General features: G+C 37.1%; 1 protein-coding gene across 1 annotated transcript; it reads right to left on the bottom strand.

Moving 5' to 3' along the window:
• Window positions 1-48,072: 48,072 nt before the first annotated feature.
• LOC144257017 (BMP/retinoic acid-inducible neural-specific protein 3-like) lies at window positions 48,073-61,697 on the bottom strand. The gene is given in 3 exon segments (XM_077802948.1): window positions 48,073-48,851; window positions 48,854-49,185; window positions 61,621-61,697. Coding segments are annotated over 3 exon segments (1,188 nt in total).
• Window positions 61,698-72,089: the final 10,392 nt, after the last annotated feature.

Here is a 72,089-nt window from a genome sequence, read left to right as displayed (position 1 = left end):
CTAATTATTGATAAAAATAGTTAAACCATATGTCCACAAAAACTTGCATGCAAATGCCATAGTTTCTTTAACCAAGATAGTCAAAAGTTTGAAAGAAACCAAATGTTCATCATCTGTTATGTACAGAGTCTAAGTGAGCTATAGAAAAGAAATCATATTCAACTATAAAAAGAAAACAGTTGCTGACACTCAAAACAACATGATAAGGTCTCAAACAAGGCACATAAAATGGAGGAAGTGAGATGCAAGGCTACATACTCTATGATTCCATGTACACAAAGTTTTAGGCCAAAGTATAGTGACAAAAGCTGGTCAATGACTAGACCATGGCTAGGAGCAAGACAAAGTATTAAAAGCAAAAAAAGAAACCTTTTCTCAGAGTGATGGAAATTTGCATGGATATTTATAACTACATGCACTTATCAAAATCATAACTCTATGCATTTTAGAGGGATTATTGGGTTATATATAAACCATGTTTCAATAATGCTCAATAAATTTTTAAAAGAGATTAAGAAATTAGAACAAAAGAAATTATTTTAAATGTTGATAATACGGTCATATTCATGTCTACCCAACAAAAGAAAAAAAAATAAAATTGACAGCACTCTGCAAGTATCCGTATACATAATTAACTTACAAAATTATCAGCATTCTTTATCAGAAAAATAAACAAATATTTAAAACATAGCAATATTTCATTGATGAGGTAAATGGAATGTTAAAAAATAAAGAAAAGTACTTTCATGACCTCACAGAAATTGTTCTCAAACTGATAAAAAGATTTCTAAAAATAAAAAAGTTGATGGATTTACATCAGAATTAAATGTATTTTCAAAAGTATATTAAAATATTAATTATAAGTTTAGAGATAAATTATAAAACAATTTTGCATCATCTACTCTTACTATTGGCAAATTATTAATAGGTTAGAATATACAAGTAAATTGCAAACTGATAAAGAAAAGAAAAAAATAAATACACAAAACATTCACAGAATATGAGAATGAATGTTTAACATGAGGAAATATGTTTAAATATGTGTGTGTGCATGTGTGCATATGTATTCTCAATATTTATCTAGGACTGACAATCAGGCACTCTTGCTTTTTAATTTATGCTAAAAACTAAAGATTTTATGCTAAAAATATTCACTGTCTCATGTCTTCTATTAAAAACTTAAATTTGATTTTCATGTAAATGTTTTGCCATGGCTGAATATGGGGGGCAGCACAGACGAACATGGGCCAGTGAAGAGTCCTGAAGAATAATCAATATGAGATGGATGAAGGACTATGCTCTGTAACTGGTACTGGAAATGAAGGAAGCCTGTGAATTTAAAGATACTTAAAAAGTAATGTCAACAGGGGAAGATAATTGATTGAATTTGGGGTGACAGAAGTAAATAAAACTTAAGTCAGTGGCGCACGCTTGTATTCCCAGCAGCTCAGAAGGCTGAGGCAGGAGGATTACAAGTTCAAAGACAGCCTCAGCAATTTAGTGAAGCCATGTGCAACTTAGTGAGACCCTGTCTCAAAATGAAATTTAAAAAAAAAATGACTAGGGATAGGGCTCAGCGGTTAAGCACCCCTGAGTCCAAACCCTAGTACCAAAAAACAAAAAAACTTGAGTCCAAATTTTCTGGTTTGAAATATCCATCAGATAGTGCTACCACTTTCCCCAAATAAAGATATACAAATAAAAGAATGGCTGAGTGTAGAAAGAGGTGATCACTACATTTCTGCACTTACAGAGTAGAGAATCTAACTTAGATGTCAAGTAACGAGATAGACACATGGCCATATAGCCTTAAGAGAAGTAAGGGTGTGCTCTAGATATAGGAATCTACATTGGGAGTTGTCAATACATATGTAATAAAAATCAAGCCTAAAAGAAAGGTGGAGAACTGAACATCTAGAAACAAACATATTGAAGAAATAAACCGCATAGTGCCGCAAATATATGAGCCTAAAATTCAAGCTAAAACAGCGTGATAAGTGATGAATGGAAATCAGGAGAAAGAACTTTCATGAAAGACAAGGAAAACAATGTTTTTAAGACATAGTGTTCATCATTGTCAAAAATGACTGAAAGGTCATGAAAAATAACAACCGATGAATATTGATTGTAATTTTGCAATTCTTAGTTGAATGATGTAGAAGCTGGAGGTCTGATTACAGTAGGAAGAACAAAAGGAGAATAAATATTTATTGAGCATGTACCATGTTCACAAGGTGCCATATGGTTCCCTGACCATTAATTAAATTATTTTTCAATATAAGCATGTGAGATTGGTGATTATGTTTTTATCACTTTATATAGATGAGTAAACTGAGGTACACTGAAGAACAATAGTAAGAGGTGGTTTTTCCACAACTGTTCATGATAGATACTAGTTAAGTTATATTGAACAAAAGATTGTAATATTTTAATATAATGTAAAACCAAGTTATAAGTAAGTTGCCAGGGAAAAAAAGTGACAAGCAAATAATTCATAAGTCAAGCTATGCCATCAACATTGAACAATAGTTGATCAGAAATTAAGAGAATTAAAAGAATACATGTAACAATTCTTGGATAATTTTGCTTGTATGTTTTATCTAAGACAAATAATTAAAGCCAAGTGGGCTTTTCTGAGGTGAACCCCCAGGGCTTTCCCTGGAGATAAAGAAAATGAGCTTACTCTATGGGTGAAATGTGGTGAGAGTCCTGCAAATAAGCAGAAGTCTTATTTTATCAGATCAAAGTTTTTTATAAAGAAAATGAATAGTCCACAAAAAAAAGAATTTTAAACAAACCTCCACTTTTGTTTGGTGTAAAACCTAATTGACCATGAATATATAAAGAAATATAGGTCTATGTAGAAAGTCTAATGAGAATCGTGGAATTGTGTAAAATATTTCTGAGAATATTTCTCCAAGATCTTTATACAAATACTCATTTCCAATAATTCTGCTGGCCTGGGGTTGTGGCTCAGAGGTAGAGTGCTCACCTACCATACGTGAGGCACTGGGTTTGATCCTCAGCACCACATAAAAATAAAATAAAGATATTGTCCACCTATAACTAAAAAGTAAATATTAAAAAAATCAATGTAATACTTGCACTTACTGTTGAGAATTTATAGTTTGATACAAATAAAATTTTTAAACTTGGGCATTATTATTTTTTTCCTTTTAATATATTCACTTTCTACATACTAATTAATTCAACAAATTTGCATTTACATAGTACATCTTCAATCCAGGACTGCTACACACACTTGTTTTATAAGTTAAGTGTCTAGTGGTTCAGTATAGATCAGAATAGTATCATTCTTGTCTGTGATCCCAATACAGTAATGCATTCCTTTAATGGTAGACTCAAAATAAAGCATGAATACAGACATTGTAAATAGTTTCAACAAAATCTAATTATCACTTTGTGTTTCAATCATTATCTGAACTATTGTTTTGAAAATATTTCTTCTGAAATATTTTCTTACTTCCAAAAAATGTACTAATAAAAGATCTATTTTTTGATGAAGCACTCTTTTTCAAAGTTCCAGAGAACCATTACAACTCAAAAATAAGAAAATGAACAACCCAATTAAAAAAAAAGTGGACCAAAAATCAGAACAGACACTTCACCAAAGATGATATTAAGATGGCAGATAAGCATATGAGAGATATCCTTATCCACATCATGTCATTAAGGAAATGCATATTAAAGTAACAATAATATACCACTACATGCCTATTAGAATTTCAAAATCCAGAACACCAACAACACCTAATACTCACAAAAATGTAGAGCTGTAGGATCTTTCACTAACCTCTGGTGGGAATGCAGAATCATAGAGGCTACTTTGAAAACCAATTTGGCAGTTTTTTACAAAAGTAAACATATTCCTCCCACATGATCTGACATATCAAGCTCCAAATTCATTTGGAATTTGCCCAAATGATCTGAAAACTTATGTGGACCTGAAATCCTACAAACTAATGTTTAACACAACAGGTTTAGTTATAATTGCACACACCTTGAAGAACCAAGATTCCTTTGGAGATGAATAAGTAAGTAACTGGGTGCATCCAGGCAATGGAATCTTATTCAGTGCTGAAAAGAAAGGAACTATGGAGAAAACGTAAGAAGTCAATCTGAAAATTCTATGTATTACACACTTTCAAGGACATGACATTCTAGAAAAACAAAACTCTGGGGACAGTGAAGGTCTAGTTTTTGCCAGGTGGTTAGTCATAGGCTAGATGGGTGAAGAAGGAGAGAACAGAGTATCTTCTAGGGCAGTGAACTATTTCAGTATAATGCTCTCATGGTAGACACCTGTTACATGTTTGTCTAAACTGATATAAAACACGCCTGAAGTTTACTAACTAAATGAGGGACTCTGGGTTGATAATGACGTGTCAATGTAGGATGGCCAGTTTTAATGAATATATTGCTTTGATGAAAAATTTTGATAATGGGACACTATTCACATGTGGGATCACAAATAAGAATGAATATAACTGCTTTCCCTCAATTTTGCTGTAAACTTTTAAATTCTTACTTCAAAATAAAGTCAATTCTTTAAAATTAAAAAAATCAATGTCATTAAAAATCATTTTAATTCTTTTTGTTTTATGATAGTATATTTGAATGGATTATTTCATATAGGCTCAATAACTTTTGGACTGACATATTGCTGTCAATTGAAATAGGTTTTCTGTTCCTGTATTCCACCCACAAATTTAATTCCATATTCTTTGAAACCAAGTACTTATCACATATGGTGGTCATAACTTTTGCAGTTTGAATTGCAGCAGGAAACTAACAAAAAATTTTGTTTTTCTTCACCATTTCATGGACAGAAGATTCATTCTTGCTTTAGATATTTGCAACACCAGCATTTTTTTTTTCAAAAAACTTTTCTTATTAGGTCAAGAACTTTTACGTTTTCAAACAAATGACACTCTTTACAGCTTCCCTTTGGCATATTCATGTTGACAGCACCAGTACATTTGCACTTTGGGTTCATTATTAAGTAGAGTAAAATTAATTGGACACAAGAACTATAATTCTATGAGCGTTCCAGTGATAAGTGAGGTTATTAGATATTAACGTGAGCAAGTGACTAATGGGCAAGTGTACAGCAGAGATACAGTGGACAAAGGGGTGGTGCATGCTCCCAGTGGGATGGAACAGGACACCACAATGTAAGTAAGAAAACACTGTTTTGAAGAGGAAATCTGAGTCAATTATGTTATGGAGAGGTATAGAAAAACATTTTAGGACAATGGAAATACAATGACTAAACAGTATTGCCAAAACTTTGAAATTGTATTCTTAAATTGGGTGAATTTATTACATGCAAATAAACCTCTATAAAGAACAACTTTTGCTTTCAGGTAATATGTGGTATATTGCAAGTTTCCAATACTTTTATAAAAATTAATAAAGAAAGGCAGATAAATTAGAAGAAATAATATTTCCCCATATGAGAAAATGTAGAGGATTGTCCCCCATGATAAGTATCTGTTGCTTCTGGGGACAAGCTGAAATTTCAATTACCTCCCAGCAGAAGGACCAAAACTGAAATAGGAACCAACCATGTTTCATTGTCTCTCAGGAGAGTTGTAGTGACTTGAACATTGTAGGACCCTCACAAGTAACCTTAAGTTCCTCATATTCTTGAAGACTTAAGCAGGCTGATCTGATAAGTCGTCATGAAGGCTCTTTAGTTACACTCTGAGGAGGCTGTTGCCTCAAACACATTGTCAGGTCTATCAAGACTTTTGCTATAACTTTAAACTTCAGGGGTAAAGGATAAGAAATTAATTTAGAAAATGCTCAAGGGAAGTATGTATTTCACAATCACTCAGCTCTGGAACACACCTCCATCCTTTACTCAAGCATAAATCCATGAGGGTCACATTCAATGAAGGAGAACAAATCTAATAAAAATAAATCTTAACATTATGGAAGCCAGCCTTGCTTCAGCTTCATTGTTGATAGGTTGGGGCTATCAGCCATTCCCTCATAGGAAAAAGGTATAAACTAAAGTCTCCAGGGTGTTTAGAAACAAAGTGTTAAGCAAACATTTAAAATAATCACTGGACATGAAAAATTTAGGAAAATATGACTACAAATCAAAATAAATTGAATAACAGAAGTGAGTTCATAAGTGAATTGGATTTTGCAGTTGGCAAAGACTTTAAAATATCAATCACATTTGTTTGTTTGTTTTAAAGTGGAAATCCAGCTTTGGGTTGGATTATCCATTTAGTGTCAAATATCAAATGGCAAAGGCGATCATTGTGCCGGCTCAAAAAGGACAAATGTTTTCTTCCAATATTGCAAGGACAGGTGTTTTCTTCCAGTATTGCAAAGCAAGGAAAAGAAGGAGAATTGGAAGTCAAGAAGCAAGAAAATGAAAACTGGCAGAGTAAATAATGCTGATTATTGTTAGCATTATTGATAATTGCTACATTGAGAAGAAAAAAGAATGTAAGCTCACAAAATTGATATTACGGTTTCTCTTATTTTTATTATTGTCACCAAATTGACAATTTTCCAAAAAGGAAAATGTATTTGTCTTAATAATCAAAAGAAACACAGTTTAAACTATTTTAAGCAAAATTAATTAATGAATGAGTAAAATTACTTTGTTGATTTGCATAACTAAATTTCAGGCAGAACAATGGTAGAATTTGTGATAGTGATCTGTATTCCTCATCTTCACTCACACACACACACACACACACACACACACACACGCCTTTTAAAGTAGTTTTAGACCTGGTTATTGTCAATTAATTGAATAATTAATTCAAATTATTATTTTTAGTTCATATTATTTATCTTGGATGCATGACCAAGAGAAAAGACTGAAATGGTTATTGAGGAGTAATTACAATACAGCATAGAAATTCTGTTCCTACTATAAACATCATAAGATAAAAATAGTGATATCAAATTGAAATTGAATATAATACCACACTTAATAAAGAAATAAAAGTATAAAATGTTTTGAAGTAAAATTGAGAAGACATATTATTTTTTTAAATTACTAAGTAATACAACAAAAATTTTAGCAAAAATTTATCTTTCATAGGAGATACCATGCTTTTAGCAACTTTATCAAATGTAAGATAGTTGTAATTTTGTCTATTCTGAACCATTGGTCCACCCACCTATTTTGGTACCAGTACCATGCTGTTTTTGTTACTATTGCTCTGTAGTATAGTTTGAAGTCTGGTATCGCTATACCGCCTGATTCACCTTTCCTGCTTAGAATTGTTTTTGCTATTCTGGGTCTTTTATTTTTCCATATGAATTTCATGATTACTTTATCTATTTCTATAAGAAATGCTGTTGGGATTTTGATTGGCATTGCATTAAACCTATAGAGAACTTTTGGTAATATTGCCATTTTGATGATGTTAGTTCTGCCTATCCATAAACAGGGTATATTTTTCCATCTTCTAAGATCTTCTATTTCTCTCTTTAGGGTTCTGTAGTTTTCATTATATAAGTCTTTCACCTCTTTTGTTAGGTTGATTCCCAAGTATTTTTTTTTTTGAGGATATTGTGAATGGGGTGGTTGTCCTCATTTCCATTTCAGAAGATTTGTTGCTGATATACAGGAATGCCTTTGATTTATGCATGTTGATTTTATATCCTGCCACTTTGCTGAATTCATTTATTAGCTCTAGTAGTTTCTTTGTAGACCCTCATTGTTATAAAAAATTACATATAAGAGGAAGTGAGGGGAAAGGGAAAAAAACAAGGGGGAGAAATGAATTACAGTGGATGGGGTAGAGAGAGAAGATGGGAGGGGAGATGAGGGGAGGGGGGATAGTAGAGGATAGGAAAGGCAGCAGAACACATCAGACACTAGTATGGCAATATGTAAAAAAGTGGATCTGTATATCAGTGACAAAACTTCTGAAATGGAAATGAGGAAAAACACTCCATTCACAATATCCTCAAAAAAAAAATAAAATACTTGGGAATCAACCTAACAAAAGAGGTGAAAGATTTATACAATGAAAACTACAAAACCCTAAAAAGAGAAGTAGAAGAAGATCTTAGAAGATGGAAAAATATAAACTGTTCATGGGTAGGCAGAACTAACATCATCAAAATGGCGATATTACCAAAAGTTCTCTATAGGTTTAATGCAATCCCAATCAAAATCCCAATGGCATTTCTTGTAGAAATAAAGCAATCATGAAATTCATATGGAAAAATAAAAGACCCAGAATAGCAAAAGCAATTCTAAGCAGGAAGCGTGAATCAGGCGGTATAGCAATACCAGATTTCAAACTATATTACACAGCAATAGTAACAAAGACAGCATGGTACTGGTACCAAAACAGGTAGGTGGACCAATGGTACAGAATAGAGGACACAGAGACTAATCCACAAAGCTACAACTACCTTATATTTGATAAAGGAGCTAAAAGCATGCAATGGAGGAAGGATAGCATCTTCAACAAATGGTGCTGGGAAAACTGGAAATCCATATGCAACAAAATGAAACTGAATTCCCTCCTCTCACCATGCACAAAAGTTAACTCAAAGTGGATCAAGGAGCTAGATATCAAATCAGAGACTCTGTGTCTGATAGAAGAAAAAGTTGGCTCCGATCTACATATTGTGGGGTCGGGTTACAAATTCCTTAATAGGACACCCATAGCACAAGAGTTAATAACAAGAATCAACAAATGGGACTTACTTAAACTGAAAGTTTTTTCTCAGCAAGAGAAACAATAAGAGAGGTAAATAGGGAGCCTACATCATGGGAACAAATTTTTACTCCTCACACTCCAGATAGAGGCCTAATATCCAGAGTATACAAAGAACTCAAAAAATTAAACAATAAGAAAACAAATAACCCAATCAACAAATGGGCCAAAGACCTGAACAGACACTTCTCAGAGGAGGACATACAATCAATCAACAAGTACATGAAAAAATGCTCACCATCTCTAGCAGTCAGAGAAATGCAAATCAAAACCACCCTAAGATACCATCTCACCCCAGTAAGATTGGCAGCCATTATGAAGTCAAACAACAACAAGTGCTGGCGAGGATGTGGGGGAAAGGGTACTCTTGTACATTGCTGGTGGGACTGCAAACTGGTGCGGCCAATTTGGAAAGCAGTATGGAGATTCCTGGGAAAGCTGGGAATGGAACCACCATTTGACCCAGCTATTGCCCTTCTCAGACTATTCCCTGAAGACCGTAAAAGAGCCACTACAGGGATACTGCCACATGGATGTTCATAGCAGCACAATTCACAATTGCTAGACTGTGGAACCAACCCAGATGCCCTTCAATAGATGAATGGCCAAAAAAAATGTGGCCTTTAAGAAGAATGAAATCATGACAATTGCTGGTAAATGGATGGAGTTTATCATGCTAAGTGATAATCCAATCCCAAAATACCAAAGGTTACAAGTTTTCCCTGATATGCTTATGCTAGTCACAGGAAGGGGGCAGGGGCAGGTAGGGAAGAATATAGTTGCTTAGATTGCATTGAGGAGTGAAGAGAGAGGAAGGGGTATAGTGGGTAGAATGGATAGTAGAATGAATCAGACGTTATCATCCAAAGTACATATACAAATACATGACTGGTGTAATGCTATTTCTTGCACAACCAGAAGCATGAAGGATCATCCTACATTTATGTATGATATGTCAAAATGCATTCTATTGTCATGTAGAATTAGAACAAATTTTTTAAAAGTAGATTAAAAAACATCAATTTGCAGGTCCCAGCTCAGGCTCCGCCCACAACGGACTCCGCCCACTGTCAGACAGTCACCAAAGTTCAGCCCCAACCAAGATCAGTCTGGGTGACAGGCTCAACAGCCTGGCCCAAGGTAGGCCTGGGACCAACTGCCACAAGCAGGCCCCAAGCAGAGTTCATGCCAGACACAGGACCGCTGCTGCCCACAGGTAGACCCTTGCTGGAGCTCATCCATGGCCTCGCAGACCTGCAGGGGAGCCCGGGCAAGGGGAGGCCTGGTTCCATCACGCCATCTGCAGAACCCCACCAGAGCTCTGCCCAGATCCAACTCATATAGCTGGCAGGAGACTCAGACTGAGCCCAGTATAGCCCAACTCCATCCAGTCACCAGGAGCTCAGGCTTGGCCCTCAACTGTCACCAGAGCACAGGCTCCGCCCACAACGGACTCCGCCCAATGAAAAACCGTTGCTCCACCAACTGACCCCTGCTGGATCTCAGGTTGCGCCTAGATCTGCATTGCCGACATGCCTGAGAGCCAGGGGACAGTGTATCCCCGGGTCCGTAAAAGCTCTGTGAGACCCCCACCAGAGCTCAGGTTCGGTCTGGACAACCTGCATCCACCAGCCAACCACACTGGCGCTCAGGAATACCTCTGCCAACTGGAACTCCCACCAGAACTCAGGCATGGCCCAGGATCTCCTCTGGCCACAGACAGCCAACTGCAGGGGCTCAGTATTATGACCTGAGCCGGAGCTGGAGCACAGGTAAGCCCTTGTCTTTCCCGCCACCCCAGACCCCAGCAGGAGCTCAGTCAACCATGCAGATTTGCAGGGGAGCCTCAGCACAGGTTAGGCCAGAGTTCATCCCACCACCAGGATACACTGGCTGGAGCTTAGCGTCCACCCAAGATCGCCTCTGCCCACAGGAAGACACACTCCGGAGCTCACTCCAGGGCTTCTGAGCGGATCACCAAGGCATATCTGGGTGGCAGATGAGCTGGGGCCTGGGTCTGCCTGTGGGCGGAGACTGTCCTGTGTCTGGTCTGAGCTCTGCTCAGGGCCTGCTTGTGGCCCTTGTTCCCAGGCCTACCTTGGGCCAGGCTACTGTACACATCAGGGAAGCTGATCTGGGCTGGGGCTGAACTTGAGCAACTGTTTTTCATTGGGCGGAGTCCGTTGTGGGCGGAGCCTGAGCTCGGGTGACAGTTGAGGGCGGAGCCCGAACTCCTGGTGACTGGATGGACTTGGGCTATTCTGGACTCAGGCTGTGTCTCCTGCCAGGTATATGAGTTGGATCTGGGCAGAGCTGCAGCTCTGGTGGGGTTCTGCAGGTGGCCTGATGGAACCAGGCCTCCCCTTGCTAGGGCTGCCTGAAGGTTTGTGAGGCCATGGATGAGCTCCAGCAGGGGTCCCTGTTGGCAGAGGCGGTCCTGTGTCTGGCATGAATTCTACTTGGGGCCTGCTTGTGGCAGTTGGTCCCAGGCCTACCTTGGGCCAGGCTCCAGTACCTATCAGGGAAGCTAATCCGGGCTGGGGCTGAACTTCAGCAACTCTTTTTCATTGGACAGAGTCCGTTGTGGGCGGAGCCTGCGCTCAGGTGACAGTTGTGGATGGAGCCTGAGCTCCTGGTTTGTGAGGCCATGGATAAGCTCCAGCAGGGGTCTACCTGTGGACAGAGGCCGTCCTGTGTCTAGCATGAACTCTGCTTGGGGCCTGCTTGTGGCAGATGGTCCCAGGCTTACCTTGGGCCAGGATGTTGAGCCTGTCACCCAGACTGATCTTTGTTGGGGCTGAACTTTGGTGACTGTCTGACAGTGGGCGGAGTCAGTCATGGGCGGAGCCTGAGCTTGGGTGCCAGTCTCCTGGTGCCTGGATGGATTTGGCTACCCTGGGTCTGGCTCTGTCTCCTGCCAAGTCGTCGAGTTGGATCTCTGTTCGGGATTTGCAAGTGGCTGATGCAGCTTGGCCTCTCCTTGACCGGGCTCTTGTGCAGGTCAGCAGGGTGATCTGTGCCATTTATGAGCTCCTACAGGGGTCTGCCTGTGGGTGGAGGCAGTCCTGGCTGAGCCTGAGCTCCAGCAGGGGTCAGCCAGTGGAGGAATCGAACATGCCTATCCTTGCCTGGGCTCTGGTGCAGGTGTTCGAGGAGGACCTGGGATGGACAGAGCACTGAGCTCTGAAGGGTGTTTTTTGCCTGTTGGTGAATCAGTCGTGGGTCAAGCCTGAGCTCATATGGAGGTCTGGTGGTGGCCATATGTTTCCAGGGCTACCCTGTGCTCGGGCTAGTATGCACATCTCTGAGGCTTATCTAGTCAGAGCCTGAGATCTACTGGGTGGGGGGCGGGGGGGGTGTCTCCTGCCAGGTATATGAATTGGATCTGGGCAGAGCTGCAGCTCTGGTGTGGTTCTGTATGTGGCAGTGTGGCGGGAAACAACCAGGCCTCCCCTTGCCAGGGCTGCCTGAAGGTCTAGGAGGCCATGGATAAGCTCCAGCAGGGGTCCCTGTGGGCAGAGGCGGTCCTGTGTCTGGCATGAACTCTGCTTGGGGCCTGTTTGTGGCAGTTGGTCCTAGGCCTACCTTGTGCCAGGCTCCTGTACCTCTCAGCGAAGCTGATCCAGGCTGAGGCTGAACTTCAGCAACTGTTTTTCATTGGGCGGAGTCCGTTGTGGGCGGAGCCTGAGCTCGGGTGACAGTTGAGGGCTGAGCCTGAGCTCCTGGTGACTGGAGGGACTTGGGCTATCCTGGACTCAGGCTGTGTCTCCTGCCAAGTATATGAGTTGGATCTGGGCAGAGCTGCAGCTCTGGTGGGGTTCTGCAGGTGGCCTGATGGAACCAGGCCTCCCCTTGCCTGGGCTGCCTGAAGGTCTGTGAGGCCATGGATAAGCTCCAGCAGGGGTCCCTGTTGACAGAGGCAGTCCTGTGTCTGGCATGAACTCTGCTTGGGGCCTGCTTGTGGCAGATGGTCCCAGGCTTACCTTGGGCCAGGCTGTTGAGCCTGTCACCCAGAGTGATCTTGGTTGGGGCTGAACTTTGGTGACTGTCTGACAGTGGGCGGAGTCAGTCATGGGCGGAGCCTGAGCTTGGGTGCCAGTCTCCTGGTGCCTGGATGGATTTGGCTACCCTGGGTCTGGCACTGTCTCCTGCCAAGTCGTCGAGTTGGATCTCTGGTCAGGATCTGCAAGTGGCGTGATGGAGCTTGGCCTCCCCTTGACCGGGCTCTTATGCAGGTCAGCAGGGCGATCTGGGCCATTTATGAGCTCCTACAGGGGTCTGCCTGTGGGTGGAGGCAATCCTGGCTGAGCCAGATCTCCAGCAGGGGTCAGCCAGTGGAGGAATCGAACATGCCTATCCTTGCCTTGGCTCTCGTGCAGGTGTTCGAGGTGGACCTGGGCTGGACTGAGCTCTGATCTCTGAAGGGTGTTTTTTGCCTGTTGGTGAAGTCAGTCGTGGGTCAAGCCTGAGCTCGATTGGAGGTCTGGTGGTGGCCATATGTTTCCAGGGCTACCCTGTGCTCAGGCTCCTAGGCACATCTCCAAGGCTTCTCTGGTCAGAGCCTGAGATCTACTGGGTGGGGGGCGGGGGGCTGTCGGTGGCTAGATGGAACAACGCCTACTTTTCCAGAGCTCCTGAGCTGGTCAACACAATGTTTCTGGGCCTCATATGAGCTTGAGCCGGGTTCTGCCTGTGGGTGGAGGTGGTGCTTGTGGCAGTTGGTCCCAGTCCTACCTTGGGCCAAGCTCCTGTGCCTGTCAGCAAGGATTATCTGGGCTGGCACTGAGCTTCAGGGACTGCCTACCGGTGGGCAGAGTCAGTCGTGGGTGGAGCCTTAGCTCTGGTGGCAGTCTCCTGGTGACTGAATGGACTTGGGCTATCCTGGACTTGAGCTTTGTCTCCTGCCAGGTCTTTGAGTTGGATGTGGGAAGAGCTGGAGCTCTGGTGGGGTTCTGCAGGTGGCAGGATAGATCTGGACCTCCCCTTGCCCGGGTTCCAGTGCAGGTCAGTGAGGCCAATTTGGGCCATGTATGAGCTCTGGCAGGGTTCTGATTGTGGGCTGAGTTGGTCCTTGGCTCAGCCTGAACTCAGGTGGGGGTCTGGTGGTGGCCATATATATGTTCCCAGGGCTACCCTGTGCCCAGGCTCCTGTGCACATCTGCGAGGCTTCTCTGGTTGAATGCTGAGATAGAGCAGGGGTCAGCTGGTGGCAGGAAGCAGCAGGGCCTACTCTGGGATTCAGCTGCCACTCAGGTCATAGAGGCTGAAATGGACCGGGATTGGTCACCAGGGAGTGTCTGTTGGTAGGCAGTCTGTCCTGGTCCAAACCTGAGCTCTGGAGGGTGCTGCTGGAGGGTGGAGTCTGTCCTGGGCAGAACCTGAGCTCTGGGGACAGTCTCAGGGTGAGTGGATGGACTCGGGCTACCCTGGGCCCCTTCTCCGGCTCAGGTCCTTAGGGTGGCTCTGGACTGGATCAGAGCTCCTGAAGTGGTCTGCCGGTGGGCAGAGGCAGCCTGGTCTGAGTCTCAGCTCTGGTGAGGGTTGGCCAGCATTGGCATGGACCTGGACCTACCATTTCCCGGGCTCCATGCAGGTTCACGAGGCTGATCTGGGCAGAGCCTGAGCTCCAGTGGGTGTCTGCTGGTGTGCACAGGTGGTCCTGGGCCGGACCAGAGCTCAGTGCAGGTCTCCCAGTTGAGGGGTGGACATGGGCCTACCCTGTGTCTGGCCTCCCGAGCAGGTCGGTGGGGGAAGATCTGGACTGTATATGAGCTCACAGGTGTCTGCAAGTGAGTGGAAGCATTATTGGGCTGGGCCTGAGAATCTTGCTGTTGGTGGGATGAAACTGGGCTACAGTGAGCCCTGGCTCCAGTGCATCTATGAAGGGCCTAAGCTTGGGCAGGTGTCTCTGGACCTTTATTTTATTCATTTGTTTGTATTTGGTACTGAGAATCAAAGCCAATGGTGCTTCTTTCAAGTCCTAATTAGCATAAGTTTGGACCAATAGCATTGGACCAAGTGCTATATAAACCCTTGGAGGCTGTTTTGGAGAAGAGAAGCTGCCCAGACCTTGAAGCCTGTTGCGCTGGATATGTTCCGCCCGAGTTACACGGAAGTTGCAGCCTGGTTTGTTTCCTAGGGATGATTCTTCCACTTCCAAGAGACTGTGAAAGAAGAGGAGATGGTTGAGAATCTGCTGGGGTCTGCTGCAGCACTGGACGGAATGGCCCACCATGAAGAGCTAGGACTCCTCTCTGCTGCAGAGGCTTCCCCACCCCCTGCGCACAGATCCTACCTACCACCAGAAGCCATGGATTTTCATCTTCGGACTCCTGTTTCAAAGGTACTGTTATATGTAAGATATATAAATACATATTTAAATATATTATATGTAATAGATATATAAATATATAATGTTTACAAATATATCTATTATATATCATGTCTATTATATATTATAATATATATTATATATTTATATATTATATGTAAATATATAAATATTGCAATTTTTAAATTTTAATTTCTATCAGTAAAATTATGAGATTCATAGAGAATAGAAAATTATTTCCCACAATTCTGGAGGTTAGAAGTCAGAAAAGTCTGTCCCAATAGTTGTGTCATCATTTGGCAGAAAAGTGGGAGAGACTAAACCCACTCTTAGAAGCCCTTTTTCTTTCCATTCATTCAAAGTTGAGTTCAGTGCTATCAAAATGTTTAAAGGAAACTAGGAAATGTTTCATTTTATTGATTTTATTTATTGGTCATTTTTAGTTATAAAATGTTTTTTTTTAAATTTTTTAAGTAGTAAATGAACCCTTATATTATCTTATTTATATTTGGTACTGAGAATTAACCCCAGTGCCTCACACATGCTAGGCAAGTGCTCTGCCTCTGAGCCACAACCCTGGCCCATAAAATTCATTTTGATATAGTCCATATTTGTATAATTAGACCTTATCTATTTAGAGTTGCATTCTTAGGATGTACATAATGGTGGGATTCACTGTTTTGTTTACACATATATACATGGGAGAGCTTCATCAGAGTCTTTCCACTGTCTTTCCTTTGTTTATGCCCCCTCCTTTCCCTCCATTCCCTGTTGTCTAATCTACTGCACTTCTGCTCCCATCATCCCTCCTGTTGTGGGTTAGCTTCCACATATCAGATAAAATATTTGTCCTTTGTTTTTTGTAAACTGGCTTAGCTTCAGTTGTCATGATTGTCTCCAGGTGGATCCATTTATGGGCAGATATTGTAGTCATATTTTTTTTCTGCAAATTGATATGTTTTTTAATCTACTTTTAATATATATATTATATAATATATAATATATATATTATATATTATATATATAATGCATTTTGACATATCATACATAAATGTAGGATGATCCCTCATGCTTCTGGTTGTGCAAGAAATAGCATTACACCAGTCATATATTTGTATATGTACTTTGGATGATAATGTCTGATTCATTCTACTATCCATTCTACCCACTATACCCCTTCCTCTCTCTTCACTCCTCAATGCAATCTAAGCAACTATATTCTTCCCTACCTGCCCCTGCCCCCTTCCTGTGACTAGCATAAGCATATCAGGGAAAACTTGTAACCTTTGGTATTTTGGGATTGGATTATCACTTAGCATGATAAACTCCATCCATTTACCAGCAATTGTCATGATTTCATTCTTCTTAAAGGCTGAGTTGTATTCCTTTATATATATATATATATATATATATATATGAAATTGTTTTTTGTGTGTATGTATGTATATATATGTATATACATATATATATATACACAAATACACACATATGTATATATATATATATGCTCATACACACCATATTTTCTTTATTCGTTTATCTGTTGAAAGACACCTAAGTTAGCTCCATAATTCAGCTGTTATGAGTAGAGCTGCTGTAAACATAATGTGGCTGTGTCATTGTAATATGCTGATTTTAAATTCTTTGGTTATAAAATGAGGAAAGGAATAGCTGTGTCAAATGTAAGTTCCATTTGACGTTTTCTGAGGAACTTCCATACTGCTTTCCATAATGGTTGCACCAATTACTGAAATGAATTACAGTAGATGGGGTAGAGAGAGAAGATGGGAGGGGAGGGGAGGGGGGATAATTGAGGATAGGAAAGGTAGCAGAATACAACAGTCACTAATATGGCAGTATGTAAAAATGTGGATGTGTAACCGATGTGATTCTGCAATCTGTATTTGGGGTAAAAATGGGAGTTCACAACCCACTTGATTCTAATGTATGAAATATGATATGTCAAGAGCTTTGTAATGTTGTGAACAACCATTAAAAAAAAAAGAAATAGTTTATGAGTAAAATTCTTATACTTGTTAACACATAAGTATCCTTTCTCAAAATTGAATTTCAAAAATTGGAAACTATTTGAAAGAATTTTAGGGAAAGCATCATTTACCACAGGAAGTCAATATGGATGCCGGGAGAGCCCAGAATAGAATTGTTGAACTGAGCTTTGCCCAGTCTATAGTCAAAATACATCTGATTAGAGCTTTCAATTGATCAGACTCAGCAAAATTGGTATGAAACTAAACTGATGTAACAATAAATAAATCAATTTTTAAAGAAAATTTAATTTTCAAAGAATTTACGTCATTTGACAAGCACTTTATTAATCAAAATATATTCTCAGCCAATACTTATTTGATACCTTCTGCACGTGGTGAATGATTTTCACAGATATTTCAAATTAACAGGGATTTGGGTAATTATTCTTCAGTATTTGGGAGAAAGTCAAGTGTGACACTGGAAAATTTTTATTTATTGAAGCTTCAAAGCAATGAGCTGAAAGAGTTCAATATAAGTTTCTACTTCATAGATGATATGCTTTGAAAACTAGGTAGGTCCTTAAGGTAGGGCTTTGCCTAGTACCATCAATTAGAATACTAATTGCAAATATGTTCTTTTTTTGAGAAAAAAAATATATTTCAAAGTCTCACCAATATCAAGATTTCTAAAAAAGAATGAAAAAATCCTCATAGCTGTAAAATTCTATTTCACCAGCACTACAAGACCAAATTTCTATAGTCGAATTTCACCAAGTTCATTATTACAGTACCTGAAGGGTATTACCTGTAGGTTCCTCAGGTTGGTCCTCTTGGCTCTGACATAGTATCTATCAATCTCTTTTCTTATAGTTTGGGCATGTGTGTCTGTGTGTGTATTTCCACTGCTCCTTATGACACAGCAACTTTAAAGAGTAGGAGACCAAAATATTTTGGCTATTTGCTTTTCTAATAAGTGACTTTAGTTGACCTTATGTTTATCATCATGTTTATATTAAAACCATTAAATTTCAATGTTCTCTGTCACTAAACTACTAATGCTTTTGGTATTATTTTTATGAATATTTACGTCAGCTTTGCTATTGGTGAAATCAAAGTATATTTAAAACTGTTGATATCAATATTATTTATGTCTTTTATTTTTAATGTTTGTTTCAATTCAGCATATTTAATGATTTTGTGTGTGTGTATGTTTATGCATGTTGCTTTTTGTTGCAATTTTTATACCTATGATGGAAATACAAATTCTACAGACTGGGGAGCGTCATTGTGAGAATACTCTTTTCTACTTTTCATCTTATAGGCTCTTAAAAATTAGTTAAAAGTTATTTCTGTACTATAATTTTCCCCATCATTGTTTTTTATTTTATTTTTTTTCCTAAGGTAAATATAGCCATAGCAATGGTGGGCTTGTGATATCAAATCTCTGAACATTTTTGAAGTGTAGGGTAAACATATGTAAGTGTCAAACTTAAACCCTTGATATATGATAATTATATTGATGTGGAAAATTTTTATAAACATACTTCCATACTCTGAACCATTTATTACTTGTAACTTGAGTTTCTATATCAGACATAATTCATTATATCAAATCATTACACTAAGTCACCCTTAAAATACTCTTACCTTTTCTTATTTTATAAATCCTGGAAGACATTTTATTGTGCTATAATTGCTGTGATGTTCCATACACATGTTTGTGGGGGTACTTTGTCAATTCTGTTTCTATAATTAATATATTGCTAACTCTAAAAAACTTATCATCACTTATTTTGTTCTTAAAAATAAATATATTATTATAAATTGATTACTTTATCTTGAAATTTGTTTTTGGTCTCAACCAAATATATTATTTTAGTATGAGCAATGAACAATAATGCAGAATATATACACATAATATTGGTTCTAAAATATTAAGTTGAAACTTCCAGTTATAAGTACAGTACACCATTAACAAATGGGAGGGTCTTGGAAAGCCATCTAATTCTCTGAACTCGGCTGTGTTCTTATGTAAGTGGGGGACTAAAATTGATTCCCTCTTTATAGTCCACTGTTTTGCTCATAGTGATGGATAATGGATTCCAAAGCATTCTGAGAAAATATATAAATGATCCAGTTTTATAATGATTATATTTACCAATAAAAATACTTGTTGAATAATGCTTTTAGTCCTTTTATATTATCCTAAAATAATATTTTGATTGTTTAGGTTAAAAAGAAAGGAGAATAAGGGGAAGGTAATACATTGTATTAACTAATCAAGCAGAGACATCTTTTTGGCCTCCTGAAGGTTATGGATACTTAGGTCTCCAGAGGGATACATTAAAGTTCTTTCCCATTCTCCATGAATGTGGTTCCAGTTTTTATTTGTTAAGTATCTTTGACAGAGAGAGAAAGAATATAGACATAGGATGTTGGCACTTGCTAACAGCCTAATTTAAAAGTCAATGAAAATGGAGGGTAATGTATTATGTATGAAAGCGCAGCCACATCTCAGTCTCTCTGTCTTCATAAAGAGATGATGTGTTAAGAAACCAGTGAACAAGACATGCTGATAATAGTTCCACAATATCATCATATATATTTGGATACTATCCATAAGTGGGGAAAATAGAAATAACAAAAGTAGTAACAAAATTGTATATATGATTTTTCAGTATAAAAATATTGTACATATATAATCTCATCTTCTTCTCCAAATAATAATGTACATGGAAGCCATAGCATTGATAGTTCTCTTTTCCAATGTGAATACCAAGATTTGAAAATTATCTACCATTCTTTTATTGCCTACTAGTGTCAAACCTGGGGCTTAATCACTTACCTTCTGAATCCCAACGAGTAATTAATATTAAAAATTTAACATGATGTTATGAAATATAACTTCCATATTTTATTAAAACAATATATTCAACTCTCATACACATTGTTAATCTTGCTTGTTGACTTAAGATCTACTCTTATTCAAAAATCTGTAGTTTAGGGGCTGGCGTTGTGGCTCAGTGGTAGAGTGTTCACCTAGCACGTGCCAGGCCATGGGCTCACTCCTCAGCACCACATAAAAGTAAATAAAATGGAGGTATTGTGTCCAACTAGAAATACAAAATAAATATGAAAAAAATCTGTAGTTTAGATGACATCAAATTTTTATTTTGACCTTATGTTGATTTATGAGTGCTTTTTTATGAATTAAATGTTTATGATACATTTTATTTTAATTTAGTTTTATTGTTACTGTTCACCATATTTATTTATTTTTAATGTGGTATTAAATACATTTTTAAGTTATATTTAATAGATATACTTTCATAAAGTGGGAATCTGAACTTCAGAAAAGTCCATGCAATTGGATTTTAAGTGCTGTAATAAGTCAGTCACTTTTAGCTTAGCCTTGCCTTCTTTAATATTCTGGAACACCTAACATCCTGCTATACTTAAGCATCTTAGAGCTTAACATTTTTTTTCCTTGCCATATACATCACAAAATATCATTTATTCATTGTAATTTTATGCAGCATAATTTTTAAATGAAGCAGCATTGTTAAATGAAATGTAAATGCTTATTTATTTACATATCTGTGCACGCGTAATTCAAATTGAAGAAATCTTTTCTCTTAATTCAGGGAAGAATACCTAATGTAGTATATAAAGTAAGCTACACTTTTCTTCTAAATAGTCATTCTGATAAGTTTATGCTCTGTTGACATCTCATCCCGTAAACTTCTTTTCTTTTTGGTCTGTAGTGGTAGGCCAATCTTCCTTCCCCCTTTGTTTTGCATTTTAAAGTGTTTCATTAGTTTTGAAGATGTTTCATTAAGTTTTATTAAACTCATTAAGCTGAGAGAGTGTGTGCTGCTTTACACAGAAGCAAGTCACAGAGACATTTTACTAGGGGACAAATTAAGCCTATTACCATTACTGCTTTTTTTAAGGCGGTAAAAAAAATAAAGGTATGTATGCAGCATCCACCAAATTATTTGTCATTTTTTTTTCCATTCTGGCAAAGGATATTTATTTTCTTTTACCTTTATTTTATTTATTTTTCTGTGATGCTGAGGATTGAACTCAGGACCTCACACTTGTGAGACGAGCACTCTACCAATGAGCCACAACCCAGCCCTTGTTTATTTTCTTTTAGTGAGAAGATTCACCTTTATTTTATCTAAGGTCTTTGTCTTACCATCTTATTCTTTGTGCATTATACAAATGCCTTCTAAATTTCTACAAGAATTTCCCCCAATAAGGTGTGCTTCTTCTTTAAGTATTATCTATTTCATTTTGATGATATTTTTTAAATTATAGTTAGTTAATATTTGATAAGTATCTGGGACCTGAACAATCAAAAGTAGGGACTGCAAAGTTCAATCTTATGTGGACACTTGGTACCATTTAGATACATTCCTGTTCGTAGATCACTTCATTCGTCCAATGGCACTATGAAAACACTGCATATATTCTCCTCCTCATTCTGTTTATTTTTCACAGTAACACCTTTTAATTCAGTGGTGCTATACTTCATATTTTTCAAAACTAAACTTAGCATGTTTTCCTTTGGTTTATGGTAAGTACGAACTAAATCCATATTTATTTATAAAATATTTATCTCCTTGTGAAAACTAGTACACTTTTGCATTTTCTAAGTCTTTTCCTTTTAATCTGGTATTTACAAATCCATGATGCACCTTAAACCTTATTTTGCTGAGAAAAACATGCATTCATGAGGTTAGAAAAAGGAAAGATTAAATATTTTAATGACTCTGTATTATTCCACCAAAGTAATATGACCTGATTAATTTATATCCACAAGAACTGTTTATTCTGAGCTAGGGAGCCCTGGATGTTCTTGTTGGTTCTGCACCGCCAGTCTTTGAGGTGCCTCTGGGATAGTAGCCTAATTTTGAACTCAAACTGGTTTGACATCCAGTGGAGACTGGGGAATTGCAGTAGTTTCTAGCAATAGCACTACTTTTGAAAATATATATATATACCATTATTGGAAAAACTGAAACAAATTTTAAATCTTAACCCTTTCCTCTATAAATGAGTTACTAAAAAAATACTCAAGAGCTAGAAGACTAAAATGAAAATTGTATTGTTGTATTAGCTATGAGTCTTTTAAGGTATTATTGCAAAGGAATATATATTTATAATATTTAAAATATAAATAATGTTTAGACTGTGTAAATTTGAATACAAAATATCTCTAGTTAATAGCTAAATTTCTCTTTTATGTCCTTTCAAGTCTTTAAAACTTTTAGAAATTACATTGACCATTAAAAAGTAGGATACAACTTGAAAACCTTTGTCTAGCTGTAGGTTTCTATAGAAGTACATCCATAAACAGAACAGCACAGGGCTTTCAAATGTCAATATCACCCTATTTTTTTTAAAAAAATTACATATAGAAAATTTTAAATTGTAAAATAAATGTTAAAAAAATAACCAAAAATATTCTAGTTAATTTTTCTTCATATAAACTCTTTGAACTGAAATAAAATAGCTAATAGTTGAAGATTTAATGATATTTAAGTCAAACTATATCTTATGCTTTTGAGTACTTCCATCTTGAGATTGTTAGTAAAAATTTTTTGGATAAGATGGGTGAACAGATGTAGCTATCCACATTTCTATCTCCAAACAAATAGAAATGCTATGTGCAGTAAATAAATACACAATTTTGTACAAGAAATAAAATGTTCTGGGTATCAACGATTAACAGCTAGATAGCACCAGAGAAATTATTAGAAATTGCTACTGTTTATTCCACAAATTGAGGATCTGATGCCACATATGATGGTCCTGGTGGTAATACTATCATGGAAACCACAGTCAAGGTCACAGAAATGAGTCTGAAGGCAAGCATTTGTGTAGGTGCCAGAAAAAGAGCTATAAAATATCTGCCTATTGTCCTAGTGTCATTGCTGGAGATTACTCTGTGTGTGAAAAAGGAGTTACTTGTAAGAGGTTCCAATTCCAGCCTGTGTCTCAAGAAGTGATGCTTTTCTCTTTGGATTGGTTTTTCAACCCACATTATTGAATTTACACATATTTATGAATTTTACATGATAAAAATTTTTGCATGAAACTCTTATTTATGTCTGCTTTAGGTTCACTTGCTCAAAAATGAAATTCAAGTCCAGTATTTCCTTACTAAATTCTCTGTTTGATCTAGGAATCTTGACAATAGAGCATTGAAGTCCTCTATTATTGTATTGCCATTTATTTCTCCCTTTTTTATTAATATATTTTATATATTTAGATATTCTCATGTAAAGTGCACATATAATTAATTGTAGGTTCTGCTGGTGAATTAATCCCTTTATCATTAAATGATGGTCTTCTTTGTTTCCCATGACAGTTTTTGACTTGAGGTCTCTTTTATGAGATATAAGTATGACCAACCCTATTCTCTTTTGGCTACCTCATACATGGAAAATCTTTTCCAGATCTTCACTTTCAGCCTTTGTGTGTCCTACAAGCTTAACTGGGTCTTGGATAGGCAGCATAGAATTGGATCTTTTTTATTATTATTTTTTGTCCATTAAACCATTCTATGACTTTTTCCCCCACATTTTTTATTGGCACATTTTAGTTGTACATGCACACAATATAACAATATTATTTTGTTAATACCTTTCCCAGCACTTCTTCTTTCCCATTCTTCTCCTACCCCCTGGTCTCTTCCATCTATTCTGCTGATCTCCCTTTGACTTTCTTAGTTTAATTTGTTCTAATTAGTTATACATGACAGTAGAATGCATTTTGACACATTGTACATAAATGGAGCACAACTTCTCATTCCTCTGGCTGAACATAGTGTATAGTCAATCCAATAGTATAATAATGCATGTATATAAGGTAATAAGTCTGTCTCATTCCACTGTCCTTCCCATCCCCACAGGCCCACCTCTGCCCTGACTCTCCTCTGTACAATCTAAAGTTTCTTTGTTCTTCCCTCCCCTCCCCACCTACCACCATGGAGAAAACATTTGCCCTTTGGTTTTGGGAGATTTGCTTATTTCACTTACCATGATATTCTCTAGTTCCATCCATTTACCTGCAAATGCCATAATTTCCTTCTTATTTAAGGCTAAGTAATATTCCATTGTGTATATGTACCACATTTTCTTTATCCATTCATCTGTTGAAGGGCATCTAGATCAGTTTATTGTTTAGCTTTTTTAATTAAGATGCTACAAATATTGATGTGGCTGAGTCACTGTAGTATGATGATTTTTAAGTCCTTTGGGTATCAACTGAGGAGTGGTATAACTGGGTCCATTCCAAGTTTTATGAGGAATCTCCATACTGCTTTCCATAGTGGTAGTACCAATTTGCAGTCCCACTAAATGTACAAGTGTACTTTTTCCCCTACATCCTGGTCAACCAATGCTCATTATTGTTTGTATTCTTGATAACTGCCATTATGACTTGAGTAAGATAAAATCTTAAACTAGTTTTGATTCACATTTCTCTAATTTCTAGAGATTGGAAACTTCAATCTATTTATAATCAAGATTATTATTGATACATAAGGAGCATTACTACTACCATTTTATTATTTATGATTATTTTTTGTTCTTTTGTTTCTATATTACTCTACTATTTTCTACCTTTATGGTTTGATAATTTTATGTAAGCTTTGACTTCTTTCTGTTTATTGTTTGCACATTTGCTGTATTTGTGTATGTGTTGGGGGGTGCCAGAGCGATTACATGAGTCATAGTTACAGTCAAGTAGTTTAAACTAATAACCACTTCTTTTGTAACCAAAAACTTTGACTTGGACCCTGCCATCCTTAGTTTATGTTTTTAATGTCATTTTAACGTTATTTCTTTTTGAATACTGCATACCTTGACTTATTATTATATTTGAGTTATTTTTGAGCAATTTGACTTTAAATATTCATCCTAGAGATATGTATAATATAGATTATAGTATAATATTAGAGGATTCTGGATTTGATGATTATTTACTTCACCAATAATTTTATACTTTAATATAAATTCATAACAATGATTATTGTCCCTTTTTTTTCCCTTTCAAGAACTCTTTAAGCATTTCTTGTAGGGCAGGTCCAGTGGTGATGAATTCTTACAACTTTTATTTGTAAAAAATAATTCTACTTCATGTTTGAAGGACAACTTTACTGTTTAGTGTATTTGCAGCTGCCAGATTTTTTCTTTGAGCACTTTTAATGCATCATCCCATTCTGTCCTGGCTTGCAAAGTTTTAATACAAAATACATGGAGAGTCCAGTGGGATTTCCTTTTCTATGACTTGTTACCTTTCTTTGCTATTTAAAAGTTGTTTCTTCATCTTCGACTTTTGACAGTTTGATTATGATGTGCCCTGGAGACAACATGTTAGGGTTTTACCTGTTTTGGGAACTTAGAGCTCCACGGATATAAATATGCATGTCTCTTCCAAGACTTGTAAAGTTTTCAGCAATTTTTTCAGTAATATTTCTTTCCCTTTTTCTATCTCTTCTTCTACTCAAATCCCCACACTGTGACTATATATTCACTTAATGATGCCCTGCTATGCCCTGTAGGCTGCCTTCACTCTTTTATTCTTATTTGATATCTTTTCCCTCTGAAAGAGTCATTTCAAAGGATCAGACTATAAGTTCCCATATTCTTTTCTCTGTTTGATCTAGTCTGCTCTCTATTGTAATTTTTATTTCATTGTTTCTACAATATTTGTTGGTTTTACAAATTCTATTTCTTTATTGAGTTGTTAATTTCTGACCATGAATTTTTTTCCTGGTTTAATTGAATGGTCTCTTTTCTCTTGGATCTCTTAATAACATTAGAAACGTTATATTGAATTTGTTTCCAGGAAATTTGTAAAATTCTGGTTCATTGGTTCAGTGAATGGAGAAATCTCATCTCCTCTGGCAATGTCATGTTTTCTTCCTTTTTTATTTTTCTTAGGTCTCTGCATTGATAGCTGCCCATTTGGTAGGACAGTCAATCACTCCAGACTTTACATAGTGGTTTTCACCAAAGACTTTCACCTGTAGATGAGCCTGAGGGCACCAGCTTGGCAGGTTGTGGAGACTCTGGTCCTATGAGGACAGGGTGGCATGCTGCTTCTCTAGTTACAGAAAATCTCAACAATGAGCAGTTTTACTCTGTGGTCTAAACTGCACTAGTTTATAGCAGTGATGGAAAATGTATAGGTTGTTAGAACAAAGCATCAAGAATTCTTTTGGTTTTTGTCTCTCCTATAGTGGAGACTCTTACCTGCAGGAGTCTTTCCTGATGTTAGATCTAATGTGGCCAAAAGAACCTGTAATAACACTGGCATCCTGTATGGTTTGCGTATGAGGTGTCCCTGGAAAAGTTCCTGTGTTAATGCAGGAATGTTTGGAGGTAAAATGATTGGATTGTGAGAGCTGTAACCTAATCAATCGGTCCACCCAAATTTGAATGGACTGACTGGGTGGTAACTTTAGGGTGGTGTGGCACATTGTTGCAACATATGATTAAATCAGTCAGGGTCACTCCAGGTGAATTTGGGTTGGCACTAAATAATTAAACACAGACAGAAAATACCTTTTTCTTTGGGTTCTGTGACAACTCTTGACCTCAGGGGTCTGTTGGAAAGACAGAGAGCACCTCTTGAGCCTTGGTTTTATTGGGGGAGGCCATTCATACAATGCAGAGGGGTAATATTACAAGGGGCAGTCCACTCCCACTGGGTCTCACCCACTCCCAAAGCTTTACTCCTCTGCTGAGCAGGATCCACCTGCTTCCTAGTCAGGGAAGGCAGTCTCCACATTTCCATCTCTCAAAGCTAGGGGGTACTCAGCTCCTATGTGGCAGTTCCTGACAACACATAACTTAAAGAGGTGGGTCATTGGCTGCATGTTCTGGAAGGGAACATCTTTCCTGTGTCCCATTCTCCCTGCCTGCACACACGTGTGCATGCACAGACACATACATACTCACACACACTTTCTGAACACCATGTGCCTAGTAGCTTCCTTTGCTGCCTCATCTTAGACTCAGGGCAATGGAATTGGCCATTTATGTATTAAAACCTCTAAAACCATGAGCCCCCAATAAGCATTTTCTCCTCTAAGCTGTTTTTTTTTCAAGTTTTTTTTTTTTTTATCACAGTGATGAAAAGGCTATTTAAAACAGATCTCAGTGCTCAGAGCTTTTGTGGAGCTGGGATCTTGAGCTTAGAACCTTGAACAGTACCTAGTAGAGCAGCACCTCAAACTTGAGGCATAGGTTCATTTTCCAAAGCACAAGTACATAAAGTTACACCAGTAAGCCAGGCACTGTTGTTCGGAGTCATACCCTGCCACTTGTGCCCAGGCTCTGGGATGGAGCTGTGGTTCTGCCAATCAAGAGTAGGACCCTGGCTCACCTCTTGGGAAAGAGTACTGTGAATGCTCAGGCTCTAGGAAACAGGGCACAACTTCAATCTGTGATCCAGAATGAACAGGCACAGCAGCATCTAGAGCTTCAGGGAATGGGTACCATGCAGTGTTGACTTTGCTCCCAAGTACTAGGAGACTTTGTTCAGCAATAGAAGTAATGACAAGAAATGACAAGATGCCCCAAGGCTTGGGCTCCAGGGGGAAGGAAGCAGCACTACAATAACTTTTAACCTCCCAAAAGTAAGAGGACTCAGCCACTCGTACTACGAGGGGTAGGTATGTGGAGAGGTGTGTCTTTTCAGCCTAGAGGCCTCATAACTGTTTGAGCTGATGAAGCTTCTGATTTCTTTTCCTTGCAAGAAGAATCCTTCCTGTTTCTGAATTGATCTAGACCAGTGAATGAGGTATTAAAAGCAAAGTTTCTTTGCTGTTTTGCCATCCTGGATTTCAGTACTTTACAGGATTTCTGTAGCTTCTTTCTTCTTTTTGGAGTTTTCCTTTAGGTATTTTGCTCAAAATCTAGTTATTTTTTTTTCATTGTTTAATGATATTTGTTGGGAGGAACAGTACAACTTAGGCTTCAACTTAGGCTTTTTGCTGCATTTACATGGATTTTTTTTAAGCCTTGTAAGTGGCAATTTTAAAATAAGCAAATGCAAACCACACGAAAAAGAAGACTATTTCAAACATGGACTAAAAATAAAGATTTCTTGCCTAATGTATTGAAAAAATCATCTATTGATTGTTACAGACAATCATGCCAAAGTACCAGTGGGTTAAGGTGATCAGATGACATAATTCACAAAATAAGCACAGCAACATACATATTAATGATGTGTCTAACATTTCTGCTTGTCAAAGAATTTCAATATATATCAAAATTAAAAGTTTATATACACAAAATCTAAACAATTTTAACTCTGGAACTGTAGTTAAAAACCTCAAAATATATCCTTAATATAATTCCAGGACAATATGTGCAATATTTAGAAAAGATCAGTTACATCTATTAAAAGGAATGCAATAGGTCATCATTTATTAAATGACAAGAATTTTCATGTTACATTGCTTGTTGATAAACATAAAATTGTATATGGGAATATCCAAAATGTAAGGTAAAGGAATAAAGGAATAAAGGAAACAATGCCATATATATACATGCATGTCTGTGTGAATGTACATGTGAACCTGTGCACAAGCATGAAATGTATCAATGATTTGGAGTGACAGGAGATGGACAGAAAGACAACTGTCAAGAAGGAAAAGGAAAAAAGAGATCATAGCAGATGTGAAAGTGAATCTAGACTAATATTCGCTGAAAAGAATACTAAAATGTTAAGAAACACATGAATGTAGAATGTGAGCATAAGACTAGTACTGGATTTTTTTCATGTTAACATAATGTCTGTATGAATTTACTTTTAAATAGTCAAATTAATTCTTATATTGTTCATATATATAACATAGAGCTCAAATAGTTCCATCTGTTAAAAATTGTAATAAATTTTTTCTAACTGGGTTTGTCTTTTGAGTGCACCCTATTCCCAACTCTCAGTCACCCTCGGAAAAATAGCTCCATTGTTTTCTCAGCTTGAAAAAGATGTTCACTCAAGTTGTCAGCTAGGATAGATATAATAAGAAATCAATTTTAGCTGTGAAAATGCAGCTTTATCTTGGCAGTGATCTAGAATATTATTTACTTCATTTGTAATTGTAAGTTATGTGCAAGATATCACTTGGCATTTGTAATGCTATAAAAGATTGATATCAAGAAAATACCAGAACACAAAGTTTATCAGAAAATCTAGATTTTAGGTCTTCAGTAATTTATAACTACTGGTTTCAATTAATTGGTTTTGAATCCAGTTACCCCTTCAAAAAATTAAAAGATCACATTAAATATTTATTAAGCTAGCATTTAACTCTTTCAACATGTTTGCTTTTATTGAATTTCACATTTTAATTACAAAGTAATAGTTTGTCTTATCAACATTTTTTATACATTTTACTGTGTGAATAAAATGACATTATATTTTCTGAGGCTATTTTTTGTTACATGCCTGAAAAGTCTTTAGAATACTCAGACATTTAGATGTATCAAAGTGAAAAAATAAGTAGAAATGCACTGAAATTTTCTTCCAGAATTTTTACCACATTATATAGGAAAAAAAATATGACATTTATTTGACAGAATAACATGGATCCATTAACAGAATATTTTTAAGTATAAAAACAAAATAAACATTTTAACAATAAATGTTTATCAGTGAAGTAGCTCTCAATTCAGAATGAATGTTTTTCTAATGGTTAATTTGGAAAAAAAAAAGCAATAATCTTTCATGTACCTAAATTTAGAAAATATCACGTAGCATCTGGGAAGGAAAACATTAAAATACCCCCACAAAACACTTAGAAATTATTCTATCAAACTGATTTTTTTCAGTAATACTTGTCCCATCATGGCCACTATTATTTTCTTTACCTACTTTGTAGAACACCTCTGCTGTATTTTTATATGCTTTGTACTCTAATTTAGCTCCAACCTCTCAACCTAACCAGCCATTTTCAGTGTTTTTTATGTTAGAAAATTCGATAATGTTGCAAATTAAGCACCCAAGTCCCATTACACATTCAATGATTATTATATTATTATATTATACTATTTTACTATAATAACATTGTTTTAATTTTTAAAAACATGGCAAAGGAAGAGATTTAATTTTATTATAATTAGTAGCACATGTATACATCAAGACATAGATTGTAAATTCCTTGAAGATTGATTGTATCACTTACCTCATACCCATTCTGTTCTATGGAAATCTAGCTCTGAATATCACACATAAGACCTTCTACATATTATAAAATTTCTTCATGTGTATAGCATGCCATGGCAAAAAATGTTGCTACAAAAGTTCAACACAAAGACTTACAAACTAACCCCCATAAAATAAGAGAAAATCATCATAATAAAAGTTAACAGTTTATTGAAAAAAATTTCTTCAGGAAAAATTTTCAGCTTTAATCAACTTCAGATGTGGAGATCGAATTCTTTAGACTTGCTATGAACCAATCAGTTAGAAGTAATTGCTAAATAAACCTTCATGAAGACCAAACAGGATCAGAGAAACCTATGCCTAGCAGCAGAATATCTGGACACAAATTACTAAAAAAAATAGCTATTTTGAACTAATAATTGAACTACCTGGCATAGTAATTGAATTTTAGGGCTCATGTGTGTGAGTATACTTGTATCTATGGGTGACTTTTAAACTATTATAATTATTATGTGATGGCAAATTTCATTCATACTTCTTATGAATCTTCTGGTTAAAAAACACCTTGGTCACAATGCTTTAGATACTGTCAAATGTAAAGATACATTTTAGATGATTTAATATTTGACTTCATTTCAGATTTTTAAAAAAATTGAATGGCAGGCCTGGTCCCCGGGGTGTCCCATGCCACAGCAAACTGTGGCCCTGAATAGTTGCCTGGCCTTGGCCTGTAGGATGCTGGCACTGAAGTGGGTTGCACAGTGGAAAAAATATTATAATATTTGTTTTGAACTAATTTCTTGGAGATGATGGCCACTCAAGCAAGGGAATTTATTTAAGCAATTGTTCAAATAATTAATTTTGAATTCTAGTTAAAGTCCTTGACTAAGTATGGTGAAGTAGGACCCAATTGCATTATAACAGCTCTACAGGAAATGTGGAGTCCTGTGTTATTCCACATGTATTTTATATTTATTCTCTTGATAGCTATTTCGTTATTCTAATTGTTTTGCTGATATAGGTGGGACAGATTATCTTGAATGGGTTTGGGGTGTTGACTGCTATCATTAGAGAGTTTTTCTCAAGATGCAGGACTTCATGGTGACTTATGCACCTTTTTGTCTTAGGAATGAGGCTTCCCATTTGTGTTCTTCCCATCTGTGTTCTAGCTGCTGCTTCTGAACATGAGAGACATATCCAGGTTCTTTATCTCACCGACTCCAGCTCCACACCTCAGAGAAACTTGGCAGTCACACTGAATTGACTCCTCAGCCACGTCAGTACTTTCTGACAGGGTTATTTCAGAGTTAATGTATCTTTCAGTCTGATGCACAAGAAGGAATAAGGAGAGTGCTAGACTGAGCCTTCTCTGCTTCAGACATTCTCTAGTTGTTTTCTACCCTAATCTGGCTATCCTCCTATACATTTAGGACATCTCTGAAGAACATTAAGCTTCCAAAGTTTATATCAAGGGATGAAGGGAGGGATCCTATATTAGTTTTCTAGGGTTGCCATAATAAAACACTGCAGGCTCAGTGACAGCGGAAATTTGTTTTTCATTTTGGAGATTAAAAGCCTAAAACCAACTTGTCAGTTGGTTTAATTTCTTCTGAGGTCCTTCTCTTTGGCTTGCAGATGCATGCCTTCCTTAGAAATCCTCACGTGGGCTTTTCTCTGTGCACATGCATTTCTGGTGTTCTTCCTGTTCTTTGAAGACATCAGGCACATGGGACTAGGCCTTCACCCCTTCAACAATAATTGCCTCTTTAAATGGAAGACATGTTAGATTAGGGTTTAAACATGAATTTTGGGAGGACACAATTCAGTCCCTAATAGGTCCCAATGTTCACAGTTATCCGTAGCTATCCAGGTACTTTGGAATGTCCAAAGGGTACAGTCAGAAAATTGGTTTACTTGATTCTCAATGAATAACAATTTCTGCAAGTACTTGCAAGAAATCCATCTGTCCAAATCCTTCTCCAAGAATTTCTAGTCATCCCATATTTAACAAATTAAATATCAATATTAATTGCCAGGACATCTATGACCCTGTTCTAAGTTTGTGTCCAGCCTTGGGAAAAATTAGTTAGGACTGGTTCTAGAGTCCCTCTTCTCTTTAAAATGAATTTTTGAAAGAGGTCAAAAAGATCCATACTACACAAGATAATATAATATTTAAGAGCACTAAGGTATAAATAGAGCAAATATAAAATATAGTGGGTGATAACTAAACCTCAATTGTTTTCTTCATGCCTACTTAGGTAATGACTGAAGCTGTAATTCAAAATTAGTTAATGAATTCAACAAACATATCAGAAATATTCCTTGCTTGAGTGAATGTGAGGAATGCTTTGGAAATCATAAAAATTATATATAAATCAAAGTCCAGTTTTTAAAATTTCTTTAGAATGGTTGTCATACTGTCAAATTTCAAAACTGAACAAAAAACATTTGTACAAGTCATCTCCAGCCAAAGTGATTAAAAAGCATCATGGAAAAGCCCAGGTTCTGGGAATACTGTTGGTTTCATAATCATCATTCTTTTAATAAATACATAAATACTTTTCATATATATGTGAAATATATATATATATATATATATATATATATATATATAAACATTTTATCATAGTATTTATGTGTTCAGAAATGACTGACCTACTGAGCCATAAAAAAATGTGATTAGAGAATATTGTATAAAAATTGCTATTTAAAATAATCCAGGAAGGTAAAAAAAAAATAAGTGAATTTAATACTACATATTTTGTTTTGTTCTTAGTGAAAGATTCAGGAGTGACTCTCACTCTTTATGGGCCTTGCTACTTATAGTGGTGAGATTTGAAATTGCTATAGTCATTTTACTGGTAGCCTGAGGATGGGCTAAAACCTTGAGGAGCAGTTAACAAGGAAATGGAATCAAAACCATTGGATTAACATGGTCTTGAATCCACATCACACTGTAATTCCTGATAAGTCATCTAGAAAATTGGTTTATTACTCAAAAACATTTGTGTACCTAAAATGATCCTAACAGGTGATGGCAGGGCAATATGATTTCTGAGAAGAAAAATGAGTTAAGTATTTACAAATGTTATTTCTATTATATTTAAATTGCATATGAAGCAAAACATAGATAAATCTGAACATATAAATAATCTTTTGGATTTTTGTCAAAACATAATCTTTCAGACCAAAATGAATTTCACTTCTTATAAAGAATTCATGGAACAAGTGTCTGGGTTGCAATTAAGGTTCTTTTAATTATTATTAAATAATTAGCTCTCAGTTCTCTCTTTTTTAAATTTTATTTGTTCATTTTAGATGTATATGCAGAGTATATATTGACATATTTATACAAACATGGAGTATATCCTGTTCTAATTAAGATCCCAGTCTTGTGAATGCACATGATGTGGAGATTAATTGTGGTGTATTGATATACGTATTCATGTCTAGGACACAGGTCAGAATCATTCCACTATCATTCCTATTCCTATTTCCCCTCCCTTGCCTTCATTCCCCTTTGTATAACCCACAGAACTTAATATAGTCTGAAGATTAAATGAAGTAGTATCTGTAAAGTGCTTAGAACATTGTCCACCATGTAGTATACAATCATTAAATATTGGCTATTTTTATGATTACAGAGATTGTGAGTTAAACCTCTTTGAGAATATCACAGAAATGAAGGATAATAATTAAAGACTATTTTCACAAAGAATTTAGGTAAGCCACCTCAGGCTTATACAGATTCTAACTTGAGAATCCCAAAGCACCTTTCCCTAGAGATGACTCTCTATTTCAGAAATGATAGGTCTCTGCTCCCTTTTCTACTGTAGACAGTATTTTCTGGGAATAGTTAAATACTATATTCCAACGTTGTCATAGTTGGATGATATTGTGTGACTCTCACCAAATAAAAATCTGTAGAAATAATGAAAATCACATTGTATTAAAAATTTAACCATGCCCAAAGAAAGGTTCGGCCTTTCCCCTGGTCTCCTGAGGAGCAGTTGCTAAACCCTTGGAAAAGTCTGTTTGATACAAATGTAAGTTTGTTTACCTGGGCCATATCAGATAGGCTATGAGTGTAACACAGAATGGGGTCTTTGTGTCACATGGTATCTTTTTAACTTTCAGAGGGTCCAAAGATGTAGGTTAGCCATGTGGGTGGTAAACCAGGTTGATGTGAGAAAGCCCCAATAAAAGCTACACAATGCCTTGATTGATCTTCCCTTTTGGCAAAACATACTAATTCTCTTTTATTCACAGGTAACAACTTCCAAGTCCCCTAGAGAATATCTGAAACTGAAAATAGAACCAAACCCTATATATACAGTTTTTTCCTATACATACTACAGTTCAAGTAGATGCTATTAGAAGTATTTTGAGTTACAAAGATATTTATGTTGTTGGTAACAACTGCTCTCATCGCAAGTAAAACTATACTCCTTATCTCTTAATATTTTTTTTTAAATTCTGAGTCTCTGTATTAAATTATAATATGAATGAATACAAATTATTACTTCACAACTTTTACAAATTATTTTAAAAGAACATAGTATGTTGACCCTTACTTAAAGAAACCTACTTATTTGCAACTTAGAATTTAATTATTCAATTTTTCCATTCAATATAATTATTTCATTATTTCAACCTACTTAATTTCTATGCTATTTACTGTATTTTTTCATTATATCTATTGAATTCCCTCTGAAATGTTCTATCTATTGAAGCACAGACTTTAATATTTACTTCCACAGAGCCAACAGTGGTTCAAATATCAATGTCACAGGCTGTGAGACATCAGAGTGTCGTTAACTTGAATAAGGGGACTATTTAGCTTGATTTCTAGTAATTTTGAATGTTTGTTATCTCATCAAAATCTGCAGAGAAGATTATATCACTTTTCATGCAGAACCTTCTAAATGTTTTAAAATTAATATGGACAAAGAATGTCATTCTCTTACCCTATTTCAAAATTTTATAGGCTATTACAAGATGATAACAAAGAGGAGAGGAATTATTTAATCTGCAGTTAGAGTTATGAATGTGTTTTGTTCTCGTGTGTTCATGTAAAAATTATTTCAAAATTACCAACAGATGGCCACTCACTTGATAGGATAATATTTTTTTTTACTTAAAAGATAATAAGCACTATGTACCAATGAAAATTGACAATCTACTTTTTATTATTCTTTTTTAGAGTCATGTTGTTTAATAGGAACTTAAAAAATTGGTGAGATTTTGAAAGGAAAAAAAAAAAAAGCTTCCTAAACAAGTAACATGAAACTATCATTTGTCACATCTTATTTGAATAGGACATATGATACTCATTAGGATTTCGGAATTTTCAGTAGATTTTGTGAACATAAAGACATTTGTAATGCATCTAGGAACATAAATTTAATCTTTTTGGCCCCAAATGTAATTCTTTTTCTAATTTTTATTCATTTTGAAATCATGCAACTTTTTTTTTATATTTAAAGTATTGATGTGTAGGCATATCATCATATAATCCTTGACTTTAAAGAAATGTGATTCTAGTCTTTGTTCAATTACTTTTGTTCAATGGTAACTATATTCTGTCATGTAACTTTAATTAAACTGGCATTTTTTTTAACCATTTCATCTCCTCCAGTCTCTAAGTTTACTGTTTATTTTTCCTGTTTCCTTTTTCAATAGTTCCTTATTTTGAAACAGACTGAAATTAAGATCCCAATGAAACTGAGGATAAGTACCTCATGCTGAAAGAATACCCCCTGTTACCTTCAGCCTGGGGGATGGTAACGAAGCTGAAAGTGGAGATTTCCCCAGCCCCAGGCCTCTCAAGCACAGACTAAATCTGCATATGTATATTTCCTGCCTTTTGTCCCATTTCTCCTCATTTTATTATTTAAAAGTTTTTCTGGGGGCTGGGGATGTGGCTCAAGCGGTAGCGCCCTCGCCTGACATATGTGCAGCCCTCGGCACCACATACAAACAAAGATGTTGTGTCTGCCGAAAACTAAAAAATAAATATTAAAAAAATTCTCTCTCTCTCCTCTCTCACTCTTTCTTTAAAAAAAATGTTTTTCTCATCCTACTGCCTCCAGAAGGTGGAGGAGAAAAAAATAAAAGAGTTTCTTCTACCTTTCTTCAATGCTGGCTTTAAACACAAACATGAAAAGTGTTCAATATCCCTATCTTTTGGGGAACTGAAAATCAAAACTACTTTGCGATCTCATTCCATTCCAGTTAGAATGGAAATCATCAAGAATACAAATAATAATGTGGGAAAAAGATAAACTTATACCTTGTTGGTGGGACTGCAAATTAATACAACTACTCTGGAAAACAGTATGGAGATTCCTCAAGAAACTAGGAGTGGAACCACTGTAGGACCCAGCTAAGCCATTCCTTGGCATTTATCCAAAAGAAGTAAATCAGCATACTATAGCAATACAGGGAATTCCATGTTTATAGTAGTCAAATTCACAATGGCCCAGTTTGGAATCAATCCAAGTGCCCATCAACAGATGAGTGGATTAAGAAAATGTAGTGTGTGTGTGTGTGTGTGTGTGTGTGTGTGCGCCTGTGTATACAATAAAGATTTGCTTGGCCATAAAGAAAAATGAAATTATGACATTTAATTGGTAAATGAATGGTGTTGAAGTGAAATAAGCCAGATTCACAAAGTCAAGGGTTGAATGTTTTCTTTCATATGTAGAAGCTAGAGCAAATTAAGGGTGAAAAGGTGGAAGCAGGTTCCAAGAAGATACTAGGTTCCATGAAGATAGAGGGGAGATAAGTGGAGGAAAAAGAATTGAGTGGGATGCAGGAGACACAAAAAAAGGAAGAAACTGTGGAAGGAAATTGACAAATTATACTGCGTATGAATATTCCACAGTGAATTCCACATTTATGTATACCTATAAAGCAACATTTTTTTTAAAGCAACAAATGAAAAGACCTATAGAGTGTTGGGAGGTGGGGCGCAGAAGATGGAAGGAGAAGAAAGAGGAAGCCCTGGTGACTGAAATGGGATAAATTAGATTCCATGCATGTATGTTTATGTCAAAATGAACTCTAATGAGTTCATAAAATTTCAGGAGGAGCTAACACTGTTCTAGGAGTTTCATACTGATTTATTATTTCACATTCAATTTTCAGCAATTTGTTAAGATTACTATTTGAGTGTTCCTGTAAGTTTATGACCCAAGCAGCAGAAAATTGTATCTTGACATTTCATCTCCAGAGTTAACTGATTCCCAGAGTTTGCTGTTGTTTTGATGTGCAAATTCAGTTGTTCGGTGATTTTAATAGAAATCATTAATTAACAGTTAATTTGTATTTTTCTTATTGCTGGTAAGGGAAGGATAACTTCCAGTCTCTTTATATGTCAACATTGTAACTGGAGGTTGTATGATTTTTTTTGTATATTTAATACATTATTTTCATTATTTATCATTTTGCTATTAAATGACATATAATATTTAACTATAATCATATTTGATTAAAATTATATTACAAATTTTTGTTTTGGAGAAGTTTTGAAGATCACATCAGCTTTCTACATAAAATTAGATGTTTATTATAGCAAATATGTTGTTTTTTTATTGTAAATAAGAGCAAGTCTCAGCACAAATTCTGAAATCAGCTATTTGTTTATAAAATAGACACAAAAAATATCATTTTTTTGTTTGCTTTTTGTTGTTGTTTAGGTGTTCTGATCATGAAAGTGAACAGGACAGTATCAAGAGGCACCATTCACAGAACCAAAATTTGAATTCAAGGCCGGATACAGGATTAATTAAAATTACAAAGCTGCCATTTTAATTTTATAATTATAGTGAAGAAGATGAAATCAAAGCACAGAATAAAAAATTTCTGACTTATGGCCAAATCTTTTTTGATAAAATTTCATTAATTCTTTCATTTTAGATACCAAAGTAAAAGAGAATAATTCCTTCAGCCCACTTTTTATTTTCTTATTTACTTTTTTTTTTTTTTTACCGTACTGAGATCCTAAAGCGCAGTAATTGCATTAAAAATTCTTTGTACATCCAGTACCCAACATATTCTTTAAAACATTGCAAATATTCATTGAATAAATGAATAAATTATTGGGCAAATCCTTATAAAAATGGAAGGACTTAAAAGGAACAAAAAATAAATAGTAAGCAAAAATCTGGATAGTGAATGAATAGGATGACTTCAATGTTCTATAAAGATGTTAAAATTAAAAATTAAATTATTTTTTATAATAAGAAATAGATATTAGAGTTTATTGTTAAATTTAATAAAATAAGTGTTTTAATTTTAAACTGAATATATATAATCAAAATTTGTTATGATATTTTTCTAGGGAAAATAATATTTACAGATGGTACTTAGACAAACTGGAGAGTAGAAATTTATAATAATATTTTTTCATCTGTTTTCATTTGTTAACCCACTCTAATATAAACCAATAACAAATTTTTATTCATTATGTGGGGCATCACTGTATAATCATTTTTTTTTTTTTTTGCTTCTCTACTGTCTCATAAGTTTTCATTTTTTGGTAAAACTGAATGAGTTTTTTTATTAGTATACTTCATGTAGTTTCCAAAGAAAATAATGATTGCATATAATGCAAACTGATGAGAAAAAAATTATTAGAAAGAAACATTTACTAAATTGTGAGTTTGGCACAAAGGATAATAGACTACTCTGGAAATTTGGGGGGAGTGGTACAGAGAAAATAAAAATCAATTATATAGTAGACATTATTCAATATATATGTATTTTATAAATTATGTTCTTACTAGATTTTTTTCTGCACAATTGAAATAATACCACACAGCCCACTAGAGTTGATTTCTTTAATTCAGAATGATCATGGGATTTTCATTGACATGACTGAGGTAAGACATTTCAAACACTTCTCTAAACCGTAAGTAAAACACTTTTTATGTTTTTAAATTTAACTCACACATATTACAACTAAAATTTTCTGCACTTAAATATTTGAGCACAACATTTTTAAAAATATTTATTTTTTAGTTATAGGTGGACACAATATCTTCATTTTATTTTTATGTGGTGCTGAGGATCAAACCCAGTGCCTCATGCATGCTAGGTGAGTGCTCTACCTCTGAGCCACAACCCCAGCCCTGAGCACACCATTTTTATTAGTCTTAGGTTTAAAATATTTTTAACAAAAATATGCTTTGATGTATTCATCATATAAATTCTCAAAATTTTGAGTCATTTGTAATTGTGAAATTTTATTTTTAAAAAATTAAAATATGCTTGTGTCTTTGTTTAAAATCTTTACACACCATGTCTGTCTTTTATCCGAGGATACTAAAACAGAAAATAGTAAATACTAATCCCAACCACTTGCTTTTTAAAAAGACATAAAATAATGCTTAATAACTATTATGGTAATTGTGGTTTAACCTAAAATGTTTTCTTAGAAAATAAAATACCTTCACTCTGCTATATGAATCCTGTGAAAGTGAATTTCTGGAGAGTTGCTCATTTCCCATCCTCACTTTTTTGGGGGGGAGGGGCACTATGTATGGCTTCCTAAAGGAAGGACATTTAAATCTGGATTTGAAATAGATGTATGGATGATCATCCTTTACTGAATATTAAAATAAAATATCTCAGGTGAACAATGCTGAGCTCTAGCAGTGGAATCATATTGTGGATACATCAAACCATTAAAATATGATCCTTAAATTTCAAAAAATTATAATTTATTTTATGGTGTTGACTCTTAGGTATGTTAATTTCAAATTTACTGTAATATAAAGAATGTACATATTTAAAATGTTTATACTTAGAAGCTGTTTTTATTGAATCTTTAAATTCAGAACCACCTTTCCGTGTCATGTCATTTATTAATCAACCAACATTTATTGGACTTCAAAATTATTTCGAGTATTAAATCTTTTAATTTTATGCTTGCCAAAAAACATATTTATTAATAAAATATGATATATATACATATAGTATATAATATTCCATATTATATAATATATATACCACATTTATAACTATGTATATGTGTGTTTGTATATATATACAAACACACATATACATAGTTATATGTATATATATAGTATATATATAACCATGTATATGTGTGTGTATATATGTGTGTGTGTGTGTGTGTGTGTATGGTTTCTGCCTTCTAAAACTAACAGTCTAACAGAGATATTTACATAATCATTAATTATAATATAATATTAAGAAGGCTTTGCTAGCACTTTGATCTTGTTATAATGGAAGTATAAAGTGATGTTACTAAAGTAAAGATGAAGAATAAATTCAAATTGAAGTAATATTTCATTTGACCCATGAATGAGAATTATTATTAGCGCTATTATGTTTGGAAGGCAATTGAGGTTGAAGAATATGAGAGCATTTGCAGGCATGATGCTGCATAAGAAAAAAATATGGAAGCATAAAAGAATGGGTTTCTCTCCTCTGAAAATGGTTTTATGTAGATAGGTTTATTTGGGAATGAAATAAGTTCAATGGAAGAGCAAGACAAGGAAATATCCAAGGACTACAACAAGAAAAGAATTTAACATTTAAAGTTAGATTCCCATTCTCTAGAGGATGTGAAACAAATTTGCATTTTTAAAGGATCCTATTTTCAAAGATCACTCTGGTTACTGGGTAGAGGAAGGATTAGAAAAGTATCAAGGAGAATTGGAGGGAAAAGATGAATTATAGATTTCTAGCAGTACAGCAAGTCCATAGTTTGAAAAACACAAAAAGTTCCCTAATAAATACTTGAAACCCACAGAGTAAACTATCCTTTTACCAAGGGCTAACAAGAAACAGAAATTATTACAGCCCCCAAATAAAGCAGAAATTGGAAGGCAGAGGCTGCTAACAATCTTTAGATAACTGAGATGTGGGTAGAATAAAGATGGAAGGGAATAAAGTTGAAACCAGCACAGTCCTGCTAACCCAGGAGTTTAGGTTCTAAATACATGCAGGATATATGAAGTCTTAAAAATGCTTAAATATGTAATAACACTAATTAAAAGGTATGAACAGAAACAGAAAATGCAAGTAATAATATTGAATTGGGATGGCAGAACAGTCTCAAACCCAGAAAATGTCACTTCACAGGTGAGGCTGGTCAGGTGAAACAAGAAAAAATGCACCTTACAGCTTACTGCCAAAACAGTATCCACTAGCTGTGTGGGACTGCTGAGGCCTTAACTGTAGCCAGTTCAAATTAAGATAGAGGTAAGTATAAAATACATGCCCTATTTCCAAGATTTGGTTAAAAATGTTATAAAGTAATCCAATTACTAATGTTTTATATTGATTGCATTTGAAACTGCTAAAAAGTATTACTCCTGTTATTCTACCTTTTGAAAAAGTGTAGCTTTAAGAAAGGGAAACTTTGGTATATATACGCAATGGAACATTACTCAGCATTAAGAGAGAATAAAATCATGGCATTTGTAGGTAAATGGATGGAGTTGGAGAATATAATGCTAAGTGAAGTAAGCCAATCCCCAAAAATCAAAAGCCAAACGTTTTCTTTGATATGAGGATGCTGACTCATAATGGTGATGGAGGGGGAGCATGGGAGGAATGGAGGAACTTTAGATAGGGGAAAGGGGAGAGAGGGGAAGAGGGGAGAAGGAGGTAAGAACGATGGTGGAATGAGTTAGACATCATTACCCTAAGTACATGTATGAAGACTTGAATTGTGTGAAAATACTTTGTGTACAATCAGTGACTTGAAAAATTGTGTTCTATGTGTAATATGAAATGATTGCATTCTTCTATTGTATATAACAAATTATAATGAATAAATAATTTTAAAAAATTAAAATTATGCATGTGGCTTGCATCAATGGCTAATATATTTCTGTTGGAAAGTTGTTTCCTGGGAAATAATTTTGTGATACTGGGGATTTCTTCAGCTCACATCCATTTTTTTTAACTGATGGTGTTAACTCTTTAAGCTATTAGAATTTAATTTTCTCGTTCTTTTTGTTTTAAGACATAAGTCTGATTTTTTGTTTTTTTAAGTAGATATTCAAATGTCCCAATCCATATGAAATCTTTTCCCTTTAAAATGATATCACCATATTTTTCAGCATTATCATTCTATTTTTGTATTATTTTTCATATTACCTAAACATTTTGATATCTATTGATGGAAGTTCCTAGGAATTGGTATTATTTTTGAATTGATTTGTTTGTTCAAAACTAATGAGTTTTTCAAACATACTTAAAATTTTTGTGTTTTATTCACAATAAAAGATTCTATTAGGGTTTTATTTAAAAGCAAACTTAAAAATTATTCTGGTTAGAATGGACATTATTTGCACTATTGATCCTCAAACAATGTAACAGTTATTCTCAAAACTATTTAGTTTGGTATTATTATATTTTGAAGTATCGTGTTAATCTTGTGTTTTGTTTTTTTTAAGTTGTACATGGACACAATAACTTTATTTTATTTATTTATTTATTTATTTATTTATTTATTTATTTTATGTGGTGCTGAAGATGGAACCCAGTGCCTCACACATGCTAGGTGTGTGCTCTACTACTGAGACAATCCCAGCCCAAATCTCATTGTTCTTTAGTTCATGATTTCTTCTTTTTATTAAGGGTTTCCAATTTATAATGGCAGACATACCCAACTGTAGTAGAAAAATGGTTGTAATATTTTGTTTGTTACTATAAAAATTTTCTATTCAAGTATATAATATGCATAAATTTATAGTATATTGATATATCTAAAGAATTGCTTTTGCTTGTTTTCCTTATTTAAATTATTTGAAATGAATGTTTTCAAGAACAATCTGTTGTGAAAAAAGCAAACAAAATATTATTTCAAATTCAAGAATGTAGGAGATGTGTTCTAAAAATTCTGTGTAAAATGATGAAATTGATTTCAGTTTTCTGTAGTATAGGTGTTTTTTTTGTTTTGTTTTGTTTTGTTTTTGGCATCAGTGACTAAACCCAGGATCATTTACCACTTAATTACATCTCCAGTCCTTTTTATTTTTATTTTTTTTTTAGATTTTGGATAAGGTCTCAAAACGATAATAATACTTCAAAAATGTATACTACAGCCAGGCTCAATGGTACACACCTATAACCCCAGGAGGATTGCAAGTCAAAACCAGCCTCAGAAACTTAGTGAGGCCCTAAGCAATTTGCTAGACCTTATTGTCGTTTTGAGTGTTATGTCTTCTGTTAGTGCTACAGATCCTTTTTGTGTACTCCATTTTCGCCCTATTTATTAATCTTTCACTTTAGAAGATCCTGTTCTTTTTTTTTTTAAAGTCCATAATCGTGCTTATTGAAATTGGAGAAAGGAATCAGCAACCTGTGATGAGATCACTACCACACAGAATTCTGGTACTCACTATGCCATCAGGGCAGTGTCCTGCTCATGTTCAATATGACAGAGACCTTTGATCAATCAAATAACATGCACTATTATGTTATTATGTTATTATGTGATAACTATGTCACATAATCACCAGACAGAATACTGTGGTAGTCATCAATTGGTTTGATTGCCAATATATGAGGTAATTTCAAGTATGGGATTTTTGCTTTAGTTTGAATTTCATTTGCTTATAATAATTATCATACTCAGCTGTCATGTCCTAAGTATCAAATGATTTGAAGTGAATATTCTCATTCACCCGCCATTCACAGTTTAATGAAACAACTAATGTTGCTTTCCTGTCAAAGAAATGAGGATGTTTGTAAAAATTCCCATTTACTAATAAGCACAAAAATTATAACCAAGATGTATTTACAAAATATTGGATATTATGGGTTGATTGAATTGTACTTCTTGAAATTATTATACTAGGAAAATAATGAGAATATAAATATAAATATAAATGTAAATATAAATATAAATCTTATCATGTAGGTTGAGGAGAAGAAAGCATAATGTCAAAATAATAGAATATTTATTGGTAAAATGAATAGATGTGACACAATATAGCTTCTCAAGTTTTAAAAATTCAACTGATTAGATTATAGTTCTTAATGTTAAACTATGGTTTAACATCTGTACCTTAAACTGTATACAGTATGACTAGAGGGAAAACTCAATTTTGATAAAGGATTATTATTCTAATAAAATGATTCAGGCACCAGCTAGAGTAAGATTGTCATAGTTTCTCTAATCTTGATACATTTAATATATTGTTTTCAGTTGTTATGTGAATTGGAAAACCTATCTGTAGCCTCTTATCATCTTTAAATAAGTTTATTATTTAAAATTAGTTTCTTCTACTTGGTTTCTAAAACTTTTTATTTTGCTTTTGGCTGAATTTCTATATTCCCACAATATATAGTTTATGTTACTCCCATATTAAATAGTTTATTTTATTCTCAAGAAGTTTCAAATGTATTATTTTCTTCAAATGAATTAATTTATGTCTGTTATAAATGAAAAGATTTTCAACATGCATAATGATAAAATAAAAGACAAAGGGGGTTTGTTTTTAGAAAAAGATTGTGTATGATATGTACAGGTTGTGCACAGCCCTGGTTACTTCCAAGATAGTTTTCACATGCAAAAGAAAGCACAGGTTGGGGTCAGGGGAGAAAATGGATCATCAGCAACCTGTGATGAGATGTATTTAAAAGCAGAAGAACAAACAGATATTTTAGCTTTTTTTTTAACTTACTGTGAATATTTGGATTCTGATTTAACTTGCTAAAATTCAACTTGAATCTACAGATATAGCAATGTATGCCCAAACTCTGAGGGTCATCAAAATAGGTGGAGCAGTACAAGATGTTCCTGGAGAAAAAAGTATTCTCAATACATTTTTGATCTTCAGAACTTCAAGTTCTATTGACTTTATTAAGTTCAAGATAAATTTAGAGACATGAATAGGATATGTAGAAGTCAATAATTAAAAAAAAGTCAAACTCCCTATTTAAAAAGATGATTTTGTATTTAAATAAGATTGTGACAGTAGGGTAATTTTCATCAAAGTTCTTAAATCACTAAACAAAAATGCACTAACATGCTTGTGCATTTAGACCTATTTGGGAAGAATAAATGTTTATGGGCCTCATTATTCCATATGTTGATAGATACAAGTTGTATTATTTTGGATTATTTTGTTTATTGCTTACTGAACATTACTGAGTATAATATGCAAAAAATAGAAACCTTAAAATAGTGTTCATGTGTTGATCATTTCTCCTTTAAATCTATATTTCATTTTAGAGTTTTCTTGGTATGTCAACATGCATTGTATTCATGTTATCTTAGATGCAGCATTCAAAGAAAGGCATTCATATTTCCTCTTGTCTTTCAGGGGAATCTAGTCTCAGTGATATGAAAGACTCACTGGCAGAGTTCTACCAGGAGAGTTGAATATAACATAATTTCATCTCACACTATATGACCTTTGTGCCAACACTTGCTAGACACAATAAGCCCCATGATAAAATCCTGGTTTACCCCTTTCTTACCTGTGCTGGTTGCATCTTCTTTCTTATATGCAGTCCAGGGTAGTGAGCTTCGCAATGAAAGTAGCATTGCTGACAATTTTTGTTGGGGACAATGAAATATTGCTTTTCAGAGTCCTTTGGCAATTGTACATCTTGCTCAAATGTTGCTGGGTATCAGAGGCTATAGACAGCTGCAAAACTCTTCTGGGAAAGGTCCTAAAGACAACTCTTTTTTTTTTTATTGGTTGTTCAAAACATTACAAAGCTCATGACATATCATCTGATTCAAGTGGGTTATGAACTCCCATTTTTTACCCCAAATACAAGTTGCAGAATACAACAGTCATTAATATGGTAGTATGTAAAAATGTGGATGTGTAACCGATGTGACAACTCTTGACTTTTATAGCCAAAGTCATTTGAAGCATATTGTCTATGATTGATAAGCTTGGTCATTCTGTGGATGATTATCTGTTGATCAATGCTTATTTTAGTTTTCAAGTATAGTATGAGTGTATGTATTTTACAATATTAAATAATTTAGAGCTCAATTTATTAGGTGATTCTTGTTTCACTAAAAGTTTGACATGTAATGAAATTAAATAAGTAAGATGGTTCATTTAAAGTTCAGTGGTGTAAATGAGAAAAGGACAGACAGATTCATTCCAGAAATATCTGTTTTGGAAACTTATCTTTCAACTTCTTGGTGTGTGATCTTAGGAAATTTGACAAACTATTCTGATTCTTTGCTTTTCTCCATCAGGAAAATAGAAATAATTGTTCATAACTTGAAGTTGTCTTCAGCATTAAATGAAGACAGTTTTTATGATGATACCAGAAAGGTGGTGTTAAATAATTATATGAAATTTCTATTGAATTACTACTATGACAGGAAGTACATTAAAAACAAAAATTAAGCAACTAAATTAAGAAATTCAGCTGCTCAGATATTAGGTGGGAAAATGATGCTTTGCTCCTGACAGACTGGATAAGTTTGTTGTCTGAATTGCTGGTTTATTTTTTAAGGTGTTTTGGAATTGGAAACAAATAGCACAAGAATCCAGAAGGTCTGTGGCATTTTTATTAGTAGTCATTTCTTTTTTCATCCATGTCATGAGTTCCTTTTGTGCCCTAAGAAATGCCTTCATGACCTGAACCAGAAAGTTGGCCTAGACAGTGCATTTGTTAAATAAGAACACGTTTATAAATTATCTAGAAATAATTGAGTGATAAATGGCATAAACACATTTTACCGAAGCAGCCATGTACCTAAGAAAAAAATTAAATTTAACTCTATAAAACAGAAGAATTATATATCAAACATTACATTTCAAATAATATAAAAACTCATTGTAACTTTCAGACCAAAAATATGAATTAAAATTCATTTTCTAATGAAGGGGTTTTCTTCTCAAAGTATCTTTTTGTAACAGTAGCTTTTCTGTGAGGAAAAAAATTGTCTATTTACATTTGAACTAGTTATTTGAACATTTATTTTACACCATTACATTACAATTTGAGAATTCTAGAAATGCTATTTTATTGATGTTGGTAAAGTGCTGGAAAGTAGCTTTTCAGTACTTGAAATGAAAATGATTGTGCAGAGTATGCTGATTATTGTTTATCAGAATATAAAGAAAAAACGATAAAGCAAGTTGCTAAGGAAATTAAGGGTTTACTTTCTCCGTGATGTGTCTTAGAATCACACTGCTTTTCCTCTATGTTTGCCTAAATGGTTTGATATTTGCTTGGGAATTAGTTTATTTGACTATTTTGATAATAATGGTGTCTCTAGGATTGGTTTCTCAACACAGGTAGTAAACATATCACTGCCATTATGCTATGACCCGTAAAATAACAACTGAATACTAAGCATTCTACCGAGTTGGGTTTTCCATAAAGTTAATTGCAAGGGACCTTCAAATGTTTCCATTAAAAAATCTTGGTGAATTCTCCCCAGGTTCTAACAAACTATATCAAAATAGAACTCATTTCATGGAAAAAAGGAATTCCACAGCACTTCTTTTTAATAACTGTTCAGCTACAAAATTTTATTGGTGTCTTTTTATGTTCCCTCTAGAGGATGTAATGCACAAAAGCATTGCCACGGAACATATAAAATTACAAATGAAATTTATTGTAAAAAGTAGAATGTCTTCTAGACTGGTCAGTATTTATTTCATTCATAAACCAAAACTGCAGTATAATATATTCATTGTCAGCAAGTTCATGTGTGTAAATTGCCATCCAATGTTATTGACTGATATAAGACAGATATTGAAAAGACAATTTAAATTTACTCTTCCAAACATAAACTGTTCCACAAAAGCACTGTAAAAACTCCTTCAAGATTTTGGGTTGTGCTTGACATTTATGGTTAACTACATAATTTGGTCGTGTCACAATCCATCGTGTTTGGCAATTTGGCATTAAACGCCTGCAGAGCAGATTGGATCCTCACCACCTCACTAGTAGACAGCTTGAGTCTATGACGAAGCAAGCAAGAGAAAAGATCTAGACGACGCTGACCAGGTGGGGAGAGTTTATTTACACGGTCTCTTATCTCCAGTAGTTGCAAAAGTGCTGAGTCCTGGGATCCCTGAGTATAGGGGTAGTCCAGCTGCAAAATCAGGTCCCGAATGGCTTCAGGGTCGAAGTGCATGCTGTAGCCAAACACTTGGATGTTGTTGATTTTCATGTAGCCCAGGTTCCGGGAAGGATCAATAAACTCCAAAGGTTCGTAGTAAATGCTCTCATTGCCATTGGGGCCATTTGACTTGATGCGACTCCTCAGGTAGATGTGTACTGTCTCAAAAAATGTCTTCCATTTGTTCCCCAGAGTCAGTGTCCAGTTGTAACACTGCAGAGGGAGGTCCAACTTAGTCCGCTCCCAGTCTGGAAAGCTGTTTTCATTCACAGGCATAAACCAGCTCTCTGAGTGGCTGCCTCCAAAAGGGTTGATGTAAACAGCCAACACTGGCTCCAAGGTGCTGTTTTTAGTTAGGCAAATCTGTAAAGAGAGACCCAAGATCACGTGCACCAGGCTTGACTTGTATTTGTTACTCTTCAAGGTGAGGAGCATCCGTTTCCGCCAGGAGGGGTCAAACCAGCTGTTGAGGAGCATGTCATTGCTGATAAAAATGGCATGGACTTCTGTCTGTCTGTCTTTTGCAACAAGTATTTCATCTCAAGGTCTTGCAGGTCAGTCTCAAAGCCAATATAGTGATCTGTAGACTCTGCGACTTCAGGCTTGCAGAGCCCCTGGCTCAGCATGTAACCAGTATTGCAGGTGCCACAGCGGGTGCGGTTGTCAGGTGCACAGGTCAGGCAGGCCGAGGCGTCGCCCACAGTGCAGGGCAGGAATGAAGTGCAGACAACCTGGTCGTTCGGACATGTGCAGGAGTGCGTCTCTTCTGAAAAGCTGCCCAGGAGGCCATTCTCATTGCAGTAGAGAAAAGACTGGATGCGAGTAAGCCAGTAGGTTGAGGTTCTAGAAATACAAAACAAAAGGAATCTACATAAATACAAACGTGTGTGTGTGTGTGTGTGTGTGTGTGCATTTTAAACATGACATGACTTCTGAAGAGATTATACCGCATCTCAATGTACTTGGAAGGTGATTGTAAGTACAATAGGTTCAACATTGTTTTGAAATGATAACCAACAGCAGGAAATAAAAGTAGTGTTATCATAAAATAGCTATAGCAAAATTAGAGCATATAAATAACCTGTTGTTCATTCATTCATTCTTATTTTCATAAAGCAAATGTTGCAGGAAGCATGAATATAAAATAAAAGAGAAGAAACATAAACAACTTTAAATTGTCAATCAACATACTTAGATCCTAGAGTTTTACCAACATTGAAAGAACAAGTGCTCTGAGAGGGAAAATATTATTAAAACATCTTTGATTTTATTCTTACAGGCTGCTCAAGAAAACAGTTGAAAATATCTCATTAAAAGCAACAAGCTCTTCTAATAAGGGAAAAGCATGTTAGTTTAATGTGTTTGATTTTAGTCATTAACATTTTTTTTCCTATCAGGCTAATCAGGAAGCCAATTTAACATCTCACTTTCCCTATTTTACTGAATTATTCAAACTCTTTTGGCTTATTGAAGATCTCAGTAAAATAGTGAAGGAAAAGTGGTGGCCTTGTAATCAGATAATTCCTTGTTTTTACTATGTTGCTTTTTCATACTAGCTTAATGATTATGGGAAAAGTTGCATGAATTGTACTAAATAGAGTTCTCTCATGTGAGAAATGCAAATAGTAATATCTTCCATTTTGAATATTTGTGACAGATAAGTCAGATTCAAATTGTATGAATGTATTTAGAATTGTATGCACTGTCTGTTTCATAGTAGAAAAGCAAAAAATGAATATATTTTTGGTATTATGCATTTCTGGTGTTAATATTTAGTATAGTAGTTAGTACAGATATAATGCACTCAGATCTTTAGAATTTATTATATCACTACTGGTTTAAATAATTTCTATATAATGCTGTTAAAACAGGTTTTAATCTATTTATTCAATCATTAAAAACAATTAATGATATTCAAGACAGGTATTTATGTTATATGAAATTTGGATCTCTGCCCATCCTTCTCTTGAAACGTCCAACACAATTTTTAATGTAAGTGCTTCCCTGTTTTCTCAAATAATTTATCCTTTATTCTCTCCATACCATCTACTTATTTTACTTCATAGTCTTTTTCCACTTACAATCTTATATTATTCTGTACTTACCTCTTTATACTGTTTCTTTCATTAAATATAATACCCAATTTACCAGAACCCTTATGTTTTCTTTGTAGCTACATTTCAAGCACACACCAGAGTGCCAGATAATAGGCTGTTAATATTTACTAAATATTGCATAAAATGCATGGAATTAAAAAAACGTGTTCAATAAGTATAATTTTAAATGAAATTTAAGCTTTAAACAGATCATTTAATATAGCAGGGAAGTCCTGGCTTCCAAGTTGCAGGTAGCAGAGTTATACAACCTATGCTTTGATATCTGCACTAGGAAATATATACAAAATTCATCTTTACGTAACTTCTAAGAATGCAATTTCATCTTGTAGTCCAAGAAGGAAAGAACAAGACATTAAAAAACTTCTTCTTTATTTCTCACACTGAAAAGAACTGACTGAAATCCTAAATCAGTTTGATTCACTCTATCTTTTGAACATGTTCCCCAAAATTGTTATGTTGGAAATATTATCCCCAATGTGCAATATTGGAACTTGGGACCTAACTGGAGGTGTTTGGGTCATGGGACTGCCATCCTCATGACTGAATTAATGCCATTGTTATTGGAGTAATTTTCTTATAATGGGACAAGTTCATCCCCCTATTTAGCTTTAGCTCTCTCTCACAGTCTCTTTGACTTCTGCTATTCAATGACCTCACCAGATGCTGGCCCCTGGATCTTAGGCTTCTCTGCTTCCAGAACTGTTAGTCAATAAATTTCTGTTCATTACATTTTACCATATTGGGGTATTCTATTTTAGCAGGAAAAAGTGGACTAAAACAATTAATTCCCAAGTTTCTCTTCATATTTTTAAAATGAGTTCTCTAAAAACCTTTCCCAGGCAAGGTTATGGAATAACAAATATTAGAGACTTTCTGGTACTTTTTGAGCCATATGTGTATTTCACCCCAGAATATATGTATGAGAAGCTTCCTGCTTTTAGTTTATGAAGCAGCTTGATTAATGATTTCTGTATTCAGACTCAGAATACAGAAATTCATATTACTGATTTATAATCTATATTTACTGGCTTGTTTATTCCATTTCATTCTCTTTCTCAATCAATTTCTTCTCCTTCCTTCCTACCCATTTTTTTTCCTTCCTAACTTTCTTTTGGTTTTCCTCCCACTTTCCTTCTTTTTTGCTTCATCTCTAGTTGTATTTCTGTCTAATATAAAGTATATAAAATATATATCCCATCTGGATTGAAAATTATATTTTCTTCCCTGAAACCAAAGCATAAAATTCTCTGAGCCAACTCATCTCTCACTGTAAGCTCTAATCATGTTTTGAAATCATAAGGACGAAATAAAAAATGAAATAAATAGACCTAAGGCTAAAGGCAGCACTCACAAAACTAGGACACGGTGGAAAGAATGGTGTGGACATTTTAGAAAAGCAATGATTTTTCCAGCCTTTAGTCTTTTTCAATCCTTTCTACGTTTCCACAGATGCATTAGTGCAGGAATATGATTCAGCTTCTTGGGTTTCAGCCTATCATCTATGAATACTGATTACTCAGCACCCAGTCAAACCCTGGCACCCCAGAATGGAAAAGTTGGCATGCAGATTTTCTTGCTGCTTCTTGTCCTTTTCCCCTTACTACCTATCTTTTGACTATTTTACTGTATTTCACAATGTAGGAATAGATTGTTAAAGAAAAAAATCAATAATCTGTCTTTTCTTCACTCTTGGTAAAATCTTAGTGCAAGCAGTAGTCAAAAATATTGATAAGCAAGTGTCAAAATTGTATAATGGATTTTTCACTTACCCAAAAGTTCACATAGTTAATTTTTTTTTCCTGAACAAAGTCAAATTTAGCTATTCTTACTTTATTTTGGTAACTTTAAAGGTTTTTGGAGAGAAAAGTCTTCAAAATTTTCAGTTAGGTTGAATCAAGTATTTTTTCAATTTCCATTAACTTTTTAATATTAAAAAAATAAATAACATTGCATTTTATTGGCATATACATATATCATGTGTGTGATATGTACGTGTCTGTGCATGATCTGCATGCACATGTATGACCCATGCATGCATATTTTGTGGATGCCGTGCACATAAGTACATGTGTATGGTATGTGCATGTGCTCATTTGTACGTGTGGTTTGTGCATGTGTGTTGGGTGTCTCACCTTGATTCAGACAGATTGTTGAAGATCTACTAGGGCTAAGAATTGAGAATGCAGTTCTGAAAGATAAACTGCAAAGTGAATGAGGACAGGCAGGTATTTTTGTTTGCTTGCTTTTTATTGAACATGTGGCATTGTTCTAGACAGCACTTCATAGAATAAAGGAAGGAGTAAGGGAAGGGAAAAGGGAGAAAAAGAGGGAGTAAGTTTACAAGAGGGAGAAAAACATTATGGTGAATGAAATATGCATTTTGGAATAACAGAAGAAAAAAAACAGAATAATTCAAGACTTAAAGAAAAACAATTGATACAATGAAAGGTTAAAGAAATTCCTTACTTATTAGGAAGAGAGTTTGCATTTTGTCATTTCTTGAAAGCATTTTAGGGGCTATAATTACAAAGAAGGAAAACACTTTCCTGAGTTAATATAAAATTAATTTGGAAAAAAATCATTAGCTAAAATGTCAATAGCATTTAAATCATCAAGGAATCATGTTGCATACTATTTTGAGAAGTTAGAGGACTGGGTAGTCCCAGTGTCTCTGTTTAACCTATAATAGTCTCTATGTGTTACAAATCTGCTCTTCTCTATGTGATACATATTTTGTAAGCATCAAAAAAGTATTAGACTGTGAGTCTGCATGCCTTATTCCCAAAGCCAATACCATACCCTCTCTGATCTGGACAAGTACTTAAGTCTCTTTAAACTTCAGCAAATCTTTTGGAGTTCAGACAAATGTAGGTTCAAATTTTGATTCTGCATAACAGTGGGTGGGGGGATACACACACACACACACACACACACAAGGGCTTGATGTGTTTATCTGTGAGTTCACTTGATATGATGGTAGTATGCAAAGATGTAACATATTGTATTATCCACTATTTGATGTTATAGGAAAACACCTGGCACAGCCTAACTCTATGAAGTAAAGAGGCTTATTAAGCTCAAAAGTTTGGAGACTCAAAGTCCAAGCAGCTTAGTGCAGGCTTGGGTAAGGACCCCATTGCAAAAGCATTATGTCTCAAATCAGGAAGCAGAGAGATCTGGGTGAGTACAGGCTTGTTCCTTATATAATAACTCTTGAGAGAACTAAGAGAGTCCATGAGAAAATATTGTAATCCTTTTCAAGGGAAACAGCCCTAATGATGAAAGGACCCCCCAGTAGACCCCATCACTTAAAGGTCCACACCATCTTTCAATAGCCTAGGGACCAACCTTCTAACACATGGACCATTGCAGGACACCCAAATTCAAGTCATAGAACATAAATCTATGAATCTCACAGTTGGTTGCTGTTTCTTATGAAACAACATGCATGAAATGCTTGTTTTAAATTTTTTCTGTTATTAAGAATATCATGATATAGTCTTATACTTTTAGTTTAATATATCAGGTGTGAGTATTGAATCAGATTTCTGTGCACTACCCCAGATATATTTGAAGAATTTCTAGGACCAGGAATGTCTTGTTAAAATGCACAGCTCTAGATAAAAGCTATCTACACACAGATATTACAAGGTTCCCATGTATGTAACAACTCAAAAGCTGTCATTTGGATATCCTTCAATACTATGTAGACATTAAAACGGAACAACTTGTTCAGAGAAAGTAAAGTTGAAATTTCTGTAGAGAAGGAAACCACAGTGTTCTACTTTTAATTTACATGCATTGGAGTCTGTAGCCACTATGTACAATAAAATTTTTACACTGAAAACTTTTGGTATATACACACACAAGAAAAATAAAGCAAACACTAAAGCCTGGCTTAAAAAAATAAGTTCTGATACTTTCCAGTAGCATTAATTTATCATCTAGTGCACATCACTTTGTGGGTCAGACACTCTGTATTCATTTTATTTAAAAAGTTCTCAAAGGAGTTTAAAAATGTGAAAACCAGTTTAAAATGTGAAAACCACTGAGACTCATAAGTTTTAATGATTCAGTGACATATATCTTAAGCACTAAAGACAAACTCAAAGAAGCCAATGTAAATATTATTTTTTAAAAATTTAAAAAATATTATTTAAAAAACTTTTTAAAATATTATTTTTTAAAAGTGTTGAAAGTGTTGTTCCACTATTTGAGAAGAAAAGCACTTAAGAAATGACCTCAGGGAAAATACACATTTATTTTCATAGCATGACAACATTTAAAATAAAATAACTTCTATTTGTGATATAATGGTTAGATTTTTGAACTGTAATAGGGTATATATGCTGTCAACAATTTTCTCAGGAGCCAAAGTGTAAATTTTAAATCTTGTTTCATTTATCTCATCTGAAAAGTGGGAATAAAATATCTCACAAGGCTGTTTTAAAAATTAAGGCACAATTGCAAGTAAAGCACTTAAAACAGTGCCTATGCACAGAATAAACGGGAAATAAATGTAAATTCTTATTCTTATTATTATCATTGTTATTGCTCCTGTCATCTCTGTCATTGTAGACAGTTTCTTTTTCATAACTGATTTTTCTTCCCAGAGGATGAAGCATTTCATTTTCTCTTCAAGAACTCATGTGTGTATACATGATATTACATCATGTCCCTGCATTTCACCATTTTGATAACCTGATTGAGACTATTTAAAAGTACAAGTGTGGCCTCTTTGTGATAGTTTTGAAGGACTCTTGTATCTGCAAAAACAATATTTTTCAAGTTCAGAATGTATATTCTAGATGCTAACTGTAGGCACCAAAGTATTAGAACATATGTTGATACAAAACAATTATTTCATCTCACAGTTAAATCCTCTCTGAGCACTAATAATCATATTTCAAAGGCCGAAAATTGCTAAAAAGAGCATAATACAGGCACACAGCCACATCACTATTTATAGCAGCACAGTCCACAATAGCTAGACTGTGGAACCAACCTAGGTGAATAGATTTAAAAAATGTGGCATTTATACACAATGGAATATTATACAGCACTAAAAATAACAAGACCATGGCATTTGCAGGGAAATGGATGGCATTAGAGCAGATTATGCTAACTGAAGTTAGCCAATCCCTAAAAAAAATTGCCAAATGTCTTCTCTAATATAAGGAAGGGTGACTCAAAATGGGGTAGGGAGGAAGAGCATGAGAAGATTACTACCAAATAGGGAAGAGAGGTGGGAGGGAGTGAGAGGGAGAAGGGGAATTGCATGGAAGATGGAAGGAGACCCTCATCATTATACAAAATACATGTATGATTATGTGAGAAACAAAAAGAAATTTGTCACATTAGATTGGGTAGAGACAGGTGATGAGAGTGGAGGGGTGGGGAAGGTGGGACAGGAAGGGCAGCAGAATAAAATAGACACAAGTATTGCTGTATGTATATACGTGGCTGTATAACCAATGTGATTCTCCAACCCCTACGCTTGGAAAAATGAGAAATTACACCCCATTTGATTCAAATGTATGATATGTCAAGATCATTGTATTGTCATGAGCAAGTAATTAAAAAAACCCCTGACAACCAATTATCTTATTTGTACAGATAAAGGGATTTCATTTTCCATGTATTAAATGTACACTCAGAGCCAAGGAAAAGAGTAGCTCAGATGGGGATCCACACCTTGCCTTGACCTTTATCCCAGAAGACTTGCCCCTGAGGTAGAAAATCTCCTGTCCTTCAGGGGCAGCTGTCCTGGTTTTCCCAGCTCCAAGGAACAAATTTCTTCCATTCTTTTTTCTAATTTATCTCATGTCTTTGCAATTACAAAATCCCTGTATACATTCAAAAAAACTTAATTTTGCATGAGTGAATGAAGGAGTAATCCAATAATATTTCTGAAGCATCCTTAGAGTCAATATGTAGCCCATGCCTCATGATGCTTTCCTACACAGTCACTCTGACTTGCAGGTCACCTGGCAGAATTCCTTATTTTATTCACCAGATCCACATTTCAGACTTGTTAGTAGTTTTGCATTCACTCACACAAGCATTTATACTGTACAAACTATTTGCCAACCACTGCTTCACATTAGCTTATGATTCATCAATAAACAAGAAAAATAATCATCTGCCTTGTGGTGTCATTGATCTACACTCAGACATTGGTCTAATGCATCTTCCATGGTGTCTCACACAACTGTCCAACCCAACCCCAGCCAGGCCCTCCAGCACCCCCAAGTCCTCTCCTGTGGTGTCCTCAAGCAGGCCAATGTCAAGAGACAGCTTATCAGTTAAAGACCACCAGGTGGAGAGGCAGCATGATACTAAAAACACAGAAACAGAAGTGATTTCTCAACATTTACAGTCACAGTGGAGTCCTGTTCTGACAAATGATTTTATAAGTGTCTCTCTCTACTGCTTAGACTTCTTCTAAGAATCAGGATCCCTCTGAACAAAGCCCAGGTTTTTAATGGCTGAGGCAGAATAGCCCTAGCACAATATTTAAAGGAAATATGTGATTTTTGCCTCATAAAAGACTAAAGAAATATTCTGTGTCACAAAAAGAAAAGTAACTGAAGATGTGTTTCTACATGTCTCACTTCATGTGATATTCATGCTCCCCAGCTTAGGCAAAGTGTGATCTGACAGTGAGAACCGGCTCCCAAGCAGAAATTGAGAAACTATTCAATTTTATCTTCTAGTTCTGTTTTCCCCACATTTTTTAACACTCTGAAATCCATCCAGAATTGCTTGATTTTGGTGTGCAAGATGTCATTTTACTGAAATGACATTTGATTGTGCATGTGTTTCCCTAGGAGGAATTGGTTTCTCTCCATACTATCATCGCCTCCAAACCCTAGGTTTTCTTAACGGTATGGTCATGAAGTTTAGGGTCATATTCCAGACCAAATACCAGCACCCTGTTAAGTATAAGGAAGAGGACACAAAATGAATGTGGTATGAGCTTGCAGTACACCACCAACTGCACAAAGCCCACTTAGAGCCAGTAAAAACAGGACCATGTGAAGAGGACACAGAGATTGTTCTGGTGATTAGGAAAGGCCAGGCCCCTCTCTGAAAGCTCTGGACAATGAACGCACAGGCTATAAAATTCCCATAAATGGGACAGGGCCCATCCAACTAATGGTGGCCAGTGAGTATGTGAAGCAGGAGATGAACTGATTGGGGGGAAGTCAGCACCATAGGGATGTGTCATCTATGTGACCTGGAGACTTGGACTTGACCTGCTGACTAGGAAGCACTAGCTCTCATGGTTATAGAAGAGGCTTCAAGGGTCTCCAAACCTGTATTGAGTAAGCACAGGACTGTGTGTCTGACCTGGAGACAGGCAACCCACAGGCATTCCTGAAGTTCCCAGACTTCAGATATGAACTGTGTTAAATGCCTGTTTTTATTATAGAAAAACCAATAACTTTACATTACTCAGACTTCCCAGACAAAAACAAGGTGATGCCTGATGAATCTTCTGTGGATTTCCTCAGTAATATTACAGTCCTCAGCACTGCAGTTATTAACAGACATACTGTCTTCTAAGTTTCAGAGTAACATTGAGGTAGATATAGATGCTATAATTATTCTACTAACTTCATTAAGTTCCATGGAAGCATGGACTTGGCCTATTCACTCTGTACTCCACACAGAGTATAGTGCCTAACACACAGAAGTTAATCAAGCAAAGTGATTAAAGGACCCGAAGAAATTTTGAGACACAAAAAGTTTAGAAAATCCAGCAAAGTATCCCAGGCTGTGTGGTGGCCAAGTGTGCCTGAACCCAGACCTCAGCACCAACATGCAGAGTAGACTCAACTCTGAGACACCCTTAACACCAAAATGCAAAGAGTAACCTCAGCTTCACCACCAAGTGTGCAGGAGATAGTGGCTGGGTCAACAGACACCAGTGATCAGACAGCTGTCAGGTCCATGGTGAGCTGGGATTCTTTTTCATAGTTTTAACGAATTTGTGCTTGGTCATAAATTTTAAAGCAATTCATATGAAAATCCCAAAGACAATTCTTCACAGAACCAGAAAAAAACAATCATGATATTCATGTAGAAAAATAAAAGACACAGAATACCCAAAGCCATCTTTAGCAAGAAGAGTGAAGTAAGACACATCATAATAGTATGGCTTAAACTGTACTACAGAGCCACAGTAACAAAAACAGCATTGTATCCTCATCAAAATGATACATAGACCAATGAATGGCACAGAATTGAAGACACAGAGACAAATTCACAAAAACACAGTTATCTCATACTAGACAAAGGCACCAAAAACATTCATGAAAGAAAAAAAAAAGCCTATTCAACAAATGGTACAGGGCAAAAATCGGAAAGCCACATAAAATAAAATGAAAGTAAAGCCCTCTCTCTCACTCTGCAAAAATCTCAACTGAAAATGGGTCAAAACTTAGAACCTAGAACAGAGACCCTGTGCTTAATAGACGAAAAAGTAGGGCCAAATCTTCACTATGTCAGCCTAAGATCTGACTTCCTTAAGGGGACTCCTACATTCCAAGAAGTGAATTCAAGAATCAATAACAAGATGGATTCAAATTAAAAAGCATCTTCTCAGCAAAGGAAACAATCAATAATGTGAAAAGAGAGCCTACGGAATGGAAGAAAATCTTCACCACATGCACCTCAGAGCATTAATCTCCAGGTAATATGCAGAACTCAAAGAACAAAACACCAAAAAAAAAAAAACACAAATGAATAAATGGGCTAAGGAAGTGAACAGACACTTCACAGAAGAAGCAAAAAATACATGAAAAAAATGTTCAAAGTTTAGCCATTAGAGGAAAGTTAAATATAAGCTAGTATAAAACACAGGTAATATTCTACCAGGTACATCCCTTGATTTGTTATTTCTTAATTTACATAAATAATCAATGCAATAATAGAACGGAAGATATTTGATATTTTCTTTTCCAGAAAGAACAAAATGGCACAATACGTTGTCAAGACTTTTAATATTCCAGTGCAGTATTCTGGCCTTTCATCAATTAGGGAAATATGCATGCTTTTCTCTGACTTGCTGTTGTCTTGTTAGTGAATTAATCTGTTTAACCTTTGAGCCTCTACTATGTACCATGCAGAAGGCAATATGTAAAATAAATCAAGATGTCAATGCTGAGTTTAGGGAAAGACAGTGAGGAGAAAAATGTGGCCGGAGGAAGAGAGAAGTTAGAGCCTGCTAATTACATCTCACAGCCATATCCAAGGGGGATGCATGGTATACAATTGATGCCATTGATATTCTGCTCTCAGATTTTCTTAAAACTAAATATAAAAGTTAGGAATTATGAATTCAGGTCAAAGAATTTTTTCTAATTTTTTCTTTCTCAAAAAAAAAATGAGTTCTGCCATACTCATTTCTTCACAGCTGTGCCTCAGTAATTTCTGGTTAGAATTGGACAGTTTTGAAAATTCTTCTCTATACTATTCATTTGATTTGTGATCTACTGTACATCCTAGCTAAGCTAGAATTGGACTGGACTTTAAGAATGATGGAATATGTAATAATCTCTATTTAAATTTTAGGTTTTAAGATATCTACCAAGCTTATTTTCTAATTAAATGACCATTATGAGCACAGAGTACTTGAGTACTAAAAGAACTTCCAGATGATACATATTTAGTTGGCAGTTCTAACACTAAAAGCGTAGTTATAAAGTCTAATGTTCACTATTTACCACTATTCTTTCCTCATTAGGGAACTGAAAAATGATTTGTTTTGTGTCATATTTATTTCCATTTGAATCTTTATGGAAATCAATATTCAATGGCTTATGTTAATACTCTTTTAATAGACCTCCAATTCTAACTGAATGAACAATACAATCAAGAAAGCACACGGCTTCTAAGTTTATGTGGCATACATTGTGCATGGGCCTGAAGCAACAATATTAGATTAGATCCATTATCTACCAAGCACGTAAATAGAGGAAATGTAACACATTATGCCTGAATGAAATCTGAAAGATGGTTTAATTACTAATGACATATCAACTCAGTGCAATTAATTTTAACACAGTGTGGGACTCTTTTTCTTCTTTATAAAGAAACTTTGTTATCCTGTTCTCATCCCACTTCCAGGAAACTAATGGAATCCACCACTCAATCTGGCCAAGCTACTCATTTATTCAGCCCTCATCCTTCCTCCTTCTAACACTGATTTCTGATGAGTACAGTTGCTCCACACACATATATTCTACTATGCCTTTGTCTTCAATCTGAAGATTGACAGAGTTCCTGTCACAGTCATTGCCACTGGCTGTTTCTGTTTACTATTCATGGTCAGGTTATCTGACTAATACCTTTGGTTACTGTTCCTGGTCATACAGTCTGGATAATGTCCGATTTTGGTACCTCTCCATGGTTTATGGCTACTATCTGTGGTTCCTGCACCCAGTTACAGTAACAGGCTTTGGGCTACAGTGGATGTATCTGGATAAATATCAGGCAATTAATTGTCTCTGAATGGTGTACTTATTCGTGGTATGTGACTCATGTCTCTAATTTCTATATCTGGTCACAGTATCTGGATATCGTCACTGGTTACTGAACTTGGTATCTAGCTAAAGTCTTTGGATACTGTACCTACTCAGGGTATCTTGTATTTTCTCTATATACTATACCTGATTATGGTACCTGGTTAATGTATCTCGTTACTGTAGTTGGTCACAGTATCTGCATAATGATTCTGTTAAGTGTACCTAGTCTCAGTATCTTGCTAATGTCTCTGGTTACCATACCTGGCCACAGTAATTGCCCAATTTCTCAGTTTACTGTACCTAGTCACAGTACCTGACTATGCTTCTCCTTTCTGTAATACGTCACAGTAGCATAGTCTCTGCTTACTGTTCCTGGTCAAGTATCTGGCTAAGGTCTCTGTTCACTGTACATTGTCACAGCATTGGGTTATTATATCTCTTTCCTATATCTGGTCCCTGTATTAGAGTATCATTTCTGTTTACTTCATCTGGTCAGAGAACCTGGCTAATGTCTCTTAAGTCTGTGACATTATTTGATTAATGTCTGATTATAGTAACTACTCACAATACTTGGATAATGTCCAGTTGCTGGATCAGGTCATACTGCCTAACATCTGTGATTACTATACCTGATAATGGACCCCGGATTTTGTCTCTGATCACTTAACATATCTGATTTTCTTCTCTGGTTACGATTTCTGGTCATGGTACATACTTGTTTGTGGTTGCTATGCCTAGTCATGGTATCTGGCTGACATCTCTGGTTACTCTACCTGCTATATATCTGGCGTGATGGTTATTCTGAATTTCCACCTTGATGGAATTAAAAGAGATGCCTAGTATTAAAAGCTTCTGGGTGTCTCAGTGAGGTTGTTTCTAGGAATGATTGGCATATGGGACAGCAAGCTAAGGTGGATACCCATTGTAAGCATGGGGATTCAATAGGTCGGGGTCTTGGATGCAATAAAAGTTGGAAGAACAAGGAAGCAGCAGCAGAATCAAGCTCAATTCTTCTTGAATGGGTTCTTGACTACTGCTGTGATCACCTGAGGACATCAGAATCTAGTTCCTTCATTCTTCCAAAGCAGACCCTGACCAGCAACTCTCCAGGGGGTTTCCAGGCCTTTGGTCCAGGACAGGGGTGGTATCATGGTTCCTTTTATTCTGAGACTCCAGTTTCATGGGCTGAGAAGCTACTGATCTCTCCAGCTCTCCAGTCTGCAAATGGCCACTGTAGGACTATCCAGTTTCTGGTTGTGTAAGACAATCTAACACATCCCCTTTTTATAACCATACCTATTTATATCCTGTTGGTTCTGTTCCTCTAGAGAAACCTCACTAATACTCTTTCATTACTGGTCGCAGTATCTCTGTAATGTCTCTGTTTAGTGTACCTGGTCATGGTATCTGGATGATGTCTTTGGATAGTGTATCAGGTCACAGTATCTGGGTATTGTCTGTGTTTTCTGTACCTGATCACAATTTCTCTGTATGTTTCTGATAATTATACAAAGTCACAGTAGAGGACAACATCTCTGGTTACTGTAGCATGTCATAGTATCTGAGTATTATTTCTGTTTATCGTCTATAATCATTTGACCCTATTGGTTTGGGCCTCTGGCAAGATAGAACATGATGACAGGAAGCATGTAGTGGAGCAATGTTGATTACTTCATCGTGGCCAGGAAGCAAAGATTAGGAGGGAGGGAGAAGAGGAGCCTGGGATAAATGACAAAATGTACCCTCAAGGGCCTTCCCCCAATGATCTATATCCTCCAACCTTGAGCACATTCTCAAGTTCTTACCTCCAAATAACCCCTTGAGTGATGGATCCACTAGCATTCTTATAATCTGTTTGTGAGGTCAGAGGCCTTTATGATCCTTCTCTTCTGCTCAAGGCCTAATCTCTGAGCTCTCCTGCATTGGGGACCAAGTCTTTAACACATGGGCTTAATGGGGACATGTAAGATCCAAAACATAATATTCTGCCCACAGTTCCCAGAACTGTTGCCTGTGAGACAATGTGAACTGCATTTCCTTAATCTCCAAGAGTTCCTGTAGTCAATAGTTCCAATATGGCTCAAACATCTAAGTTCAGAGTCTTCTCTCAAGACTCAGGATAAATATTTGATGTGAGCCACTGTAAAAAATCAAACCAACAGTTGCACGTTCCCAAGACACACACACAGGATAAATGTCCCCATTACCAAAGGAAGGAGTAGGAAAATGACAAAGAGGAATAGTTCAAAGCAAGACCAGATCCTCCCAGGGTAAACATCAATTCCTGTAGGTCCATATTCAACATCTATGTCACAGGGTGGTATGATGTGAGCACCAAAAGTCTTGTGCAAAAACTCAACTGAAAGTGGACCAAGGACCTAAGCAATGGACCAGAGACCCTGCCATAACTAGAAGAAAAAGTTGGCCCAACTCTGTATCTTCTTGGCTTTAGGAGTCAAGAAGACTCCTGGAGTGTAAGAAGTAAAACCAAGAATCAATACATGGGATGATAGCAGACTAAAAAGCTTCTTCACAACATAGGAAACAAGAGTGTAAAGCGATAGCCTACAGAAGGGGACATCTTTACCACCAGCACCTCAGATAGAGCATTACTCTCCAGTATATATAAAGAACTCAAAAAACTTTAACACCAACAGAACAAAACAAGAACAATCCAGAAAACAACCCACCCAAATAACCCAATCATTAAATGGGAAAAGGAACTGAAAAGGTAGTTCACAGAAGAAGAAATACTATTGTTCAAAAACTGGTAAAAAAAAAAAAAATGTTCAACATCCCTAGCAATTAGAGCAATGTAAATTAAAACTAACTCAGATTTTATCTCACTCTAGTTAGGCAATTATGAAAAATACAAATATCAACACATATTGGCAAGGATGTAGGGAAAAGTTTCACTAAATACATTGCTGGTGGGACTGCAAATTGATGCAAGAACTCTGTATGGAGATTCCTTAGAAAACTTGGAATGGAACCACCATTTGACACAGCGATCCCACACCTTGGTTTATACCCAAAGGACTTAAAATCAGCCTACTACATTGATACAACCACACCAATGTTTAGAGCAGCTCAGTTCACAAAAACTAAGCTATGGAACAAACCTAGGTGCCCTTCAACAGATGTATGGATAAAGAAACTGTGGCATATATACACAATGGACTATTATTCAGCCTTAAGGAAGAAATTATGGCATTTTCTGGTACACTCGGGGAGCAGGCACACTCTAGATAGCTCCCCAATATCACATGTGCCCAATATCACTTGTGCCCATGCATTCACACACACACACACACACACACACACACACAGGCACACGCAGACACAATTATGAAGCCTGGTAAGATGGTGCTCACTTGAAATGCCTTCAAATGTTGAGACTGAGGACTTGGGAGCACCATTTTGAAGTTCATCTGGGGAACAGTGTAGAGCTAAGGGGTCAAGTTCTTGTGTGGTATATTAGTCTCCTGTGTCCACAACTAGAGGGTTAAAAAAAAAATGTAAGGAAGAAAGAAGGAAGATTAAAAAAAAAAGGAAGGTGGTAGTAGGAAAACTGGGGGAAGGAGGAGGTAGAGTTGAGTTTACTCCTTCTTCCTCTCCTCCTCTTGAGTACAAAGCTAGGAAGCTAAGTGAGGGAGAAGGAAGCTAGTTCTGTGCACACACCAAATCTCCTGGCCACCTGACCTTGGACTCATCAGACCCCGGGAAACCCAGAAGTTGAACCCATGGATTTATTGTGATGAGGTAGCCTAGGATGGGCGAGGGGCAGGAGTGTGACAGGGCAAGGCCTCTGGGCACACCTGTGTTTCTCTGTCCCAAGGCAGGACCCATTGGTGGCCTACAAGTGTGTCCTGGATCGCTTTGAGTTGAAACCACTGCCTTGGGGGCTGCAGGGTTCCTAGAGAGGGAAGTGTCTCAGAAATTCTGGGGGAAATGTGGACCAAGGCTCGTTTGCTCTCAGCCCCGTTGGAGTGAAGAAGCTAGACCCGGGTGTCTTAGGGGACAGGGCATTGTGTGAGGGTGCGGTGATGTGAGTGAAGGGCCACCACATTAGGACACCAACCTCCCTGAGGCGGCAGACAAAGGAGGGTGGAGGAGCTGTGGGTGTTGGGGCCAGACACGCCAGGGCCTTGGAGCCCACTACAGGTTTTGGTAGGTGCGCAAGACACTGTGGGTGGGCAGGGCGCACCTATCTGTGAGCTTGTGGACTTTGATCTTCACATCATGACCAGTGCCAAGGTCCTGGGGGCCAGAACCCCCAGGGAGAGGAGCACCATGGGCCAGGCAGGGCGCACAGGGCCATTTGTGGCCGTGACCTCACAAGGGGCGATTGTCAGGGCATTCCGCGGGGCTCAATAAAAGGCAGCGGCGACAGCTGGGCTTCGTCCATTGTGCAGGAAGCTCTTGGTGGTGACCTGTCGGACTCCCAGCTAGTTAGTGCGTTTGGTGGTTGGTGGTTGGCGGTTCTGGTTTGTGTCTTGGTTCTTTGATTTGGGGTGTTGTTGTGTTGTTTTGTTGTTTTAGTCTTGCTTTGTTTGTTGGTTTGTTTTGTTGTGTTGTTTTAAGGTAGCGTCCTCGGGTGGCGTGGCCGCTCCTGATGCCTAGAGAGAGTAGAGAGAGTCAGAGTAGGGCGCCCAGGAGCCCCCAGCGGGGCCTGGAGGCCAGCTCGTCCTCGGAGGATGCCCTGACGGGCCAGTATGAGGTGCTGAGGTGCATCGGGCAGGGCGCCTTTGGCACCGTGAGGCTGGCCCGCCACATCCTGACGGGGGCGGAGGTGGCGGTGAAAACCGTGCACAAGGTCGAGGTGGACCCGGCCTTCCTTCGGGCCGAGGTGGCCATCATGAAGGCCGTGGAGCACCCCAGCGTGGTGCAGCTGTTCCAGGTGATGGAGACGGCTGACCGAGTGTACCTGGTGATGGAGTATGCTGGTTGGGGCGACCTGCTGCAGTACATCCCAGAGGGGGTGGGCCTGCCGGAGCGGGAGGCGCAGGGACTGTTCCAGCAGGTGGCCAGCGCCCTGCGCACGTGCCACGCCAAGGGCATCGCGCACAGGGACGTGAAGGCGGAGAACATCCTGCTGGACGCGCGAGGCCACGTCAAGCTGTGCGACTTCGGCCTGAGCGGCCTGTTCAGGCCGGGAGAGCTGCTGGACACGGATTGCGGCACGGTCACCCACTGGGCCCCGGAGAGGTTCCTCTATCAGGCGTACCACGGGCCCGCGGTGGACGTGTGGAGCCTGGGTGTCGTCCTGTACCTCATGCTGACGGGGCACCTGCCCTTTGAAGGCGACACCTTCGAGGAGCTGAGGGACCAGGTGCTGCACCGCTCCTGCGTCTTACCGGACCACCTGTCCTTCAACGCTCAGGACCTGCTGGCGGACATGCTGACCGTGGACCCCAGGGACAGGCCCAGCATGGCCGAAGTCGAGACACACCAGTGGCTGAAATGGGGTCAGTGGCCTTTTGAGCTTGCTGCCAGGAAGTCCCGCCGCCGCCGCTTCTGCCCAGATCCCTCCACAGTGAAGGTCATGCTTGACCTGGGTTTCCACCTCACTGACACCTGGACGTCCCTGAAGGGCCGAAAGTTTGACAAAGCCATGGCTACCTATCTCCTGCTCAGGCACCAGCACTCGCAGGGGGTGGGCCTCACGGTCCAGAGGAGGTCTGTGCACTCGGGGCTCCAGCCCAGGTCCTCTGCGGGTTCTCTCCCAGCCACCCTGCCCCGCCAGAGGAGCGCCAGCAAGCCCACCTCTCCCTCCAGGCGGGTCGTGCCAGCTGTACAGCAGCCGCGTGGGGGGCACCTGCGGCCCGGGCAGAGGGGCAGCAAGGGAGGCAGCCTGCCTGCCCTGGCCCTCCCCAGCCTGCAGGCCCAGAGCCCAGCTGCCCCCGGCAGGGCCCCGCAGCAGGACCTTGCCGCCCTGCCTCCTGGCCCTGGGTCTGGAGGCCACAGGTCACAGGTGGAGGGCAGCAGGAGCCCCCAGGGAGTGTCAAGAGGAGAGCAAGCCCTCCCCAGGCAGCAAGCCCAAGGAGGGACAGCGGGCTCCTCCCAGGAAGGCACCAAGGCCTGGCGGAGGGTGGCCAGGAGGATCCTCGCCTGCCTCACACGAATGTGCTGTTGCTGCGTGGCGGCCCCCAGGACAGGGCCCAGGCAGGAAAACGGGGTGGCTCGGGCCCCAGAAGGGCAGGCACGCAGAAGGCAAAACAAAGTGGTTCCTGAGATGGTGGCCAGTTGAGATGGAGGCGCAGCCAAGCAGGTGGGTGGGTGCAGCCTGATGCGGCCCTTGCGCCATCCCTGATGGCCTTCCCCAGGACATAACCCGCTGTCCCTGGGTGGGTACCGAGAAGGGGGCGTGATGCGCTCAGGCTCAGGCCAGTCCCTGTCTTTCCCCTCAGCCATTTGGCAAGGATCTGATCAGCATGGCGCAGGTGCTCCATAGAGGCGTGCCACCTGCTGGCACCTCCTTCCTATGAGTTCCAGTCCAGAGGGCCTGCTGGGGACAGGATGCCTGGAGACAAGTGCTCTACCACCAACCCCCTCCCTGGTCTGCAAGAAAGACTGGGGAATCCTTTTCCTGGGATGCCCCTCCCCCGCTGTGCTCTCCTCTGTCCCCTGTTTCTGCCATGGCAGACATGGCTGGTTCCTAATAAATTTCTCTTCCTCACAGATCTCCTTGCTCGGATGCTTTCAGGGGGACCAGGGAGATTTGTCTGGGTTGCATCCTGCTCTGAGTTGGGGCTGGGCCACCATCCATTAGAGCGAAGGGGTGGTTCTGTACTATTGGGAATAGAGCAAGGCAAGAGGGACTCCTGGGTCCTCTGGAGGTCCCCTGGGCAAACAAGGACTCTCAAGTGCTTGGGAAGGTGGGGGGCTCTTGAGCTGCCTGGGGGCCAGCAGTGCAGACCCTGTGGGGCACCTTCTGACCCTGCTGGTCCCTGATGAAGAGAGTGGAGAAGGGGAGGTGCCCTGGACAAAACATGCGCCCAGAGATCATGTCCTCAGTGACCTATCTCCTCCTGCTGGGCCCACGTCCTACTAATATCTCTACCATTTACCCCTAGCCCACCAAGACACACAATCACCAATGTCTCCATCCATTCGTGAACTCAAAGCGCCTTTTACAGCGCCTTTGATCATTCACCTACCCCAGGACCCCAGCAGAGAGTACTGCTCCCCTGAGGTTCAAGCCTTCAAGTTAGGAGCTCTCTGGGGACTGGGAAGATTCAGAGCAGAACAAGAGGGTTGTAGACTGTGCTTTGAATGTGGATTCGAGGCTGACCATGGGGTCAGAAGACTCAATTCAGATCCATTCTCTTCCACTGACCCTTTGAGTTACTATGGACATGTCACAGAACTCTGCAAGCCTTAGAGTTCTTGTTTATTCCAGAGGCCTTATTGAGCCCCTGCTGTGTCCGTGTGTGTGTGTGTGTGTGTGTGTGTGTTCACACATGCTTGTCTTTGGGATTCGTCCCAGGATCCCACCACTCATGAAAGCATATTTGTGCCCTGTGGCAAAACAGGACCCACACTTTAGCCTCATGAACAGTGAAGCACATACAGGAGGCGGATCATAGGAGAGAGCGTGACACATCCAAGGGTCTGTGTACATCTCCTCCTGCTTTCCTTCTCCCTGAAAGGAGTCTCCAGATACAGGGTCTGAGGTCCAAGGCCGAGTCTTGAATAGGATCCACTAGTCCTGGTATGTGGAGGGAGCCTAGTTGGTGCCGGAATCTCTAGATTTTGTCAAGCTGCATTTTGAAATGCCTTTATGTGAGACAGAACTTCTAATATTAAGCAACTGAACTGATTCATTTTTTTTTTATCTTCTGTAAATCAACTAAGTTTTTTACAGTGTACACAGGCCAAAAGCTAGGAGTTTATAGGGTTGGGGAAGGTCACTTGGCCTAATTTAGTCTTCTATTCATTCTGTATCCTCTGAGATTCCTTTGTTCTAAATGTCTTATTGCTCATTTAAGTTATTTTGTTGTTTTGCACTGTGTGGTGTTTTATTTTGTTTCAGTCTCAGAACATAGTTCCAATTCAGAATCTCTACAGCTGACATATTCACCCAAAGACTTCTTGGGAATCAAACCCATAAGTCATCTTTCTTGCTGGCTTATTGTGAAGTAAGAAGAACATGAATTCTTTGATACTCATCACATCAAGAAGTGGTTGAAAAAGTAACTCTCTTTATCTGGACAGTCTCTTTAACTGTTTTGACCCATAGCATATGGTAGAAGCTGTATCATGTAGATTTCTGGGCCCGGGTATTAAGTTTGTAGCTACCTCCACTTGCTGTCTCTTGGAATACTTACTATGTAAGAAAGTCCAAACATTTCTGTTTAAAAGCCCTCCTGGAGTAGAACTAAAATCCCAGGTCTACAGTCTCAGTCTCCCAGTAACAGGCAGCACCAGTGTGCTAACCATCATGTGCTACCCATCAGTCAGCCATCTTGGAAGCAGATATTCCATTTCTAGTCAAGTCCTCTCTAATGAAACTCAGGTGACTAGAGAAGCACCATCCTGTCAATTCCTGACCAGACTGCAATTTTGTCAGCACAATTTTTTTAAGCCAAAAACTTTGCAGCGATTTCTTATATAGAGATAGCATACCGTGAAATATTTTATTAAAAATGTGTATTGAATACTGCCCTGTAATGTTATGCTTATTTGGCAAAAAAGCATCTGTAGCTATTATCTAATTAAGACATGTTTACCCTTAGGACTATGAAATTCATACCAATAAAATTTAGCAGGGCCAATTACCACCTAATACAATTACCAACTCTGTTATTATTATTTTTTTTTAATACTGAGGATTTTGGTGCTCAGAGGTGCTCTGTCATTGAGTTACATCGCCCACCTTTTTTATACTTTTTGAGAAAGGTTCTCACTAAATTGCTGAGGCTGGCCTCAAACTGTGACCCCTCCTGCCTCAGCACTCTGAGTCTCTGCGATTACAGGTAAGCACCATCACACTGGATTTTGTAGGCTCATGTGGAAGCTCAACATTCCTGCAATTCCAGCCCACCTCTCTAAAGTTAAGCCCCAGGGACTGGGAAGGCTGAGGCAGGAAGATCGCAAGTTTCAGGCCAGCCTGGGAAATTTAGAATTTTAACAACCCTGTAAGACACTGTTTAAAAATAAAAGCTGAGCGAGGTGACCCACTCCTGTAATCCCAGCATCTCAGGAGGTTGAGGCAGGAGGATCAAGAGTTCCAAGCCATCCTCAGCAAAAGCGAGGCACTAAGCAACTCTGTCAGACCCTTTCCATATATACAAAATAGGGCTGGGATGTGGCTCAGTGGCTGAGTGCCTCTGAGTTCAATCCCTAGTTAAAAAAAAAAAAAAAGAAAAGAAAAAATGCTGAGGATTTAGCTTAGTGTAAAACACCCATGGGTTCATGGGTTCAATCCCCATTACTAAACAAAGAAACAAAAACAAAGCAAAAACAAAAAAAATTAAAAACCAGCAGATGGGCTTCAAAGGAAAGCTTAAAGGCAGGAAATCAAAAATAGCCTGGAGTCATGCTCATATTTAAGGCTGGAAGGAGAAGAGACTCAAATGGTGGCACTGTCCAATATCATAGCCATTGTCCAAATGTAGCCACTTATAGTTACGTTTTTTCCATTTCTTAGCTTTTTTTCAAATTTTATTTCTTTATTCTGATTTGTTTCATATGACAACAGAATGCATTATAAGTCATATTACGTATATAGAGACCAACTTTTCATATCTCTGGTTGGAAACAAAGTATATACACACCAGTCCTGTCTTCATACATGTGCTTTGGATAATCATGTCCATCATATTCCACCATTATTTTCAACCCCATGTCCCCTCCCTTCCCCTCCCACTCCATCTAGAGTTTGTCTATTTTTCCCCCTTCCTACCTGACTATGAAACAGCTTCATGCTGGTTGTTTTAATGACTCCTAATAATAGTCATTATTTATCAGGTCTTTAGTGTGTGCCCAAAACTGTGAAAACACTTCATAAACTAGATTTCTTTTTAAAGTCATGTTTGTTGAGATATAATTTATATATGATACAATTTACCCCGTTTACTTTATAGTTATATGTATTTTGATAACAAAAATATAAAAAGTGACAACATGTATATATGGATACATGGTACTACCAGCAAGGTACAGAATGTTACCTTGTTCTCCTTTCCTTCTTTTTTTTTTAAACAAATAGAGAAATTAATTTTAATATATTTTATTTAACCCAATGGATAACCAATATCATTTGCAAAGAAAATAATTGTTAGCAAGATATTTCATGTTCATTTTCTTAGTCCTAGTAATTCTTTGGAATCTAATGTCTATTTAACACATAGCACACCTCAATTTAGACTATACACATTTCAAATCCTCAGTGGCCTCATGTAACCAATGGCTGCCCTATTGGCTCCTTTATCCATCTTTCACCTTTGGATGAGACACATGCTGTAGGCTGCATTGTTATGTGGTTATGTGTTATGTAATGTCTCCTTGTTATGTGGTTCCTTGTTGCATTCTATCAGAAAGGGACACCAAAGAGATGAACTTAAAATATACAAGAGTAGAGCAAGGTGTTTTATTCCTGCCTATAAGACTCTATTATAGACTGTGAGTTGGTTTCTACATGCCTTGAGTGGGAATAACTTCAGTTAGGTCACCTTCCCTTCAAGATTTTCATAATGGCTCTCTCTTACTTCACCTCCTACCTCTCCAAGTTTACAGAAGGAAAGGTGCTTCACAAAATTTATTAGTTACCTTCAACCTTGCCCTTATCTTTATAAATACCTCAGTAAACAATTTTTCCTGTGATTGATCTTTTCCATCTTTGAATCTTAAATAATGGCTTTTTAATTATAAGAGAGTAAAGTATACCTCATCTCATATCACAGGCAATGTATATACACATACTAGATTAATTATACATTAAAATATAACATATAAAATGCTAACACTTTTAGAAAACATATTCATATAACTTTGTGAGGAGAAATGGGAAACCGAAAATATGAAATAAACAAAAACCTGAAAAATGAGATGATATTGTAGTTTAAATTTTTGTGTGTAAAAATTTATCAAAAAG

This window comes from Urocitellus parryii, chromosome 9 (genome assembly GCF_045843805.1).
Source record: "Urocitellus parryii isolate mUroPar1 chromosome 9, mUroPar1.hap1, whole genome shotgun sequence".
NCBI lineage: Eukaryota > Metazoa > Chordata > Mammalia > Rodentia > Sciuridae > Urocitellus > Urocitellus parryii.
The sequence above is the reverse complement of the archived record's forward strand: the minus strand, read 5'-3'. Positions and strand labels throughout refer to the sequence as shown.